Source organism: Aythya fuligula, chromosome 1 (genome assembly GCF_009819795.1).
Source record: "Aythya fuligula isolate bAytFul2 chromosome 1, bAytFul2.pri, whole genome shotgun sequence".
NCBI classification, from domain to species: domain Eukaryota; kingdom Metazoa; phylum Chordata; class Aves; order Anseriformes; family Anatidae; genus Aythya; species Aythya fuligula.
Genome location: NC_045559.1, coordinates 117820314 through 117892003, shown reverse-complemented (window position 1 = coordinate 117892003; position 71690 = coordinate 117820314). Strand labels below are relative to the sequence as shown.

The 71690-nt window shown below is 41.3% G+C and overlaps 2 protein-coding genes across 2 annotated transcripts; one reads left to right on the top strand and one right to left on the bottom strand.

Annotated features, from left to right (window-relative positions):
- Positions 1-1852: 1852 nt before the first annotated feature.
- On the top strand, positions 1853-12036 carry ATP6AP2 (ATPase H+ transporting accessory protein 2). The gene is made up of 9 exons (XM_032201576.1): positions 1853-1916; positions 3988-4118; positions 6139-6267; positions 7396-7491; positions 7687-7824; positions 8125-8178; positions 9106-9255; positions 10057-10173; positions 11018-12036. Exons 1-9 carry the CDS (start codon positions 1859-1861, stop codon positions 11210-11212), a joined length of 1068 nt encoding a protein of 355 aa, XP_032057467.1. The 5' UTR covers positions 1853-1858; the 3' UTR covers positions 11213-12036.
- Positions 12037-23392: 11356 nt separating this feature from the next.
- Positions 23393-60698, bottom strand: MED14 (mediator complex subunit 14). Its single transcript, XM_032192865.1, has 31 exons — positions 60430-60698; positions 58731-58757; positions 52147-52252; positions 51284-51457; positions 50393-50522; positions 48188-48316; positions 47706-47813; positions 47036-47168; positions 46398-46548; positions 44110-44221; positions 43001-43126; positions 42290-42368; positions 40537-40696; positions 39962-40156; positions 39250-39384; positions 38734-38810; positions 37142-37302; positions 36720-36866; positions 36539-36630; positions 35329-35481; positions 34824-35093; positions 33840-33995; positions 33181-33292; positions 32391-32522; positions 31023-31205; positions 30106-30341; positions 29253-29432; positions 28959-29066; positions 28368-28493; positions 27605-27794; positions 23393-23969 (listed from the first exon to the last, which is right to left on the bottom strand). Exons 1-31 carry the CDS (start codon positions 60609-60611, stop codon positions 23896-23898), a joined length of 4344 nt encoding a protein of 1447 aa, XP_032048756.1. The 5' UTR covers positions 60612-60698; the 3' UTR covers positions 23393-23895.
- Between the last annotated feature and the right edge of the window lie 10992 nt (positions 60699-71690).

The window sequence follows — 71690 nt, the reverse complement described above, 5'->3', positions numbered from 1 at the left end:
TCGAAGCACAGCTGGGATCTAAATTAAGCCTAGAGAAAATAGCTAGAACTCTGCCAGCCTCTAAAGTGATTGTATTATTCTCTTATACCAGGGCTTCACTGCAATGCAGATACCCAGTGGGCACTGAAAAGCAGCGCACAGAGTTAGTGAGAGCTGACTGTTTCATAATGAAATGTATTGCTTCTATTTGTTATTTTTTTGCAAAGAAGAAACCAAGATGAGAACAAGAACGTGTAAGATAGAAGAGAGATTTTTTTTCACAAACCATCTTTCTATTGCGACTTCAAGAAGAAAAGTAATTCAAAGCAGAAAAGGAATGGAAGAATATCCAAATGCCATACTCTGATTTCTGTTCTATTTCTATTTCTATTAAGACTTAAAAAAATAAATATTTCTGTAAATATGAAGAAGTAAGCTGAAACTTTTCGTAGCATGGCTTCCATAATTAATGCTTTATGGAAAACAATCTCAAGATAATCCTAACAAAATCTGAAATGACTGCTAACATGCCTAGATTTGAAATGCAGAGATAGTAGCGGATATGAGAAATAACTTCATTAAAGCAGTCTTGTTTACCCTGTCCCCTTCTTTAACACTTCACATTTTAAAGAAATCCTTGATTTAGACAAAGGAAGAAACTTCTTCCCTTACATTCTCCTTTCTGCTCTGCACTTTCCACTACATCTCCATCTAAGGATGTCATCACATACCCCTAACGCCCTCCAGCAGTTTCACAACCTTGCTGCTTTGAGGCACTGTCCTGCCCTTATTTCTATCAATATTTTGGGCGCACATCCAGTCCGATCAGGGGCTGGACTAAGGGTGACTGTGCAGCTCACAGGAGCTCGCAAATACTACAAATGAGGTAGCACACATAACCTTCAACTGCAACCCGTGGACATACACGTTGTGCGAGCATCGTTAGCTTACAGGATAGTTTTTAACATGTATTTCTGTTTTTCTAAGTGAAGAGAATGGGCCAGGGTCACTGAAAAAGCAGTTATTCAATTTCCTTGTTTAATGATTGTCATCGTTATGTTTTCTTAACCCTGCTGAGAAGGCAGGAGAGACCACAAGCAGTTTGGTCACACTTTTACTGTGGTATCCACAAACTCTTTGCATTTGCTCTACAGAAGCTGCTGTGTGGTGCTGTTTTCGTGATGCGCCAAGCAGAGCACTAATTACGTGGGTGTTAATTGGAAGTGCCCGTGACTCGCACAGCGTGGTTTATGAAGGTTATGGCGATTTAAGGGGAGGCTGGCCGTGGTGCTGAGGGACACGGTTGAGTGGTGGCAGTGGTGTCAGGGGGTGGTTGGACATGGACCCCTGGAGCCCCCCTCCAGCCCTAATGGCTGTGTGACCCCCCCATCATCAACGGCTCCCTGCGCACACCCACTCCCCCTCACAGCGCCTCATGGAGCCTGTGATTGGTTGGTTTGCCTGTCAATCAGAGCTTTTCCCTCCCCCTCCGCACGGCCGTGCTGAGGGGGCGGTGGGAGGGGCGAGGCCTTGACCTTTCGCGCTTCGATTGGACCAAGCGGTTGTCAATCGGTCCCACTAGGCTCCGCCTCCTTGTCAATTTACCGGTAGGGGGAAATGCCGCAGAGCTCCCCCCGCGATCTGATTGGCCCAGCCGAAACGTCACTCAAATCACGGCCCCGCCCCCCAGCGCGGCAGCGCCTCACCTGACGGGCCGGGCCGGTGAGTGGGCGGGGCTGTCCCCTCGGTCCCGCCCCGCCGCCGGGAACGCCGCTCTCTCATTGGCCGCGGCGGCTGCTCGTCAGCGCTCGGCAGCGGGGGGCCGGGCGTCTTCCCGGCTGGGCCTGGCAGTGCGGCGGCGGGCGGCGGCGGGGGTGCCATGGGGCGGCGGGGCGCTGTGCCTGCGGCGGTGCTGCTGGCCGCGGCCTGCTTGGCCGGTGAGAGGGCAGGGACAGGGAGGGAGTGAGGTGGGCGGCCGTTAGTGGCTGTTAACGGCCGTAACGGTCGTTAACGGCCGGTCGCGCGCCTCAACGGCCAGGCCGCAGCGGTTGGGAAGGGGCGCGTGGGGGTGGGGGAGGGCTGGGATTGGGGGGCGAGCGGTGGGCTGTGGGGGCGTCGTGTGGGGTCGGGGGCTGGCCGGGGAAGGAGGGGACCCCAAAGACCACCCGGTTCCACCCCCCTGCCATGGGCAGGGACACCTCCCACCAGCCCAGGCTGCCCAAAGCCCTATCCAGCCTGGCCTTGAGCACCTTCAGGGATGGGGCACCCACAGCTTCTCTGGGCAGCCTGTGCCAGCGCCTTACCACCCTCCAATTACAGAATTTCTTCCAAATATCTATCCTAAATCCATCTTCTTTTAGTTTAAACCATTCCCCCTTGTCCTGTCACTATCTGATTGAGCGAAACTGTAATTGTCAATTCCTTCTTAAGCAAACTGTCATGGAAACCTGCATGTTTTTCAAGATACGGTTTGCTATGCCATCACGCGTGATAGCAGGCCACCCAGAGAACCTATATCAATTTAAAACAAAAGCGTTTTTGAACCGGCTCCGTATGCATCTGTTGATTTGGCCTCCTGTCTGCCTTTTGCCACCCTTCCCTGACCTGCTTCATAGCACTTTGTTCCTTTAGCATGTTTATTGTAACATAGCTCAGGTTTACTGTCAACATTGGTATGCATGATTATGACCCAGGTTTAAAGTGACATCTTCAAGGTCGAATTGGTTAAACTAATGTCAAGAAAAATTATAATTGCACTTCACATCAGTTACTACTGATGCTTGCTTTTTTTATGTGTGTATGTGTAGGGCCTTTAGGTTTACAGATCCCCTGGAGAAGTACTTTCTATAGCTGCTCAGGCTGGTAACTAATTTCCAGTGGTCATGAGAGTAGCTGCTTATATTTTCTTTAAAAGTTTACCACAAATGTGTAAGTTTGAAGCACGTAATCAGACTGATGGTGTAATTGGAACTGAAGCTTAGGTGGCCTGCAAATATTTGTTGCTTTCTTCCTTGTTTTTTTTAAGCATTGTATCAGATGATTTTTATGGTAGAAGCATATTTCTGAAACTCTGCGTTGTGTGTGTGACTGCTTACATACAGATTTGCACCAAATATGTTTTAGAATTGATTTAGATAAGCTGTTAGGTGTTTGTGTACACACAGTCTTGCTGTTCTGCCTAAGTGACGTTAAATAGGCAGCTAGACTGAAATAACTCTCTCTCTTATTTCTATGTAGTCCTCTCTGACTTTATTACAGCATAAATGTCATCGTACTACACCCTACAAGTATATGTAGTCAGCTTTGTTGTTGAATGTAACAGGGAAGAGAGGAAAGAGGGATCCCAGGTAAGTGAAAAGCCAGCACGAGGAGTACAGCGAGTGGTGGCTTTGCACAGTCAGCCGAGGCCCAGTGCTGCATCAAGCGAGAAGTCTTGTGACCTCCCGTGCTGGAGGAGGCAGGGCAGAGACACCGGAGCTGTTCTGCAGGAGCCAGACTGTTCCTGGCAGCGCTCTGTTTAAACCAGCGCTGATGAGCTCAACCGATCCTGGCTGCTCTGGGCTCAGTGTTCAGGCTGTTTACCACACAAATAGAGGGGTTATGCTGTGCAGACCTGGAAGGAAACAGAGCCGTGTTGGTGCATGGCTGCTGCTGAGCTGGGCGTTTGGATTCTGCCTGGCTCTGCTGGGGGTTGGCTTTGCCAGGCCTCCGTTGTCACACAGCTTGTGGCTTGCTAGTGAGTAGGTAGAAGCCTGCTGTGCTGTTGGCTTTAGTCATCATCCAGTTTTTGTCACTGTGGATTTGTCCATTCTTAGTCTTTGCTGTATAGATACCTTGCCTCCTGTTATAGAGCACTAAAGCCAACGTTACTCGTTACATATTCTGCATAAAGTGGTAGGTATGAGCAAGACAAGAATGAATGAAAGCTCTGGTATGCTTTGCTTCTGTGAGGAGAGAGAGAGAGAGACTGTAAGAAATGTGACAGCTTGCTTGTTTGTCTGTTTTCAGGTGTACGCAGTGATGAATTTAGTATCTTACGGACACCTCAGTCAGTTGTTTTTCGAGATGGAAGTTGGCCAATTCCTGGCGATCGGATCCCAGATGTGGCTGCGTTATCCATGGGCTTTTCTGTTGAAGAGGTATGTTTGGTATCTTGATTTTTGAAACAACTCGAAAACTACAGACTTGCTGGGTTAACATGCAAATATTCCTATCATGTGCTGGAATATATAAAATATCATCCTGTCTTGAGGCATGGATGACTTGTCAGAGCGTGGTGTCCAAGCCCGGAGCTGTACCAGTCATATGAGCAGAAGGAGGCTGTGCTAGCTGGCTAGTTTGAATCATCAGCTATAGAAGGAAGCAAGCCTGCAGAGCCTGTAGCAGTCATGGTCATCAGTTGTTCAGAGGCCCAGCTACGTGCTGTTTCCCACCCCCTGTAGTCTTGTAGCGAGAACTTGTGCAGTCCTCTCCAAATTCTTGTGAGCTATCCAGAGGGATCTTTTCTTGGGTATTCTGAAAATGATGAGAAATGTCTTGGCTAAGCAGGCATTTTGTCAGGTCAGCAAGTTTGTCTGCTAAGCATAGTTAATTAGAACAAGTGAAAAGGTTGCTTAGGAAGTAATCGAAGCACTTGAAAACCTAATTTGTTTCCCAGATTAGTTTTTTGGACAAACATAGCTTTAGTGATACTTGAAGTGAGGCAGACAAGTAAAAGTTCATGGACAGATTCCACGTTGCTTACTGATTTTTTTTTTTTTTTTTTTTTTTTTTTTTTTTTTTTTTTTTGCTGGGCTGCAGAAAGGACAAGTGACTACTGAAGTAGCCTATGAAAGTTTTTAATGGCAAGGTGTCTTAGCAGTGTCTGTGTGCAGCCAGATGCTGAAAACTGCAAGCTGGGATATCCTCAGAGTGCTGGTGGGGGAGTTCAGTTCCCATTTCTTCCATACAGCAACTGGGCAAGAGGTCTGATAACGCTGGTTTGAATGCAGATCTGTTTAGCCTGTATTTTGGGACTTGTTTAACATAGCACAGTGTCAATTAATTATGCTTGTAATCGTGAAACTAGTAAAATAAATTTCTATGCCTAGTGTTCACAATAACTATATTTGTATTATTAAGAAAAAAAAAAACACAAAACAGTGATCACAAGGTAGGCACCTTCCGACACTGCTGTTGAGAATACTGTGGGTCCAAAACACTCGTTTTGCAGTTTGCATCAGGCTGTAGTCTAGGAAACTAATCTGACAGCACAGTAGGTTACACTGTAAAGATTTTTAAATATGTACTGCATTAGATTGGCAAAAATAGTCATTAGGTAGGCTTCCCCTGTTGATGTTATAAAAAGTTTTTTCTTTTGTTTAAAGTGACATAGTTCATAATGTCAGTGACATTTTACATCCAAAATCCAAATGATTTGGTTTCATAAAACTTAAACAAAGAAAAAAAAGGCAGTTACATCTTTTAAACAAATGGAGAAATGTGATTTAATTCATGACAAACAGTTGAGTTTGTATTTGTGTGCCTGAGTAAACTAGCCATGTACCATTAACTGTGCTCTTGCCAATATGTAACTGTAGTTAGTTACTAAGGAATCCTTTTATGTCTCTATGGAAGTTTGTGGGTTTTTAGGTTGGTGATGGTCTGTCAGTACTGCTAACACCCCTCCTCCCATTTCTTTGTGGTACTGACTAACCAAGATGCTAGTGTTTTGATGTTTCTAAATATGTTTCTGTGCTGTTTTGTGGAAGTTTTTTTTGTTTTGTTTTATTTTTTTTTTGTTTTTTTTTTTTTTGTTTTTGTTTTTTTTTAAAAAAAGCTTTACTTAACGAATACAGACTGTACTTTTACTTTTCTATGGGAAATAACTCTTGAAGTATCCAATATGTATAATGTTCTCTCAATGCAGACTTTGTTGTGAAATTGCTGGTAGCTTGTAGAGTAGCAGTTTCCTCATGGTTAACTTCAGACAGCGTTACTCAAGATGGATGCATTCTAGTCATACTTATTTCCCCATGAAATTTCCAATAGGGTGTCCTGTACAGAGTTATTGACAAAATAAGTTATTTTGCTGTAACGGTCAGGGAGGGTTCCCCTCTCTCTGTCCTCCTGTGTAATACAAGTGGTTGTTTTGTTTTGTCTTCTACTATTTTGTAACAGGACCTTCCCTGGCCTGGGCTTGCAGTGGGTGATCTGTTCCACAGACCACGAGCTACTGTGTTAGTAACGGTGAAGGGAGTAGACAAGCTGACCTTGCCTGTGAAGGGAATTTCTTACCCTATTGAGAACGTGAGTATCCGCATCTGGAGCAGTCTTTCCACTTCTGTGACTCTTTTGATCTAATTAGAAGTGCCAGGCTTTCTACTGTAGTCCTTGAAGTTCTCATAATTCTTAACTTTGCTTGAAGTTCATGTATCCCCCTAGAATGATGGATCAGGCTGTATCGATAAATAATCCAGTCTGACTGCTGTACAAGGTCAGAGGCCTTTGAAGTTGATGTAGGCTCTCCTGCGCTGAGTTTGTTTGACAAAAGAACGACAGAACCCTTACATATAGGGTAGGAGTCTTCAGTCATATTCACGCTTGTAACTTGTAAAAGTTCAGAGGTGTACTTAATGCCTATTTATTTCCCATTAAAATAAATTAAGATTCCTAGTCTTCAGCTTTTTCGCTGCTGTGGCTTCAAATGAGCTGCTTCAAATGTATACTGGTTCTCCAGTATTCAAGAATAATTTCAAATGATTATTGCCAAGTTCATGTTCGGGGCCACTGGGTACTAATTATCCTAACCTACAGACTTAGCAATATCTATTAGAAAAAAGATGTTTGTGCTCTTTAACTAATGAATGGAAATGTCATTCTGCTTCTTTCTGGATAAAACCTAGAAATAAGTGTTTAGAAAAACTTAAGAGTTTTATTCGCATACCTGTAACGGCTCTAATGCCATGCTAGGACTTCTTTTGCTCTCAGTAATTTGCATGTGGTTCATTTCTTTGGTATTTCAGCAATTGGTCTTTCTACCGATATATTTTCATTCCACAGCTTTCTGTGGTTCAAAACTTTCAATTTATGGTAACGTGGGTTCAGCCTTTTGTATTGCTTTTATATTTGTTGGTCTGGCTTCCTTGGGAAATGAGGCTATACTTTCAGCTTAAGTTAGCCTCATAATGACACAATCGTGGCCTCTTGGAGTTCTTAAAAATGTGTGGTGTTCACCATATTTGCAAGTAGTCTGTTAACAGTTGTGCAATTGTTATTTTGTACCTTGGCTCTGATTGGTATCTCTTTGAGCAGAGTATGAATAATTCCAAAAAGAGTGTCTCCTATTTTTCCAGACTTCCGTAGTTAAGTAATTTTCTCCTTTTATGTCATTACATCTGGCTTTACCCCAAAATCTAACTAGACTTTGTGTTTCAGGCTGTTCCTTTCAGCCTGGACAGCGTTGCGAATGCTATTCATAATTTGTTCTCTGAGGAGACTCCTGTGGTCTTGCAGCTGGCCCCCAGCGAGGAAGTGAGTATTGCTTCAGTTCTGGTTGCAAATGTTCTAAATCGGAAGAACACTTTCCACTTGTATGGTTGGAGCAGAAGCAGCTACATGAAAGTATTTTACATTGGAGTATGATTTGCAAGTATGGTTGATTATTAATGTGTGATTGAAGCAACTAAAAAATGAATGTCTCTTATTAAACAATGGCTATTCCTGCAGAGAGTGTACATGGTGGGCAAGGCAAACTCTGTATTTGAAGATCTTTCTGTCACGCTGCGCCAACTGCGAAACCGCTTATTCCAGGACAACTCCATTCTCAGCTCCCTTCCTCTCAACTCCCTCAGCAGAAACAACGAGGTAAAGAAAAAAAACCAAAAACCTAACCAATGAGTACTTGTAGGTTTATTTTTTAATATGCTTTTCCACTTTCTTCTTCCTTTGCCTAGAAGAGCACCCTTTTTCTAATTGAATTCTAAAAACTATGGTTTAAGTTCTTCTGTAAGTAACTTTATTAAAAGTAATTGCCTTCTAGTATGTTTTGATGCTGGAGCAGACATAACCTGTTAGAAAATATGGAGGCTTGCAATAAAATAAGGCTTCTCTGACTCTCCTTTCATCATAAGAAACACATCTTTTTCTTTTTGTCTCCTTCCCCAGGTTGACTTGCTTTTTCTGTCAGAACTACAAGTCCTACATGATATTGCAAGCCTGGTAAGATTTTTTTTTTTTTTTTTTTTTTTTTTTTGTGAAACACTTCCTACACCTGAGGTCTCAAACTTCAAAGATACTGTTTAAAGGTAGAGAAGCCATAGCCAGGGTACTTGGCAAACAGTGATATGCGCTCAAGTGTATCATTGTTTGGTTGCATCAGTTTAAATGTGTTCTTGAGGTATTTGAATCAGCCTAATTCTTATGGAAGGAAATGAGAACTGGTTCTCTGTAGCTTCTTTTTTTGTTGTGTTTTGAGGTACTATTTCTCCATACACACAGGAAGTACTCAATGAGGAATTTGCAGGTCTTTCATAGTTTTTTTTACCTGAGAAGTGTAATGGTAGTTAAGAACATGTTCTACCTGTCTACCTGACCCTGTCTACCATTTCACTTCAAAATGTCATTGTTCCATTTACTTGAAAAAGAGTGACTTCTGTAGCATGAATTGTGATGAATAGATAATACTCCTTAAGTAAAATACTTTTGTATGTGGGCAACAGTAAGGTGGAAGTTGCAATATACTCACTTCTGCAGGGCCAAGCTTCAGTGGAGGGAGTAGTAGTATCCAGGTATTGTAGTTAAGTTTTTTTTTCCAACTTTTATTTTTAAGGCAAGTATAGAGAGAGGATTCTGACAAGAATAAAAGTGTGTTTCTTTTACTAGAGCTCTAGATTACATGTATGCAATCTCATGTTATAAATAGATGCTACATGATGATCGTCTGCTTTCTTCTGTAGCTTAAGGAAAAATAAAAACAACACACTTGTGGACACCTTTGTAGTTAAGTTGGCCAAAAATCTCTGGTCAGTGTGGAATATGACTGGAAAGTGAAGCTGGATTAGTCCCAGCATACTGAATTTGTGAAAATGTTTTTCAAGTAACCTGTTTATGAATTAAATTCTTCCTGTCCTCAATTGTGTCCCAAAGCTGTCTCGACACAAGCACTTGGCCAAAGATCACTCTCCAGACCTGTATTCTCTGGAGCTGTCTGGTTTGGAAGAAGTTGGAAAACGGTATGGGGAAGATTCTCAGCAATTCAAGGATGCTTCTCAAATTCTTGTAGACTCCTTGCAAAAGGTATACTTTCTAGCTAAGGAACAAAACGCATAGCAATACTAAGGAAAGACTTTTTTTTTTGTGTTAACAACATAGGATTTAGCTTTTTGATCATGTTCTGCTGTGAACTGCCACTTAATTAGTGATGGCCTTACTGATGTTTGTTTGTTTGTTGTAATTGATTTCTACAACACATTTGTTCAGTTATAAAATTGAATATTAGAACTTGTTGCTGTATAGAATCATGCCAACATCATGTCACAGTATCTTAAATGCTTTGGATGAAGGAGTAGGAATGTGTTAAAACCTTATGTAAGATATGAGCTGATACATCTGTCTTTCCTAAACAAACATCTTGCATTTAAAAACCACCAGCATGTCTCACCAATACTGGCCAGTGAAATGTGGAAATCTTTTTTTATCCTGGGGTACAGTGATTAGTCTCCCCTTGCCATGACGTTGTGTAAACCTTAATTTCCAACCATTCAAGAAAGTATTGCTTTAGCTGGTCTTACATAATTGTTAGCTGATATTTATTAAGACCTGACACCAGTAAGTTTCAAGTTTCAAAAGCGTGATGGAAAAGTGTAAATTATGAATTTACTAAGGCAAGTAACTGTTTACTCTGAGATGTTGTAAACCAGCTGGAAGTTGGCCCTTTTTTGCTGGAACTCAAAAATAGTAGCTTTTATTTTACAACTTTCTACAATCTTCTTAATCCTGAAACTGACATGTTACGGTTTAGTACATCTTGCTTACAAAGCCCTCCTTAATTCCTGGCTACAGTTTAGGCTTTCAGTTAAGTCACTTTTGCTCTTCCAGTTTGCAGATGAGATGTATAATCTGTATAGTGGGAATGCAGTAGTAGAAGTGGTGGCTGTGAAGACGTTTAATTCTCCCCTCACAAGGAAGACTCGCTCCATTCTCCAGTCTTCACAGGTAGTATACGTACATTTTTCTGTATCTCACCTGTTGACAGCACAAATACATCCAAACTGCATCACTTCTTTACCCAAGCATAACTTTTTAAGGACTAAGGTACCGACTTTGATGTAGGCATGGGTGTGAAGAGGTCAGCTTACCTTTAATGATTTTGAATAAATCATACAGTAATTTAGTTTAAAGACAGCTTCAAGATGTGGTCTAATCTGTTCAAAGCAAGATTAATTTAGGAGTTTGATCAGGCTCTGTAGGTCCTTGTCCAGCCAAGTTCTTGAAATGTCTAGAGAGGCTGCAGAACTTGTAGCCTTGGACAACCTGTTCCAAAATCTTACCACTTTGACTGTGAAGATTTCCCTTGTTTCTTGTTAGAATTTGTACTCCTGCACTGTTTTCCCCAGTATAGTAGTGCACGCAAGCCCTGCTTCATGGGGGTTGAGTAGAGAGAAACCTTCTTTGACCTGCTGCAGCTGAGGATGCAGTTTACCTTCCTTGTGGCAGGGGCGGACTGCTGGCTCTGTTCACCCTGTCCAACGGGCCCCCTCTTCGGAGCGGTTCCCCAGCTGGTCAGTGCCCAGCCTGTGTTGTCAGGTGGGGTTATTCTGCCAGGTGCAGGGCTTTGCATTTGTCCTCATTGGATTTCATGAGGCTCTTGTCAGCCCCTTCCTTTGGATTCCATTAATGTCAGTCACGTAATCACTTTTGCATTTTGTGCCCTAGCATCAGAGTTGTCTGGACAAAAATGCATCTCTGATTTAGATGGCTTGGATTTTTGATGTAGTCAGAATGCGTTTTGTATGCAAAATAACTTGTTAAAGTAATGCACTTATTTTCTTCGTTACAGAGTGAATCAGATAATCCGTATAACCTTGCCTATCCGTACAACTACAACTACTCTGTAATCTTCAACATCATTCTGTGGATGATGATAGGTCTTGCTTTAGCTGTGATAGTCATCTCCTACAACCTCTGGAACATGGATCCTGGGTATGACAGCATTATTTACAGGATGACGAATCAGAAGATAAGAATGGATTGAACTAAAGTGTTCCAGCACAGGGAAATGATGAAGAGTAAGGTCTCCTTTACTTTGTGTGGAAACAAATACTCTTACATGGTTAACTGTGGAATTTTTAAAGGTGTATTTATTTCCAAGCATCTTTTTTTTTTTTCCCTCCTCCTCTTAATCCTATTTTAAAAGTTAGTTGTAGCACTAGATTGGGTTTAGAAATTCAAATCTGCTTGTTTAACAATGAAAACACTTCCCCCAAACTGATTGTTATGAAAGTAACATCATTCCATTTTTTTTTTTTTAATCATGTAACATGAGTTTCAGAAATGCCCTGTACTGCCTGTGACCATGTGCAAAACAGACTGAAATTATGACACAGGAAGATTATAAATTGTAGTTAAATTGTTGTGTTGTATATTATGAACCAGTTGTAAATGTTTGATGTAAATATTTATAATGGCTATATGTAACTTTGGAGAGGATAGTCGTTACTCTTTAGTAAAATATTAAATGCTACAAGATCAGGATTCTAGTGGCAGAAATGGCATTTTGATCTCATGATGATGGCTCAGATAGCCAGAAGGGTGCTTTACCAAGAACCGTAACGATTTGGAGATAAATAACACTAGTGTGGCTGGTCTATACAGTGGAGAGCCTGGAAATATGGAAGTAGCACCAGTCTGAGCATCCTGTAGTTAAAGGTTCCTATTATGATGCTTCATGTTCCTTCCATTTGTGTTGATGTTATTAAAAAAATGAACAAACTTCTTTTTGATGATAAGAGTGGACCAACACTTGATTACAGTCCTGCTTCGATCGTTCAATAAAACAAAGAACAGTTCCTGAATGCATGCATTGTTTGTAGCTTCGTGGGTGGGGACACTTCTATTTTGCCTTCCTAGCTCAGCTGAACGGAGCAGCTGCGAGCAGCCTCCCATATCTGAGAGTGGGCCCAAGTCTCTTAACAGCTTAGATTTAACTGTCTTTCAAAAGTAAATGTTGGAGGATCATCTTGTATGCGTTCATTTTCTTAAGCCAGAGAGCGGGTGTAGCTAACGCAAACTGTTAATCTGTGGCTTGAGTCTTTTTTAGAACTCCCCACTTTTCAGAAATTTTCAGTTGCTCTTGTGGTAGATGAAATTCCTCTAGAATACAGTAACGTGAGCTAAATCTACTGCTGCACAGTGAATTAATCTGTCTTGCTTCCTGACATGTCTGATTTGGAGGGGTTGAAGTTGTGCATGTGTTCCTGTCTTGGAGACACTTCACAATGCTTTGTGTTGATGTGCGTAACTCAGTGCAGCTTTGCCAAAGTCTAGAAAATCCTGCCTAGTTTAGTGTTTTTTCTTTTACAATTCAAAATTACCTTCAACAGGGTTTAAGATTAATGTGGATTAAAAATCCTATTAAAAATAGGATAAATAGATGGAAGAGCGCACTGCTGGTTTCTCTGGACAATTTCAACCTGACAAGAGCATTCTGTAATGTATTTGCAGTGTTTTAATGAGCATCAAATACATCTGGTGAAGTTGTACAACTTTATTATGAAAACAGTGCTCTGTCATCCAGTTTCGATAGTCGTGAACCCTAACGTTTAAAGTGAACTATAATGTGATAGTCTGTATGTTACTTTAAACTTTGACTGCTTTGAGATCACTTAATGTGGAAGACACTATCACAGAACTTCAGTAGAAGCATGATCCAGAGTAAGAAAAGGGGGAGTACACCAATAGTAGAATCTTTCCAAATCAAGGATAATTTAATGAAAATGACTTATGAGGCAGGAGGAGGAGTAACTACTGTCAGGTTACTGTCAGATTATGGGAAACATTTTGCACTGAGAAGTTCACACACAAAGGTAAGACAGATGTAAATGCTGTGGGAATATTCAGGAGCTTGTGTTGTTTTCAACTGTCTCGGACATAAAGCAGCTGAAGTAGAGTAAGCTTCTTCATGAGATTCTGCTTGTCCTAAACAACACTAAGGGGTTTGAAATGTTAAAATACTCTAAGAAACAATGACATACTAATTCCATGATATTTCATGTCACTCTTTGAAATTTCTTGTCCCTGAATTATGATTTTTGTGTCTTTTTATATTAATTTCCATCTTCCTTAAGGAGATGCTCAAGTTCCATTTCTGAGATTTTTGCTTGAACTTCCTGGTCAATTGCAACATCTTTGCCACAACCTACAGTGATTACAGAATGTGCTGAGATAACCTTATGTACTAAAATCTTGAAATGATGAACTCAGCTGTACCACAGGGCTGCTGTAATTCGTTTAAAGTAAATGGGAAGCATTATTGTAACAGGCTGTGAGGATCTCTCAGAGGTTCTTCACATGGAAGAGGAGTACCCTGGGGGTAAAAGCATATTGCATTGTGGTTCTGATAGGCTAAGTACTGTTGTATCAGAAGTGTTGATCCTTCACCTGCTTTTATTGCTGGTAGGTGGCTCCAATTGCAACTTCCCAGGAGTGTTTCAGGTAGGCTTTTTTTTTTTTTTTAAAAAAAAAAGATACTGTATATCTGTCTGGTACTAGGACTTCTAATACTTCTGCAAGATTAGGCTAGTAGCCCTGCGTGTTCCTTATTCTGAGCAAGGAGGAATGTTGATTGTCTGAAAATTAGTCACGCTAAAGCCTTTTTAGTGAGGATTTACTTCAGTTTGCACTTGATACTGGTTTACATCCATTTAATGCAATCCTAGTTCACTTAATTCAGAAATTCAGAGGTCCTTATCAGATTAATAGTCCACTTCAGGTACTGGTGAAGAGTTTCCCAGGAGCCAGTCGTTTAAAGTGACTGTGTAATTAATTGTGTTTCACATCTGCACGCCAGCTAGCTCGGTAGCTATACTGTATTCAGCATGAAGTTTGCAATATAGCTCCTTGAAATGAAGGATTTGCTATTGAGATGGCCATCCTGCTGTCTCTTCCACTTCACTGCTGCTGCAGGCTCAAACTTTACTTTTTAAAGCAAGTCTTAAGACTACTGCCACTTCCCACCCTCTGTTTGAAGGACACGTTCAAATTCCCACCTCCCGTGTTAGTAGCACACTTGTTCACTTTCATGGCTGTGGGCCCCTAGTGGGTGCTGGAGATGCTTTTGAGCACTCTCGTGTGCCATTTCTTAAATGTAACAGCTGCTTTTAAAGCCACTGTAAGGCCACTGTGCTTTTAGATCGAGCTTTTATATTATACAGCAGTGCTGATCCTGAGCTACTAATCAAATAAGCAATTAGAATACTGATTCCTGAGCCAGGAATAGCCTTTTTACATTTAGAGTTCAATTAATTAATTAGAATGAAAGTGCTGTCAACGCCATTAGATGTGCTATTGATCATTACCTTTAGATTTAATCTCCCCAAGAATACAACCTGTTAAAAGGCTTGTGATGTGGCAGAAATTGTAGGCTTTGCATACCATGCTACCAGGAGAGCAACGAAACTGGCACGAGAAGTTCTGTGAAGAAAGACAACAGTGAAGCCTGTAATTTTGTTTTTGAAAGGGAAATTATCACTGTTTCACTGTTTGCTCAAGGCATTCTGATGAGGCCAGGGGAGAGTGAGGGATGTGGGGGAAAATATGAACACCCTATCAGGATCCTGCCTGAAGTGGCAAGGGCAGGAGAGTGGTCACACAGCATCCACTGTCGAGCAACTCAAGTGTTGCTTTTGATATTTGGATTGAAAAGAGAAAGTAAAACATACAATAAAGGGCTCTTTTAAGAGTCAGTGTGATGCTTTTTCTAGATAATCCCTCAAAGCCCAAACTTGGCAGCTCAGAGTTATAATTTAGGGTTTGGGTATGCTTCAGCTCTCCAGACTGCTCCATGGTAGACATGGCAACTTTCAAAGTCCTTTCAGCCCCTACCCTGCTGCTGCAGCACACAGGCAAGTAAAGCCCAAACCAGGTCTAAAATACACAAATGCTGTGTTTCCAATTTAATAAAAACAAAAGGAACTGGAAGAGAAGAAAACACTGAAATGCATGTGTTCAACAAGCTTTCATCTGACTGCTGGGATTTACAGGTCAGCTACAACGGAGGTGATACATGCAGTGCCACTGGGCTGAGTGCAGAGATTTCAGCAGCTCCCTTCCCTGCAAAGCTAGCACGGATGCTGGCACCGCTGCTGCCAAAAGCCCAGGTGGCCACAGTCCTGTCAGACAGGATTGATTTTCAGAAGTTCAGGTACAAGAGCACACTGGAGCAGGCCAAAACAGGAACAGACATGCAGCGCTCCGACAGTGCTGTGATCCTGAGGGGTTATTTAACAAAATTATTAGGAATGCTGCTCTCAGATAGATGCTGCTTTGTGCTCCTTATTGACCTATGCTTGGAGTGCCTGAGGACAGCTTTTCGCATATAAATCCTATCCTTTAATAGGGACTATGATGTACTTTCAGAGTTAAAAAGGTTCTTCTGTTGTAGAAGAACAGTTTCACAGTAGAGAAATCAAATTTCGTAATGCCACCAATGTCATCCAACATCATCAAAAAGACACAGCTAAGTTCTTGGCATGAATGCACATCATAAAACACCTTAGAATGCTTCGTAAGGGAGACAAAATTAATGGTTGCACCAAATGTTTTTAGAAAGACTGTCAAATTCCACTTTAATTATGCTCCAGTGCATGAATTTACGATGACAAATTTATATGCCCTTAATTTAGCAAGCATATGCTTTATATTAGGCAATGGGGACAGAGTCGGTATGCTAAGATAAATTCACAGTGAGTTAACTGGGATCCTACAGCCGGCACTGTAGGGTCATGGGCTTCTGGAGGACCTAAGTGCTGCCTATCTGCCGCCCTGCCTTGTTTTACTTCCTTGAAATGGTGTGGTCAAAGTGCCCAGGGAATTGACAAAAAGAAAAAAAAAAAAGTCTGTTCCAATACCCGTATAATCAATTACAGCATTTGGAACACAGCAGAGCTAAAAGGGAGTGCTAACTACATCCTACAGCAGGTCATCAATCAAAATCCTGACTAATGTATGAGAGCAGTATGGAAATAAAAAACCCTTTAAGTGATCAGACAGCTCTCAGCTCCTCAGAATCTATTCCTGTCACTCCGCATCCCTGCTGCAAGGGGTGGGGGGGGAGAAAGGAGGGAAGATATACAAGAACAGCTGTAGCAATTATCTTCAATACCTCAAATATTTCAGCGAGTTGACAGAGCTGGGGAGGCAGCTGGACTCCTGCCACTGCTCGCCACAGCCAAGCTGCCACAGCTGCCTGGCTCTGAAGGGAGCACTTCTCTAAGCTGTGTTTGGGAATGTGCAGCTCTGCCTGACAGAAAGCTTCAGGGAAGTGAGAGCTGGGTTGTAGGAGCGATCCTGGAGAGCAGAGAGGCTCTGCCTGGCATCTCTGAATGCTCTGCGCTTTCCAAGGAAAGCCTGGGGGCACCCACGTGGTCACAGTAGCTTGGGGTAACCCGAAAGGAAAATGCACCAGAAGGAGTGCAGTCACCTGCACGTCATGAAGAAGTGGAGTGAGGAGGTGGAACAGGCCTCTGTATAAATTGGTCTTAATCTCTGTGCATACTTGCATGTACACACACAGGCACACACTGTTACATCAACCTTTACACTGGGAGAAGAGGTTTCATCCCTCTATTGAAAACATTTTTTTTTTTTTAAGTGGAAATACATTCTTTCCATCTTTTAAAGATTTCAAAAACCATATGCACAATATTTTCTAAAAATGAGGCTTTATAAACTCAGAAGGCTAATAGGAATGCATGCACCTAAAAGGGCATCCTGTAAAAGCATTTGCAGGAAAATTGTTCCCATACCACTGACGTTCACAAAGGTGACTCCATCTACTGGAAAATAGCTTATTTTTGGTACTTTGGGAGAAAAGAAAGATCTTCGTACCAGAAAGTAAACAAACAGCAACCTCCTCTCTAGACCATCCAGGCTTATTTCAGTTGTAGTCGTCTGAAACATCAGTTAGAAAATATTTCTTTGAAAGCACCTTACTTCAAGCAACGGTGCTGCTTCAAGGGTCTTCTTCCTTGACAAAACTGTGCTATTCTGCAGTGTCTATCAGAATCACTAAATATATGCTTGTGGATTCTTTTTTTTTTTTTTTTTTTTTTTTTTGTAGAGGTTAGTGTGCCTGGGGAGGGAGGTGGGGAAGAGATTCCGGCCTTTTGCAATCGAAGTCATTGTCACGGGACTGGCTTCCTCATCTTGAACGAGCAGCCTAGCTGTAAACATCACAAAACATTTTAGTTCCTCCTCCACTTCCCTTTTTCCCCCCCCTCCTTTTGTCCCAGAGGTTCCTGGGGGTTCATCCACCAGGCAGTCACCTTTATGGTGTTCCTCCTTCCCAGCCCGTGCGTGGCCCCTTACATGGCCCAGACCTGGTTCTGAGCAAATCCCAGCACTGCCAAGATGCTGAGTGCTGGCAAGGGTCTCCAAGCCCCAGTCACCATTATTTCCAACACTGTGTAGGAGGCACTAGTTACTATAACCTAAATTAGCCCTTTGGTGGAGGGGAAAAAATATCTAAAAAGCTCAAGTCTTTTAACCATACCTCCTTCACGAGGCTCCCTGTAACATACAACACAGCTTTTAGCTAGAAAATAAATAAATTTACATTCTTACCTTCATTTTCTTTCCTGCTCAAGTTCTTCTTCTTCAGTCTCTATTAAAATTCTTTTTTAGTTGTGTTTCTAATTTTCAAAGCCTTGTAACCTCTGTCTTTCTTTCCTTCAAGAAGTTCTTTATAATCAGCATCTCTCATAAGTGCCAGAGCAGCAGAAATAAACAGACAAAAATACTCTGACAGAACGAAGTATTCCCACAAGAAGCGCCTCATTTTCTTGGTATCAGCTGTCTCATCTGAAACTGCGTTCTCTAGCCAGAAATAAACCCTCCTGAACTCATTCATGGGCTCTTCTCCCAAACTGCCAAAAAATTATGGAGGTTGAAATGATTTTAGAAGCACAGGCTGTGACCCAGAGGAAGGATCTAGAAAAGACCAAGATATAGGGAATGCCTGAAACAGGTTCCCGTGATATTTAACCCAAAAGCTGCCCAGGCTGTGGCCAGATGGATTTGGGGAGCTCTGCATTTTACCAGACGCTGCCACAGAAGCTGAGCCGGGGGGCGGCCATTTTGTGGCTTGCTGAAGCCACCACAGCCATGGAGCGGGCTGGGCTGCCGCGCTCACCCAGCCTCCATGTCATGGGCGTTTCATGGCCTCGTGCCCTGAACTGTGCTTGTGTGGCTGAAGGTGGAGCTGCCCAAACGGGCCAGCCCGGCTGCTCCAGCCCTGTGTTGTGCATCAGGCTCCTGTCAGCACCATGTCCCCAACCTGCACCCCCATGGCTGCTTCTGCCCAGCACAGAAGCCACAGAGGTGGCCTCCGCTTGTCGTCTCCAATGTATTGGTTGAAGCTGAAAATCAACGCTTAATAAGCCACCATCCTATTTACACAGTCAAGAGAGAAAGATTTCCTGATACTGCTGTATCTTCTATACCACAGCATTGAAAAAGCACTGTACCACACTGCCCTGCTCCATTAGGTTGAAGGGAGGCGCTCACATTTCTGCTGCCTCCAACACAGAGCCCACAGGAGGACTGTGGTGCTAAGTACAGAGAAAGTAACTCAGCTTCCACATCAGAAACATTTATGAAGATAATCAGTGGGGCCAAATCCCTCAGATTAAAGGCTACAGAAGGCCAGATGATGGCAACGGAGCACCGACGGCCAGGACTGAGATGGAGGAAGACCGTGCAAAGGGCAGGCGACCTTCCCCAGCGTGGACAAGGAGGAAAGACCCTCCAACACTAAGCCTTGGTTTGGAAATACCATGCTGTTTTCATGTTCCATCCAGAGGGATAAGCATGTGTCCCCACTGAGCGAACAGCAGAGCCAAGTAACCAGTAGCTGCAATATATTACATAGATAGAGGGGGAAAATAAATGTTTATTTTTATTTTCCTACTGATCCTCACATCCTAAGTACCCATGAGGTCAGAAGCATTCATATAAATAGAAAGCCTACTGCAAAATTTAGGAAAATATGTGGACAGCAGAGAAAGCCAGGCTGAGGGATATTTTCCTCCACCAAAATCAACACTTCGTGCAAAAGAATATTTTCACTATCATTATAAGAATTGCTGTTAAAAAAACAACAAAACAACAACAACAAAAAAAAACAACACACCAACAAACAACAACAAAGCTTGTTGAAGGTAAAATTAGATTTGTTCTATAAAATCATCTGTGACAACAGCAGAGCAGAGGAGGAGGAAATGCCACATTTGCTAAAAGCTTTATTTTAACTCCCGAGCTATGGAGGAGAACAACAAAGAGCTGTGCGTGGAGGAGGGCTGGAGGAAGCTGTTATCTAGACAATAGCAGAGACTGTCAAAAACAGGCTTTTTTGGAGAGCAGGAAAATGGGATTCTGACAGCTCGGGTTTTGTAAGTGCTTGTCCAAAATTAGAGGTCAGAAAGCACAGAAGTGAGCGCTGGTTCGCAACTGAACCATAGCCAATATTTACCTTTTGTTCCTAGGGTTCCTGCATCAGATTCTGCCCAAAGACCCCGAGGTGCAAGAACGCAATAGAGGCATTACAGGGTGTTAAAATCATGACCCAATTTCTCTGTGCAAAATATTACGGAAGCAGCCAAACTTGGGACAACACTGCAGGGTCCCAAGAGCCAGCAGGTGGGCTCAACCTGTAATAAATTCCAGGATAAAATACTGTGAATGTTTTAAGCATCCTCCCACAGATGAAACTTAAAGAGTGAAAGAAAACATGTTTTCCTTTCAACATGGGTTCAGAATGACATTAGTATTAAAAAGGGAAAAAAAGAAGCGTTGGGCACAGTGGAAGGGTTCCTAGAGTTCCTCTCACGCACAAGGGCAATGCGAGTCAATCCTCCATGGCTGGCCTCCTTGCAACAGCTCGCCTCACAGCATGCTATCATGAGCTTCATTTAGCCTGCCAGCCCCTGAACCAAGTGAGTCCTGCACGGTTCCACACGTGGGGGAACAGGGAAAAGATTTGGGATGGGACCAGGGGCTGTGTGTGCTTACCTTTATTTATTTGTCTATGTGACTCAAAGGGGGAGGAAAAACTGGAAAAGCAATGCAATACATACATACATATATATATATATTTCTTTTTATATCTGAATAAATGCAATGAATCTGAGTTTAAAGACAGGAGGCCACCGACAGGCCAGTATTACCCACTAAACTCAAAGCATAACCCCCCCATTTCACCTTTTTTTTATAGCTGTACGAGCAGTCAACCCCTAGGCACCTTCTTTGACCCCTTCTTCTTTGACCTTCCTCTTCCCCGCCCCCCTTCCTGGGCTCAGCTTCTCAGCAGCAGGACAGGTGCCAGCACAATGAGGGCGGCTGCCCGTTCCTAGCGAGCTGCCAAGGCGTTACCAATGCTCACGGACATCTTGGGCAACGTAGGGCTGTACAGCACTGTGTCATGAAAGAAAAGAGGTCTTGAAATATTCCGGTGAGCCTCACTTCTGTGACTTTCTGAAGTTAAGAGGCCCGAGGGGTGCTGCTCTAACATCACTGCCTGGCCACAGATACTACTGATGCTTCAAGGCCACGTCATCTTAAGTAAAGGAAACAAACCAAATAATCCTCTTTTAGGATGCCCAGGAGCCCACGTGCTGTGTTTGCTCACCAACAGCGTGTTTGAATAACAGGTTGTTTCCTTCAGACTGAAATCTTTCCTTATTTGACCAGCTGCAAGTGGCCTGTGCCATCCTCTACCCAACCTGCAGACAGCAAGAGGTGTATGTGTCTGGGGGGGGGGGGGGGGGGGGGGGGGGGGGCAAAACTTTTGTTTTTTAAGCACCCATCTGCAGCAGGAGATGAATACAGTAGTGGAGAGCATCTCTACATACCTGATTTTAGGCCCAAGGAGCGTGCTTTCAAGTCTCAGACGAACAGAAGATGAATTGACATCTGCAGAAATCAAAGGGAATTGCCACCCCCAGAAGCCCCTTTGCAAATCCCGTCCCTGTGCACAGGGACAAGTGTCTTGAGCTAAGGCAGCTGTCTACAGCTGTGCTGCTCCGCACAGCCCCCAGCACAATCCTTCCTCGCTCAGCATCTCTTATCTCTCCCAGCAGCAGCCGGACATTTCCTTTAAAACCTATTACACGGGGTCATTTCCCAAAGACGCTGATTACTGCTCTGGAAGAACGTGCGGGGCTGGGAGTACACAGGCAGGCAGCGCAGCACCGCTTCCTCATCAGGTCGTGACATTCGTGGAGACAAGCTGGAGATCTTAAAAACACTTCCTCAAATACGAGCACACTGCTTATGATCTATCCAGCCTATGAACCACCAGCTGCTCTCGGGATGTCTTAGGAAAAGGCCCACATATTTTAAGTCAATGAGATTTAACCTAAGTACACATCTCTCACATTATGACAGGGTTATACAAGTCACAGCTTTGAAACTACAACCTAGATATTATGTGCTTAACACATTTCAATTCCACATTAATTTCTTGAAATGCATTCCTATCTTAAAAACATTTGAAATTCTGTGAGTACCAGGAAAATTTGGGCAACGAGAACAATAACCACTTGAGCTAAAATAATAGCTGGCATACCACAACTTCTGAAATGACACTGTTGACAGTTTAATCGTATATCTAACCCAAATGGTCCAAATTATTCTCCCAGTAGTCTATTGTACTAGTGATTTTTCCACGTAGATTTTGCTTTAAAATGCCCGCTACCTGGAGTAACTTTCGACTAATAGATGAAACACATGCTTAGAGACAAACTAAAGCTCTTGACAGAAAAACAGCTTCTGGTTTTATGAAGCTTTGTTTTGGCTCAAATACTCGTTATCAGAACTTGTTTCCGGCAGTCTTTGGAAACTCAGTTAAAACATTTGCAATTTCAGAGGCAAACTGCAGGACGCTCAAACACACAAGGACAACAAGTGATTTAAAACTTAATTCAAACAAATCTCACCTTGATTCAGCTCCTTATCTGAGTGTTTGGTTGGCTACCAGAAAACTGAACACATGGAAAATGAAAATTAAAACTACACTTGTAAACAGCCAAGGTTACTTCTCAGAAAGGAACAGAGTTGTTGCTGGCCTGTGGGAAATGCTTCCTTTTTCTAGTAGTCTTTTTCTTTCAGAAATTGTTTAGGATAAAGGCTTCAGATGTGGTGCATGGTAACAGAAGTGGTGTATATACAGATATATACACACATGAAAATTCAATAATCTCCCCACAGTCTCAGGTTGGGAATGTCACCTCATACCTACCTGTCACTAGTTTACGTGTATTGCTTTCTCTCCACCCTGTGGGGACTCCCCCACATTCATTTTCAAGTGCTGAAGTTCAGTGGGGCCTTCATCCTCCAGTACACTCAGCTGCCCACGAGCACGAACAACATCAGATATTTCTCTGCATAGCAGAAAGCTTCCTTTTGGCCTGGGAATGCTCAGACCTCAAACCCAGCCCAAATCTCCAGCAAAATATCCAGTCTTTTTCAGACATTGTTCTATCACCTCTCAGTCTGATGTCATTGGTTTAGCTGAGAAAGACGGAACTACAAAATCTTTCCCTATTGATTAGCAGAAGCAACATTTAAAGATTGCCAGGGTTTTCACCCCAGTGGATAAGCTTCGTGTTTCAGAAACAAACTGTAATCACCTGTTAGACACAACCAAGCTAGAATAGTACTTACTGATAGAGTACCAACGCTCAAAACCACAGGTTCAAGGCTGCAGTCTAAATCAGAAACCAATGAAATGATTGTAAATAATGTAAGGGCCTTGACAGACTCATTCAAGAATAAAGAAAGAAGCCTTGTGACGGTTGTCAGGGCAATAGGAGCCTCGAATCCAGCAAGGTAGGCTAGAATACATTCACAAAAGGATTATTAAAATTAGTTTGAAACATCCTTCTGCTTAGTATTTGAGAATACTAATCCATGAAGACAAATGATCAGATGACAGACTAATTCTGAAGGACAGAAATTTTCTCTGATTACAACAGCAGCCTTCTGTCACCACTCACAAAGTTACCCACAAACAATTCAAAGGGTAAACGTGAGATTGTTTCTAAGGTTCACATATAGAGATAGCCATGTAGGTGAGTACAAGAGACCTGGCCAGTAGCTTCAGCAGAAAAGGAATAACATTTAAGATTATACAACATCCAGTTTAAGAATATTTTTTTAATCCAGTTTATTAAATATTGCTTTTTGGGGACATGTTTACAACAAGCCCAAATAAATTGTTTAAGGATTCAAAGCAGTCATATTAAAATACAGCTTCAATATAAAGTTTGTCACAGTTTTACAGTATTCAAAAATGACAGACCTGCCTTAAAAAAAGACCATTACACCAAAACATAAGAAAAACAAAAAAACAAACAAGTTTGGCATTTTCATACTCTGTATAGTATAAAACAGAATATTAAATCTATTACCAGCAAGCTGATACTTCAATCTATTACCTAGTCTGAAGTGTCTCCCATTAAAACACACTATACAACAGCACTATACAAAAGTCGTGGTGATACTTATTTGATGAAAGTGCATCCCTGAAAGTTTGCCAGTTTATTAGTTAGCTCTTAAAAAAAAGTAAAATTAGAACGTCCTCTTTTAATTGAAGGCTTAATTTCAGAGAGATTATTTTTTTTTTGCTGTTTTGTCTCATTTTCAGCCTTCTTTTAAAAGTGTCTATGGACGCCCACCAGGGGGCAGCGTAAGATTAACCATCAAATCCCGAACGGCTGCAAATATTGTGCATTCACCTGGAACAGGGAAAAAAGACATGTTAGCATCACACGCAACAGCAGAGCAACAGGCAGGGCTTAATTCTAACAAGCAGGCGAGGCAGCGCGCTACTCGCGCCCCCTCCACGCTGGGACGTGCCCTCTGCCTGCTGGCACACTTCGCAGTGTGGCACTACTGCTGTCGTAGCCCCATACAGGGAGGAGGTCCCAATCATTTACAAGTTTAGCTAACACAGTGACGATACAAGAGGTTCACAGTAACTGGTGGTTGCAACTTGCAGATTTCAGTGACCTCCAGGGAAGGCTGGATTTGAAACGAGTCCAGCTGAAGAAAGTTCAGCTTCCTCCTGTTGGTCACGAAACTGCAAGAAGCCACTGACAGCAGCTCTGAGCTTTTAATAGCTTTGAGTGTCACGAGTCTATGACAGAATTTATCACATATATGGCCCTGCAAACTGTATTTGTATGTATGTTATAAATCAAGAGTGCTACATTTTATCAAGAAAAAAACAAACCAACCAACCCTTTTTCAAATTCCATTTGCATTGATTAAGAACAGAAACTAAACATTTCAGAAGACCCAAGTATGACACAGCTGGAAAATGTTCTTTTGCCCTAAGCTTACTTTTGGAAACACTTTTAATTCCAAGACTGGGCAAAAATCACTTTTTTTTAAATTAATTGTCTTATTTTATTTTCCCACCCAACTGAATTGCTCTGGTTCTAGCTTTGGCTTCGAAACCGCAAAACAAGACGCAGAGCAAGTAAACTTTGCTTGAAACTGTTGAAAACAGAAAAAAAAAAAAAACAGCCATAGCTGTCACGAGTTTCAAATACTGGCATTTTTTTTAAAAAGACACACACATTCTGAAATAGCTTTAAAAATGGAAACCAACAGAATCAAGAGGGTTTACATAGACCAGCAAGAGGTCAAGCATTATTAGACAGAAGTAACTTTCATCTACTATTCCCAATAACAGCATACAATGAATAGCCCCTATTGTACCCTGCCACCACGGGCTGAATTGTTCCTGCATATTTTAAGAAGCATCAAGCAGAAGAGACTGCATTTTGTTGCTGAAGAAGCAGCTGTGTGAGCAAAGAGATGAGAGCAGAGCACGCGGGGTTGTATTAATCCTAACTGCCAAACTAGTGACTCCCAGGACTATTTGGGGCAAGTCATTATCATATCAAAGCTACAAATCAGGGCTAGTATCACTGAAAACCAGACATTAGGCAATGCTTAGTGATGAAGCGTTTTAAGAAATATCACACAAGTCCCTTGAGCTCCTCTCTACAGGTCACCTCCTGCGTCAGTAGGGACTTTCCTTACCAGACATCAGTCCACTACATAACGCAGGTTGTAGGCTTAGAGCTCAGGGTTAACCCTGTTATTCCAGGGCATCGATTCCATCTCAGTTCACATAAAACTATTTCCCCAAAATCAAACGTTTTTCTCCCCCATGGAGTCATTGGTAAAGTGATCTCGGAAAGGCAGCGTACTCGCACCGAGCCAGCGCTTTACTGTTAAACACAGCATCACGTGCTTGTCCACAGATCTGAAAATAAAACTCTGCCAAAAGAACTCACTTTTCAGTTACTACCATTTTATTAAGAGGAAAATTAAGCTGAATACAAAATACTTCCTCACAAAGAGAGAAAGGTAAAAAAGATACAGCCAAAATGAGGCAACACTGATTACGGGTTACAATGAAAGTGCCAATAATACCATACGTGCATGGTGGGAAGCCCTGCTCCTTTCTGACTGAAAGAGTTAAAAATTCACTTAACCATGCAGATTGCAATTAATGCAGCAGAAGAGCTAACACAGGCAGGAAAATCCTGAGCACAGCACAAAAGCATCATAAGAGAGAGGATATGTGTTTTGGGTCTCCCATGTACTGCTGTTGTTAAAGAAGCCTCCCAGCTATCTGCTATAATCTGCTGGCTCTCCCATCACCGTCAATGCCAGAGAAAAGAAGGCATCTTTTCTCTTTTGTCAGATAAAATAATGCAAATTTTGGCAATAAGAACACAGGGAATTGCACGTTCAGTGTCCTCAGGAAAGATCCTACTTTGGGTGGGAGAAATCAACAGACTCATCTTTTCTTTCAGAAATTAGAGGAAAGCCTACTCGAAACATCCTCTGCTCAGCTGGGATTCTTCTTTGCCCAGGAGTAAGGCCCTTCTTGAGGCCAGAAATATAAAAGCTCTTTTCATATGCATTTTTTTCCCCCTGTCTGTTCTCTGCTCCCTGTACTGCAGTCCTGCGTTACTTCCAGACTCGTGTGACAAACAAAGGTTGTCTATCCTAATCTACCTAATGATCACCAGAAGACATCTCACCTAGGATACTCAAGAGCAGCTTTGCCAATTGCTCCCTATGCTGTAGCATTTTGTGGAGGGTTTACCTTAAAACACAATTTAGTGCAATAATACACAGCACAACAAGCAGCTACCCTTCTCCATTAGGGGGACTCAATGGGGAAGCACCTTCCGAAAGAAACACTCAAAGTTTAGTCAAAGTGTTTTGAAATAAAAGTGCTATTCAACCAACAGTTCGATCCTACACAGAACTCTTACAGGGAACTCAAAGCTATTCTCTTATTTACCTACACTATTACTACATGTTAAACAGAAAACCTTAATTTAAATCTCATCACAGTTCTCCAAAAACGTATACATATCCATACCAATGTAAGATAAACATTACCCATGTTCTAGCAATCAAAATAAACCGTCAGGCATTGTTAAAATTACCACATAACGAGAAGAATAATTATACAGAAGGAGAATTCAACCTCTGGATTCACAATTTCAAGCTATTCACTGGGTTACTGGCAAAAAACTTCCATCTTCAGTGTGCAACTACAGCAGAACTGAAAGATTTTGGCCTTTTGAACCACGTGGGTATTAGGTCCCCAAACCACTGCTTACAGACAACATACTGCCCAAAGAACCTGCTACTGCCGTTCAGCTTTGTCAGATATTGAAAAAAAAACTGAAAAGCGTGACAAACGAGAGGGAAAGCAAAGTACGATGCTGCTCACAGCGCACTACCTACAGGCCAATGAACATTCAGAACAATCTATTTAGCTCAAACACTTCACAGCACGTTTGGTGGAGGGGACTGTATGCTCCTCTGCTAGCGTACACACTGACAAAAGGAGCACACAATCACACCAGTTACTTTTAAATCATTCACAGCACATGGACAAGTTTTGATAACTATTTTAACATCCCTTTATATTCTACCGTTAAGCTTAATAACTTTATAGTTAACCATGAAAACTGACACTTGACCATAGCATATTTATCGTGATTCATTCTGGGCCCATTTGTAAAAACCTTAGCTCCTACTGTGCAGCAAGAGTCGGGCCAACAGGAGGTGCATCCTATTACTTGGGAGTAAAACTCTGACAGTGCTATTCAGCCTGAATCACCAGTGTAACCTTCTGGCATAAAACTCTGCTGCACTGCCAGTACTTGCTATTAAGTTACGTATTGCCTGTCATATCAGGAGTTTGTGATCGCTAAAGAAGCATAATAGGAACCCAAGAAGAATTCAGACTTAAGAGAGATTTAGTTTTACACTGGAGATTTGTCACAGATGTCTGGGTGGAGAGAATATATCTACTGGACATGTACAGTACCTGGTCGTGGTGAATTCAGTTCAGCAAACCTCTTTAGAATATTGCTAACCATCATTGGAGCAGCAACAGAAGAGTTCTGTTGCCTGGGAATGTCAGCCTGTTGAGTTGTACCCGAAGCCATATCATAAATAATTGGGACAATAATACTAACAGCTTCCTGGGGGACTGTCGTTTTCTGTGTTAGCTGGAGCTGTGGGGGAAAAAAACAAACAAAAAAAACAAACAAGAATTGTGTTAAATTGAACAATGCACTTCAACACAACTTCCCATATGCTTAAACACTCTAGACCTACAGATTAAGTTCAGTTCCACCCCTTCAGTTTTCACACATCAATCCTGTAACAGAGAAATTGTCGCTGAGGAGTAAACTATTTCATTCTCAAGACCACCCTACACTGAGTGCTGCCTTGGAGCTGACACCTACACGTTTGCTCTAACCATCTCCTTCATGCTGTCCTTTCTCAGCACAGCTCATGTACATCACTCCACCAAGGCAGTAAGCGCCTCAAAGAACAAAACAACCAAAAGCTGAGCATACAAAGATACCTGCAACTCAGGGGGAACTGAGCTTTAGGATATATTGTCAGCATCTCTTTGAAAGCACAAAACGTGAAGAGATGCACGCAGATCTAGGCTTCCAGACATTAGAGCAGTCTTAGCTACTACGATTGCCAGAGACAGCACGTGTATGTTTTGCCCCTCACCAGCGGTGACTTCAAAGACATGCAGCCCACAAAATTTTAAAACAGGTAGCTCTACTTACAAAAAACAACATTTTGGATTTCAGCACAACTGCAGGTGTTCCTGGAGGCGCAATTGGCGGTGCACTAGGAGGAATTGTTAAACAGAACTGCACGTTCCATTTCAGCTGACTTGCCTGATCAGGGAACTGTTCAGAGAGAGCATCACAGAGAAAGAACAGCAAAAGTCTCACGTCAGTGTCATTCATCAAAAGTCTCACGTCAGTGTCAGTCAGTGTCAGGGAAGAGTTAGAAAGTAAAACCTTCCTCTACAGATGTTGCCAGGTTTAGCACAAGTCAGAGCAACTCAAAGAACTGAGCATATGGCAAACAAGAATACAGTGAGAAAGACTCCAGCCAGGCTACACATGTGCCTATAGCTCAGTCACATGCCTGAAGTTTTTCAAAATCATCAGTTTAAAGGGAGAATTTGGGGAATTTCCAGGAGAGCTAATAGTAAAATGAGAACTTCTTCATTAACACTTAGTGACATATATAGAAAGTAATTTATGTGTTTGGAGATAAAGATGTGGCACCTTTTTTTCCTTTCCTTTTTTTTTTTTTTTTTAAATACAGTAACTGAAGTTGAGTGAACTACGTAGAAGTTAACTTACCAGCTCAAGTTTCATGATGTGAACGCAGTCCCTGAGGATATGCGTTGGAGCCCCTAGTAATTTTGTGAAGGCTATTAGGGTGTTTGCTTTAAAAGGTGGTCCTGCAACCTAAAGAAAGACACCAATTAGTACTGCCTATTTAGATAACAGCTGCACCATTTAATATGGTAAACAGTATGAACAACTGTTAAATTTTTTTTTCCAGCCCTTACGGACGTATCCCAGTGAAACTCAGCAGAACTACTCAAAACACCAACACACAGAAATATAAATGTTATTGATTGGAGTACTTACTCTTGTTTCAAAGAACTTTTCCAAAACTTGTAACTCCTCCGACTTCCACTGTCCTGTATTTTCAGGTGTTACCTTTAGTTGCAAGGTCTGGTTGGTTTTGGGATTGAGAGCAACCCTGCACTTCAGTGCCTCTGTCTTAAACATAATTACACCTGGTTCGTTGGAGTTTAGTAACTGTAGCTGTACAAAAAGAAAAATTACGTTCAGTGAGTCGTTCATGAAATTGCCTGAGAACACACACATTCACTCTGAAGATTCTAGTGGTCAATCTGTGGTGCTTCCAAAAAGAAATGTGACATTTCTGTGACCTGTACAAAAATGACAGGTAAACATGCCTTGAGAATGAACCTTAGATTTGGCTTCTTTCCCTACTACCAAATGAACGCCAATGAAGCAAAGAAGCACGCATTGTCTGTCTCACTCTAAAGCATCATTCATGACTAGATCAGTTATTGTCAATTGATAACTAATTTCTCAGGCATTCTTGCCAGGCAGAGGCATCCACAGTAACCCTGTGGCTGTTCTGGTTCACTCACAATTGATGTGCTGAACTCACAGAAGCCAGGGCATCAGAAAATTTGGTCATAGTCCTGTTATTGTATCAGTTACTTCACCTGACCAAATAGGTTTTCCACTTCTTGCGTGGAAAAGAAGAAGAACTAAATGTTTTCTCTATATTTAGATGCTTGAGATGGCAAGTTTCAGAAGTATAGCATAATAAGTTCAATAGCAAATCCTTGTTATATTTGAAGCAGTTTGTGTCTGATTTGAAAGACACAGAGTACAGAAGTACTAAAAAGAACAGTTACGAAGTCAGACTTGCAAATCAATATTAGAACAACCTAAACCATACCGTTTCCTGTTGTATGATCCTCTGAAGATGTCTCCTCATAATAACCGATCCAAGGAATCGCTCAAGAGGGGAACAAAGATAGCTGCCAGCTAGTCCTGGCACGAGCCCAGGAGTAGGAGAGGGCAGGAGCAGAATATTCAAGGCACTGTGGGTGAGGATTGTAGGTATGGATGCAGCCCAAGAGCGCTGAGGTAGTTTACGAGGTGGAGGCATGCTCGTTGGCATTGCTTGGGAACCTATTGGTAAGGAGGAAGTACTTGTAGTAAGGAGGGATTTAAGGTGAAACCTAAGACATGTATTCACTGTTAGCTTTAACTATACAAGCAGCAGGCACCCTGGCCAAAACTTAATCTTTCTTATTTAAGAAGTTGGCTGACTAATGATAGGCAGAGCAAAGCCAAAGAATTGGAGCTTTGACCCTCCACCAATGCAGTCTCAGTTAAATTTAATCCTACTCCCTTCTCCCCTTTTTTTCTCAACATACCACCAGATACCAGCTTTGTGCAACAAACTGAATGAAACCTAAAGATGGCTAGATAAGTCTTGCAAGAGCAGCATTACAGCTCTATAATGTGAAACGTTACTATCTGCATAGGTAAATACGGTTATCATAGTTTTCATTCCAAAGATTTTTCTCTCAGTAATGGAGCTTTCACAGTTTAAGACTAATCTTCGCAGTTCAAGAAGAAGCATCAGTCCTGTTGAAGTTTATGCTGTATGATTCAACTCATCTTCCAATTTGTTATAAAAGACTTGGAAAAAAGTCTAGGCTGGAAAAAAGGCTTCAACTCCTTAGGTATTTTACTACACAAAGACAGTAAGAACTGTTAGGCTGAGACAAACCTATCAAAAACGATCAAATTAGAAATATTAAACATGAGTGTTTTGCAGTTTTTAACAGCAGTAACGTAACCTACTTGTTCCAGCTCGTGGGGAATGAGAGGCATCTGGGACAGGTGAATGAAGGGAAGGGTTGGCTGGTGACATTCCAGGCATCCGTGCTGCTGGTGATGGACCAGAGACCTGGGGAGATCCTGGCCAGTTCCCTGCACGCTGACTGGGTGACATCATGGTGTATGGTGAGCTTGGGTCTATGGTACCTACAGATGTTACAAGACCATCATCTTTAAAAAAGATTCAAGGTTTTCTAACCTAGAAGTCTAAAAAAATCACAGAAACATAGAAGGGTTTCGGTTGGAAGGGACCTTAAAGATCATCTAATTCCAACCCCCCTGCCATGGCCAGGGAACACCTCCTGCTACACCAGGTTGCTCAAAGCCCCCTCCAACCTGGCCTTGAACCCTTCTAAAATGCTGATCAAAATCTACTGAGTGTGAAAATGTCTTAGATTCTTTTACATATTACAACCGTATGGATAAAATGTAATGGGGAGAAAAATAAATAAATCAAGATACAAATTCAAAAAGGGTTTCTGGTTTTATTTTTCAAAAGGTAAAATAAAACTGAACATTAAGGCAAATCAGCATGTTTAACATAACTGAAACAGAACTAAAAAACTCTTGCATCTAGACTTAGGCTTCTACTGTTCCTTAGTAGTTAAAAGCCTCAGAGACTGTTCTTAATCTATGGTGTGTCTTGTAGTAATCTTTGCAACACTACTTTTGGTTTGGTACTCCATTATAACAACTGATTAGATCAAGCTTCTTAAACAATCTACTATATAGCTCTCTCAGGTTCTCTCAGTAATTATAATGGTGTGCTAAAATTACTACCTGAACTTTCATTGATTGTGATCCGTGGAATGGTTTCCAATGCACTGTGATTACAACAAATATTTGTTTTGGCAGCTTTCAAAATACTTAATACATGAAAAGACAGAGATGTTGCTTCCACGTATGTATGTCAAATCAGCAAGACTTTGATAATGTTTTCAAGTTGCAAGGATTTGAATTTCTAATCTGTTCCAGTTTTATTTTGAATAATCTTAGTGAAAATAAAGCAACTATTCTAACAAGAGAGCGCTCATTAGAAGCTGCAGCCATGGTTCAGCTACAAGTCCACATGGAATTTCCCCACATTAGTAACCAGGAAACAGCGACTGATAGACAATTTTTAAAATGTTAGTGAAGACGTCAACATGCCACGCAGTTACTTTTGACTACCATTGACAGTTACACCCACATGTATAAAAGCAGCTGCTTAAGACAAATACAAAACTCTATTTTTTTCCCCAAATTAATTTAAGTATGCCCAGGAACACTTAATTTCAAGCAGCAAACATGCTCCCCCGTCTCTATATCCAGACATGCCAGTAAGGAACTCACCGTGGGGGCTGGCAAAGTTAGCTGTTTGTCCCATTGTGATTCCAAGGGAGGAAGGGGAAGGTGTTGGACCAAAGGATGCTGGTGATGGTGCTCTCAAAGCTCCACTAGGTGAGCTCGCAGCATGCAAGTTTCCTAATCAAAGATACAACATCACAACACACACATTTCCCATTTTTCTGGTATATTTTTTTCTATCAACTGCTACAGCTCTCTGCTTTTTAGGGAGACAGCAAACGAGATTCACTAGGATTTGTGCTTGCACTCGAAGGCTGTATTTTGCACATGCATGAGGATTGTATTTTCCAAACTGATTCACCACACAAAAGAAGCTTTTCAAGATATTTGGCTTGAAGAATGGCATTTCCCCTTTGCCCAGCCCTTCCCCAAGCTTAAACACTTTCAGCTGTTGTACTGTAACAGCTGGGAACAGAAAGCTAAGCTTCGGTGGTAAAAACTTTTTATGAAGAAACAGGTATTTAAAACGAACAGGTTTTGACTGAGCAAGCTGTAAGGCTTAAGAATTAAATGGTCCCAAAAGATTTACGCAGCTGAAGATGACACCTTTGCCAAGGGCCCTTTTTTTTTTTTTTTTTTATAAAAAAAAAAAAGCTCCAAAATGTACTTTCAAAGCTTGCCTGGCAGGACTTCACTGTTTTTCCACATCACAAGGTGCATTACCTTGGCTAACCTGGAGCTGAAACACAGCTCAAGTGACAGAAAGCCACGCACACACAAAAAGCAGCATGTGTGTTGCCAGTACACGATGAGCACACACTCTCAGCCGTCTTACCTGGTGACTGTGTGTGCATCATAGATGGAGAAGGTGTCACTGTGTTGTGATAGGAGGTGGGTGGAGAAGTAAGAGGATACGCTCCTGATGCTCCTGCCTGTTTTGCAAATGGCTGAAAGTGTCAACAAGACAACAAAAGCCTTTGATCATTTTGAACTCAAAAAGTAAGTATCTGCAAGAGAATACTAAATGAGAGTTTGGTCCCCACCTATGATTTATTCGCCTCACTACGCCACCTTGCTCATAGTTCACTATTTTTTCCAGGGTCTTTCTGTAGTTCTTCCGAGACATAACACACCTGTACCTCATTCTTTTTTATCTGCCACATTATAGAGAGATGCCTCCTGACTCTCCGCTCTGTCCCCTCCCCATATCTTTTATCTTAAACAGTTGATTTCCCTCCCTCTGTCCTTTGCTTCTAAAGTAACAAGTCTCACGTGGCCCTCCACAGCTGCTGTTCACCTGCCGTGGGCTTTTTACACTGGAACAAGAAATGACAAAATAATGTTTTGCCCTAGGGGCAATTCCACCGCACAACACTTTTGTAGTGTCCCTTTCCATTTTTTTTTTTTTTTTTTTTTTTTTATAAACTTTTGGAAGTTAAATTCTTAAAAACCCACAGTTGTGGAAGACAAACACTTATTTTGTCTGCAGGCTACCTGTTGTTGTGGTTGCTGTGGTGGTTGCTGGGGTTGAAGCTGTGATATCAAAGAATCCATCATGTCACCCCCGATAGGAGAAGGTGGGTTATCGTCTTCATTTACAGATCGTCTTCGTGCATCCTGATTGCTGTCAACAAACATGTTGAGGAACGTCTGTGGATAAAACAGTCTTGTTATCAAACAGTTTCTCCATTTACATTTTATGATATAAAATGACCACAGTATTTCCTAAGGTTGTTAGCAGTAGTAGAACTACTAGTGGGCATTTAATACACACAGTATGAATAGTTCACAAAATATAGCAATTTCATAGAGTTTCTCAGAGTATATTTAAACTTAGTTCCCTCCCCCTCTTTTTTTTCTGTTCGAAAATAAAGGGGCCTTTCATCACCACCAAACAAGAAACCTTGCTCATGAATATGAAACATCTCTAGTTACCTGAGATACCAACATTCTTCTTTTTTTGTTACAAACAAGGAAAAGTCTACAACTAGAAGTGTCTCTTCCCATTCCTGTACTTGGGCAGTTCTATAGCGGTTCCAGAACAAGTCACCAGTAGCCAAAACCTACTGGGCTCTTGTACCACACCTACAATTGCTCTGTTTGGTTACAAATGCCCAGATCACCTCCTCCATAGCATTCTCTTGTACCCAAAGCAATTTAGTGTTCATTTGTGATTGAAGAAAAATCAGCAAACTAATCAGAAAGCTTCACCTAGTTTTAATAAAAAATCCTCCCTAAAAAAAGCCTCAGCATTATTTTTATCACCTGGTTAAGAAAAAAAAATCTGATATTTGAAGTTAGCTTTCTTAAAGGAAATGTTTTAATTCAAGCTAATTAACAAATTTACATACAAATCAGAAAATTCCTCCTGCGTTCAAAATTTTGGAAGGACTACAGCTCTCTACAAAAGCTCTTCACATCAGCTCCATGCTTCAAGCTCACTTTTACACACATGCCAGAAAACACAGAAATAGTCACCTTTAATCCAGGTGCAGGGTAAAACCCTTCAACTATTTTGCTGTTGTCAAAAAGACTGTATGCTCCGTCACGTATCGCTACCACGCCACGACTCCGGCAGTAGATGTCAATGCAGTACATATTCCTAAAAGCCAGCCTGATATGCGTGGGTGACTGTGGCAAAATTGAGAAACACTGATAGGCAGTGTTGGTGCGTTGAGTCAGACCCAGCATGGGCACAGTTGGAAGTTTGTTGATGGCATTTAACGGAGCCTGAGTGTCAAACAGAACCTGAAAGAGAACAGATATTGAGATGAGGTAGCTTACCTTTAAGTACAAGTCTGCAAAAATCTGGGTGGGGGAGAATGATAAGGGCAAGAAAGATAGAATGCTCCCCAAGCCACCTTCTGCCAATGAAATTCATAAGCAATCATAATACACACCTAATTTTGAAGACAAGAGTTTCATCAGAACCCAGCTCTTATTTACCCTGCACTTTCCTTGAGAGAAATGTTTAAAACATTACCTGTAACAACAGCACCACATTCGGTGTTTTATTGAACATCTCCTGGAGCTGGTGCAGAATTGTGTTGTGACAGTTGCTGCAACCTGAGTTTGGGCCAACAGTTCCCAGTGAAATGTGGAACTTCTGGAGTATGGAGTTCCACTGAATGCTGATCTACAACATCAAGAACATGACATGATCTTGGAAACTAGAATTAAGAGTTTAGAAACAAGAAAGCTGATTTGCTGTCATTTTCCCCATTTTTCATGAAACCTCAACAGATTCCTAGCTCAACTTCCTCAAGTTGTTGAGGTTCTGAAAAGAATGCTGTTAGCTTTGACACAGCTAATGCATTTAGTTAGCTGGATTGTTGTCAACCATAAAACTGGACAATTACTCTGCCAAGTCAAACAAAATGAACCATCTCAACAAAGGTGAGATTAAGGAAAATAAACTCGAGAGATTCACACCACAGATACTGATTAAGAGTTGCTGGAGGTAGGCTGATTTTCTCAGCCATGTCACACACACATGCTGATACGTAAGGAAGCGACATGCAACATCCAGACTGCTACTCAGTGAGATTAACTGTCACAATCAAATGGATATAGAAGAACTCTTAAAAATTCAGCTTAAAACACGAACAAAAAACCCTTTTAGGATGCAAATTTCAAGTGCATCAACTACTTTGCATCAGTTGCACACAAAAATACATTCTTTGTCTGTAATAAACATTACAGACACCAGTTACACCTCTACCCTGCATTTAATGCAAGGGTATGAGCAAGTACATAGTTGTCAAAGTAATTAATATGCTGTAAATTCGAATACTACAGAATAAGCTAGACTTCTGAACAAGAGAACAGTACTGCTACAAAATACTTAAGGACTGCATAATTTGAAAGCACATTACTACATTTAAAACTAAGTCCTTTCTAATAAGGCAGCATTAAGCATATAACCTATGTTCAGATCAAAAGATTGACATATCCCAGTATAACAGGGAGCAGTGGCAATGCATTTGTTAGAAAAAAAAGTTATTAAGCCATCTTTCACCAGCCAGGAGCACATTAACTGTCCTTCACACTACGTGAAGTACATTATACAAGTTCTCAAAAATCTCCACAATAATGTAACGCAAGGAAATATTTTGTAGCACAATTCTGAGAACTCTACACCTACCCATTCTGTTTTCAAATATACATTTTCAGTGCACTTAGGAAATACTTACTGAGCTCCCCTTGGTAGTTCCATAACAAAGGATAAGTTTTCGGTAATTGTAGATACGAACTTCTGAGAAAACGTTTAAGTGGTTAGGTATGTCTTTGAAGAGAGGAGGGAAAAAGAGAGTGAGAAAAATTGTAGTAATCTGGCAAACACAATTTTCAGATCAAAGGAGATTGTTTCTGTACCTGGTAAGGATCGTGCAAACTCCAGGACACATTCATAGAGCCGAGCGATACTGTTCCAGTCATTGAGGAACATCTCAACAACTTTGCGACCTCCAACTGGTTCAGATAACTGGTTTTCATACGTCAGGTAAACATGACGGGTTGGTCCTGCAATGTTAGGAGAACAGCAAATACTGATTGAACCAGTAGTTCCTAACCAATAGTTTACAGACTATAACCAAACCGTGATAAGCAACCAGGAAGCATACTTAAATAATAAAAAGTTCATCAACTCAACAGCCAAAAAAAGTCTGATTCAGGTGCACTGTGGCTCATGAGAATTCTTAAGAGCAGACGGTTATCCGTATCGCCACAACAGCAGAACTATACTGGAGCAGACAAAGTAAAACACAAAGGAACAAAATTTACCTGACCTCTCTTACCTTGCTCCCTGGATGAAGTGCTATTAAGCGGACAATTTGCAAACACCAGCTCAGCCACCCACGTGCGATTATTTCTACCTTGTAACCGGAAAGTGCAATCAAGAAGAGATCGGTCCAGAGCCTTCTGCGTTTCCTCATTCACACCTTTACAGGGAGGAATTCTATTCGTGAAGAAAAGAGGTCCTCAGTTGTACACAGTATAGCCCCCAAACTGCAAAATACTACTTTTTTTACAATTTCTGGAAGACTTTCAAGTCTGGACGTGAAAGAAAGAACAAACCAATGGCAAGACAGACAGCTGGACTGCACAGATGGATATCTTATTCCTCTTCAAGGACTCTAATAACTGTGTTATAAAAGCAATCTGAGTTGAATAAGTATAAAAACTGCTCTTAACACTTGTGAATTACAGACTACTAAGGGATCTGATGAATTGTCCTGATCTCCAGATGGAACTATAAAGCTTTTATCCAGAGGCACCAGGCCCTACCTTTTTAAGACTGATGCCTTTATACCACCACATATTGCAGCAGCATAAAAGAAGATTATGCTTTAGGAGGTCTATTTTTTTCTTCTTCATTCTTTGGGATTAACACAGAGACCAATAGCATTAAACAAATTCAACAGCCTACATGATGCAAAGGAATATAAAGTTTGCAGGTGATGCAGTTTGCCAAACCGAAGGAAGCACTCCGTATGCTGGTGGACAGGGCTGCCATTCAGAGGGACCTCGGCTGGCTCAAGGATGAGGTAACAGAAACCTCATGAAGTTCAAAAAAACCACAAATTCAGTCCTACACTTGGGAGCAGATAACTTCATGCAACAGCTCAGGGTGGGGACTGACTGGCTGGGTAGCAGTTCTGCAGAAATAGAGCGTGGGGGCCCAAGAGAGGGCCAAGAGGGGGCCCAAGAGAGGCCCACTGCATCCTTGGCTGTATTAGCATCAGCTTAGCCAGACAAATCAAGTGACCGCTCCCCTCTGGTCAGCATTTGAGATGTGTCCCACAAATCCCTTGGAGAATGGAAAATTTGGCTGATCAGCCCTGCTTTGAACAGAATGTTGGACCAGATGACCTGCACAGGTCCCTTTCCATGCTAAATTACTGTAGGATTCTCAGATGTTTCCTCCACAACTTCTTAACCTTGAGTTTGTCTTCTTTAGGATTCCTTGCATTTTCCTCTGCAGTATTAGATACTGATCATTGTTAAATAACACACGGAGTAAGTAGGCCTCTGACCTACCTAAAATTACAATTACATGTTCCTCAGTCACCACCATACTGCATCTTCCTTAGCGCTGCCTGAATGTAAGGACTGAGCACCATCAGAGGCTGTTTTCAGAGCTCCTCAGTTTAGGCTAATGACAGAAACAAATCATAGTTGGCTCTGAATCTACTCTTGCCTTCCTCTTTCTACTACACTGCTTCACACAGGAGTGCAAGGCACACAATAATTGTGTGAAATGAAATGGAACAAACTCTCCCTCCACCCCACCCCCCAACATTTTTAGTGTTACTCTCCAAACAATCCTTTTTATTTCCTCAAGCATATGTAATGTAATGAAAACAGACACATGAGCATATCCTCTTACTTTAATAAACGTATGGCATGGCTGAAGCCATCTCCTTCTACTTGTACTCCTTGGTGAGGAATGTCCATATTAGATAACTACAAATGAAAAAGAAAAACGTTATCCCATACAAAAACAAGTGAAGCTTTTTCAAGCTTCTTTTTCTGTCTTTTTTTTTCTCCTTTCTCTAGGGGGTGACAGATGTTTCACACCCTCAAGCACTGGAAGGCCAAAAAACGGGCTGTGCAAATCTGGTATAAAGTAGTCTCTCACACCCTCCCCACAAGGATCTCTTTCATCCTCTCATTTTCCCTTTTCCCTAAACTTCTCAAGTCTTTTGTAGTTAGTGCTTGGTATTACAGAACCAGCTACAGCAGGAATAGAGCAACCCTGTGTAGAACATCAGCCACCCAGGCTTAGCTAGCAAGAGAACTAGGAAGTGAACATGTCCACAAGTTCTCCAGACAGTCACATCTAGACAAGAGAATCAGGAGCAGTGGAGGGAAAGAAGCAAACAAAGTGTTTCTGAATACGTACCTCCATACGAAGCCCTATAAACGGCATATTTGTATCACACATGGCTACTATATGAGCTAGGACTTTATTGAAGGCACACATTTCTCCCGACCGTTTTGGTTTCTTAGGTTCTATGGAACATGTATCACCAGATAACTGGAATTAAAATAAAGACAAATGTACTCGCACGTTTGGAGTAAACATTTTTAAAAGATGTCAGAGCACCATCTCACTCATTCATGTTCTAAATGAACCATGCCCTGAGCACAAACTCCTAAAATGATTCGTTCCACTTCAAAGCTACAGAAATTGAAGTAATTTAATAATCACCTCCTTCCTCAAAATGGTATTTACCCATCACCAAGTCAGGTCAACTTGACCCGAAGTAGCTCTTATCAGCTCCCACAAGTCTTTCAGAGACTACGTGGTCTATATGGCACTAAGCATATCATACAGATACCAGCACTTTGCTTATACTCTAGCTACCTCTGCCCAGCATTCTGCCTTGGCGCTTCAGGCCAGCTGAGAAGGCCTGGCACCAATTAAAAGACAATAATCGTTGCAAAATAGTTTCCCAACACCTCCCCAGGGAAGCTAGCCCAGAGAACCAAGCCTCAATGTAAGTTGTCAGCCACACAAACTTCGAAACAATACTAAAACTGGTACTAATGCTCAGAACATGTCTTTGGTTTCCACACTCTAGTACTAGCCCGAAGGCTTCTGAAGCACATACCTTGCGCTTGACACCACTTTTCATTTGTTTCCCACTTTTTGTGTCTAGTACCAACTCTTCAATGTTTGGTTTGAACTGTTGTAATAAAAGTGCAGTAGCAGGGCTGTCATCTCCTTCAGCATAGCTCACAGAGAGAAAATGGTACTTGTACTCTAGTTCTGTGGGGTTGCCAGAAACGTCAAACATCTCTACAACCTATATTTAAACAAAACAACAAATCAACAAGACCCTCAATTAAGAATATGTCTACATCAGTTCCTATCCTTCCCCCTTTCAAAGAAAACATACTCTTTTTTTTTTTAAGATATTTATACTCGTGGCTCAGAAAGGGATCCAAGAAGAGAAGGCAGACTAAACTTTCAGGAAGTAAGAAAACAATGCTACAGCCACAGAGTGATAAATATTTATGTCCCTCCTCTCTATGAACCTAACTGCTTAACAAACCCACTGACAGAGTAGGTAGAAAAATGTTAGAGGCAAAAGGATTACAACTATGACTTTGTTCCTAATGTTAGAGTTACCAGTACAAACTGCCTGAGAAAAAAAGATAAAGAGGCATTTTTTCAGTTACTTACAATGTAGTACTGTGGAAGGCGAGTGAGTTTGATAAACAATTTGTGTTTGGAAAGGTTTCCCACTGGATGGCTAGCGTAATTAGCTAGCTGAAGAGTTTCACTGCTTACTGTAGGCAGATGCTTTATAGACTGTTTGCAGCGCTGCTGTCCAAGCCAGAACCTTACAATGAAATAAAGGTATTAGTACCCCAAGACTGTTTTAAATTATTCTAGTACATTGCTGCTCAAAGCATTAGTGTTGAATTAAGACCCAATCAGATTCCAAGACAACACCTAACTTTGCCACACAAAAGCTAAACACAGAAAATCACACAGAAAATTTCTTGAGTTTATATTTTCTTATTACTATCTTTATATATTGTCTTCAGCCTGGGTAACAGACAGCTGCTAATTTATGAAGAAAAGCCCTGACATTATTTGCTCAAGGAATATATAATAATTTTTTACAGAACACGACATAAAATTACAATCTAAAAAAGAAGGGATAAGTTGTAAACCATGCAGATTACAGTCATTTTATGATTTAGCATTTTCAATTATTTTTGGTATAGAAAAGTAGGTCTTTGCTCCTGTACGATGGTACACAATACGCTAAGAGAGTCACCTAGGATGGATTAATGTCACTCTAGATTATATTATAAACAAACTCATTCACCTGAGTAAGTTTGAAAGTGAAGAGTCACAGCAAGACATCAAATTTATTCTGATGTTTGGATTTAAACTTTATTCTGCTCCGATGGATTTTGACCATAGTGGCAAGACTAGAAAGCCCAGCTAGGCTCTAAGGGCCTCAGAAATGCGTGGCTTAATTTCTCAGTGAAAATTCCACTGAGCACAGCAGTAAAAGGTGTGGGTGTTCAACGTCCCTCCATCAGGAGAAGCCATGTTTATTCTCATAGATACATATGAGGTATCTGTCCTAAAAGACATTTCACAGGACTGCCTAGCTTCCTCAAAAACAGCAGCACTACCCAAGCCATTATCCGGAGTACATTATCTATAACAAAGGGAGGTTGATTAGTTTCTCCAGGGTGCCAGTGCTTCATGCGTCATCATGCTTCTTTTAGAAGCAAAATTCCTCAAACAGAGGTTTCACTCTGCAATTAGCTCAGAGTCCTGGGAATTTCCAAAAAGACTAAGCAGGTGGAACTCAATTTTCATGCAGATGCAAACCGTATTTGTATTAGTTGCTACAGCCTCTTACAGGGGAGCCAAATGTACCTTGTGCCTAAATCTCAGGGCTTTATAAAGGGCAGAGGTTTAAACCAGCAAGGGCTGAGGTGTTAGAAGATAGACAAGATACTCTTTAAATCATTCCAGGCCAATTCCTGGTTTTCCCTCTGTATTGTGAAAAAGGAGATTGTTCTCGCTGAGAAACAAGCAGAATTCAGCTGTAGAAACAGAGTGGAGTAGAGGAGATGGAAAATGAGCATTGTAACAAAATGAGAACCCCAGGAAGCAAGAGATTTGCTACTGAAAAAGTGAGAAGACCTCACACAACGTGTGCACACAGCAACACCTGAGGCTACAAGCAACACCACAAACTAAAGGAGGACTACGGAATAATCTTCCAGCAAAACCAGAACTTCCTCCATCCATTTAGAGGAGACAGCAAATACTCAAATTTGCATAGAACAGAGGAAGGATATTCCCTACTGTGGCAAAAGCACAAAGCCAAGCAAGTATGCTCATCCAAAATACAAACACAGTGATTCATTCTGCGCAAACTAAATTAATTATACAAGTCACTTACTTGAGCTGCTGGAGCCAAGGAATGATACGTTTCATATCATCATTAACAGACTTCTCTATATCATCCAGCGTCAGCTGATCTGTAAGAATATTAGGTGAGTAAATGATCTTAACAGCTGTTCTTAAAACAGCAAACTTTTGACCTGTTAATGAAAATGTCTCATCTAATTTAACAACCACAATTAAGACACAGAACAAACGACCCATAATGCCTGTAGAACCAAAGTAGTACATTTTTATGCAATTAAGTTAAAAGAATTAACTTTTCTCTCTCTCTCTCTTTTTTTAAGGTAATCTGAAACCTCAGATTACCTTAAAAGTTCGACTTGAACCAACATCTCAAAAAATTTGAAGTCACATAAATGCAATTCTCAGTTAGGCCCATATGAAATGACTGCATCAATTACCAGTACTGCCCAGGGATCACGAGCCATAAAGAACAAGAATTGCAAATGATGCCTAACAATGCTTAAGTCTGTCTTGCTCTTAAAAGATGCTTAACTGAACCATAGATCTTGAACACAAAGATCCACTTTTCCATTCCCCATAAACTCAAAGACCTATCTGATTAGTCAACATGCAGTGTTTATTTGCTTAACTCTTATTTACTTACAGAGCTTCACAGATTTGACAGAACTGTTCACACAAAATAACCTCATAATACAGGGTTGTTACAAGATATCAAATACAGCCTGTTTTTTCACCTACTTACCAGCACCATAGAGCATCAGTTGAAACATTCCAGAATGAAGATCGACAAAAACATGCAGACACTCTGATCGACCACATGGTTCCAAAATTGGAATTACAAGAGTTGGAAGAGCTGTCTCAATGAATGCTAAAAAAAAAAAAAAAAAAAGGATGTTAATAATTTGACACAAAAATCAAGCCCATCATATTAAAACTCAGCCCATTATAACACTCATACATGTTTGTTTTTAATAGGAACAATCTACTTCCAGCAGTCCTGAATTCAGTACGAGTATTTGCACATTATTACACTCAATATAAAGAGGGAATTGAATACAAGAATTTCTCTATGAAAACAGTGCTAATAATAAACCAGCCAGAAGAAACAGACTAAATTTGACAAAGATTATAAATCCTTGAATAACTTCTAACTCACTGCTTCAAGATTATAGGTTCAATTTGAATCACAAATGTTTTGAAAGCAATTAAAGCAAGGTCTTCACCCAAAACCAATTCAAGAAAGTGGAAGATTTGCTTTCGATTCCAAACAAGTTTCACAATAGACAATGTTTAATCATTCTAGCCAAAATCATAGAATCATAGAATATCCCGAGTTGGAAGGGACCCATAAGGATCATCAAGTCCAACTCCTGGCAGCGCACAGGTCTATCCAAAAGTTTAGACCATGTGACTAAGTGCACAGTCCAATCACTCCTTAAATTCAGACAGGCTCGGTGCAGTGACTACATCCCTGGGGAGCCTGTTCCAGTGTGCAACCACCCTCTCGGTGAAGAACCTCTTCCTGATGTCGAGCCTAAACTTCCCCTGCCTCAGCTTAACACCATTCCTGTGGGTCCTATCACTGGTGTTTACAGAGAATAGGTCACCAAATATAATACTCTATCAACTTTACCTATTATACTACATTAAAGGTAGATATTGTTGCGTATTTCAGTTATCAATGCATAATCATTTAATGCTAGGTCTTATTTTTGAACACACTGTCTTTTATTTTTGTTCATGTATTTTGTTCAAATTAATGAAAACAACAAACAACAAAAAAAAAAGGGAAAACATTCCCAGGCATAAAGGGAAATAAACTTGAAATAATGTTCAGGAGAAAACACATACAGTTGTCATTAACATTGTAGCTCTTAAGAATGGCTTTCAGCTCCTGGAGTTTCTGATGAGATCTTGCATGGACACTGTCTATCAGGAGTTTTTCTATTGATAGATGGTCAATCTGTAAACAAACAAACAAACAAAAAAAAACACGTGAGCAAGTTCAAGTTTGATGCATAAGCTTTATGAACTAGCACACAAGAACAATGCTTAATAAGATAATCATTCTGGAATTAATTTGCTGAGAACTGCGGTGAATCAAATAGTATTCGGGTCACTACAAAACACGACAAACATATGATGTTGCCTGTGAAGCATGCAGCGGGAGGGCTTTTGAGAGTAGAAGAAAATGTAAAAGAGAAGTTTTACAAACTATGCTGTTATCACTTGCTGTGCACACCTACTTGTTCTGGATAAAGGCTGGAGTATTCTCCACCTTGGCATTTTTAACTAGCCTAAGCTAAGGAAAAATAAACAAAACTCTATTAGAATGTGATTGCCTCTACAAAATCACAGAATCATAGAATGGTTTGGTTGAAAGGACCTTAAAGATCATCTACATGTAGTTCCAACCTCCATCCCCCAGCCATGATCAGGGACGCCACCCACTAAACCAGGTTGCCCAAGGCCCCATCCAACCTGGCCTTGAACACCTCCAGGGCTGGGGCAGCCACAGCTTCTCTGGGCAACCTCTCCCAGTACCTCACCACCCTCTGAGTGAAGAATCTTTCTCATGTCTAACCTAAAACTCCCCTCTTTTAGTTTAGAGCTGTTACTTACTGCTTGTCCTATCCCTACACTCCCTGACAGAGTCCCTCCCCAGCTTTCCCGTAGGCCCCCTTTAGGTACTGGAAGGCCACTATAAGGTCTCCCCGGAGCCTTCTCTTCTCCAGGCCAAACAACCTCAGCTCTCTCAGCCTCATTTCATAGGAGATGTGTTCCAGCTCTGGTCCTCTGATCATTTTTATGGCCGTCCTTCGTGGTCCAAATACATACATAACTATAGCATGAAATATAACATACTAGTTTTAGTTTTGCTAATAGGGTAACAATAGGGTTAAGATGCAGTGACAGAGTGTGAAAATGAGCTACCCTACTGAATCTAGGAATTCTCTACAGGCTTGTTGCACTTCCAGCACTGAAGCTCATGTCACCAGCTTATATTCAATGTAAGTGACTTGTGCAACACAAATTGAAGCATTCGCATTCATATCCATTCACATTAGTTACATTCTTTACATATTTTGCATAAGCAAAGCCACGGCTTACTACAGACCCTTTCTCTAGTTAACATCATGCTGTTTTGAAAACTGTTCAAGGTGAATTAAACCCAAATTTTATTCTAGCACAGGAGATAAATGAAGAAGAGTTTTATACCAGCGCAGAATTACAAAGAATTTTAGTACCTGCCTTCAGGTATACCAGAACAACCTTCGCCTAAAAGACAGCTTTCCAAGGCAAGGTCTTAAAATCAAATGTTTATCCATTCACAAGAATATTTCAACTCAGCAGCCAGTCAAGTCCCTGTCTTCACAAACAATTGACTACAGCTTCTACTGCTACAAGAAATTTTCAGTACACTGATGTATAATAACCCACTTAGCCATATGTTTGAGCCAGCTTTGTGTATTATCTTAAACAAACAAATGCAACATGCTATCTACATCATTAAAGCTAAGATCATTATTCAAACAGTAGAGCAGCAGCATTTTTACCATAGCCAATAAAATTTCTAAGCTCTGAGCAAGTAGTTAAAGGGAACCAGCATTAATATTGCTAAATCTCAAATTTACAGCAACTTCATTAGTGATAACTTAAAACCAAGCCTTGAATAACCCTCATAACAAGAAACCCACATTAACTCTTTTGTACGTTTCCAAACCATAACGTAAGATTTTCTAAACTCAATAGCACTGCTGGGAAGCCAGCTCAAGCTACATGGGGAAGCTGAGTTTCAGCGGAAGGCTATGCAGCATCTCCAAGACAGGAAAGGGAAGAACTGGCTCCTTACGAAGTATTTCACACCAAGCACTAACCGTAACTGAAACTTTGCTGCTGTTCCCTCCCAGCCCCAGAATTTTGTCATCAAAGGTGGTATAAAAGGCACTGAAAAATAGGTGTAACGTTAAAGAAAGTGAAGACCACTAGTTTGTAACAACAATTTAGTCACAACATAACACACTGTGACCTAGAGTAACACGAGTGTAAATCTTAGTACTGCTAGGAATCAAAGCAGAACAAATGTTTTTAAGTTGCTCATTTATAAAACAGATGCCTATGGCAAAGCAAACTTTTACCTTCATGGCTCTTTCCATCAGCTTGGAATCACACGCTGGCAGTGGAGGTTCATGAGATATTTGTAAGGGTTTTGAAACATCAGTCTCATCAATCTTAATAGTGACCTTGTGAACAGAAGCAGTCCCCGTTTTCCTGCCAAGCACCTGTTGGCTTAAAATAAAAAGAAAAATTAAAACATGTAATTGGAGTAGCACGAAGTATGCTTTCCGATAGCTAACCCTTGATTCTGAGAGTTCTGCACAAAAATAGTATTACCTAAGCTGAACTGAAAAAACATTTTTGTTTAACCTTTTAATGCAGAGAGATTAGTAAACTATACCCCCATAAGTCTTATATATTATATATTTTATTTTGTCATGTAAGTCAAGCAATAGCTACAGTGAAACTCTAACAAAGAATTGTCCATTTATTTATATATTCACATAAATACAAGCTGATTTTATGACTGCATCTACTGTTCTCATGCACACCCCTCACTTCTTTGCAAGTACAGCAACATGTAGGTACTTAATAACACGAATCTCAGAGTCCCACATCAAGAAGAAAATACAGTTCTGAAAATTCTGGCTCAGGCTTGTAAATGAAAATGTTCCTATTGTTTCATTTATTGTTAACAGCCCTTTTTAAATCAACTTACTTCCAAACAGAGAGTGAGAGGCACTTTCCTGCATGGTATCGCTCCACTTGCACTAGGTCACCCCAGCGCTCTCGAATCAGCATTAGTGTTTGTGAATGCAAGACTTCCAGCTGAAGCGCTAAGCAGAAGGAGTCTGAGGAACGGAGTTAAGAAAACAGAACACATCCAAAGAGTCTGTAAACTACACAAATCCATTTCTGTATGTGACCTAAACCCATTCGTCACAAAAGTCAGACGAGATGCTACCTGAAAACACACTAATGAACTAATCCAGAGATAAACACACACAAACAGAATCCAAGGGTTGTTTTGTTTGTTTTTTACACTACAGAACTACAGTTCTACAGGAAGAATTGTCAGCTCACATGCCTTTAATGCAGCACTGTATTCCATCTCCAGAATCAGCACATGCAAACAGCTGCTGCTTCACTGACTTACTGCACTGCCTGATGTTTCAAGCACCTAACCTTTGTTAAGTGTGTAAAATATTTTTTTTTTTTTTAATACACGGGCAAGTGAGAATAACCATCTCCAAGGCCATCACTTTTTACTCTACTTCCAGACATTTCTCCTTAGCTTAATAGGGCATCCATCTTCCTTGACTTCCAGCTACTAGAAACGGTAAGACTACATCACACAACTTATTCAGAATCAACTTTCAGAAGGATACGCAGACAGCTGTACATGTCCTGAAGTGGCTTTTCATCAGCGAACAGTCGGGACTGGACCAACTGATGGATGAAGTTGATCTGCATGCTGTGAACCAAGGCTCGACCATCTTTCAGGAATTAAAAATAATTCACGAGACATCAGGAAAGCAGGTATTTAAAATAATTAGATTATAAAAAAATAAATTAATAAATCATAAAAAGAGAGACAACTGTACAAAGCAATTGCCACACTGGACTTTCTAAGAAAGTAACATAATCCTTGGTTTACTCTGTAAATTTTACTCAGTCTACTGTAATGTCATAGACTACTACTGGTAAGGTATCAAAAGCATACAGAGTATGGTGAAAACCAGACATCTATATGCTGCTTCATTATCTCAAGTTGTGATATGCAACACAGTGTATAAACAAGATTTGCTGTACCAGAGATAAACATCACATTAAAATTGAAGTGTAAATATGTTATTATTATTATTATTACCGCCAGTTTCCTTGTCTTCAACCAAAATTTCCAGCTTGAGAAGGCGCCAGGGGATGTCAGGGTCATCACCCATCACAGTCAAGGTGGCCTCAAACTCCCCCTCAACTCGGAATTTCACACGGCCATTAGCTAAGGAAGAAAAAAATGTTTTATTTTCCTCAGTCTTACAAGATGCCTTATACAGTGGGCAGACAGTGATAAGACAAGGGGTAATGGTTTTAAACTAGAAGAGGGGAAATTTAGATTAGATGTTAAGGAGGGAATTCTTTACTCAGAGGCTGGTACTGACACAGGCTGCCCAGAGAAGCAGTGGGTGCCCCATCCCTGGAGGTGCTCAAGGCCAGGCTGGATGGGCCTTTGGGCAACCTGGGCTGGTGGGAGGTGTCCCTGCCCATGGCAGGGGGGATGGAACTGGATGTTCTTTCAGATCCCTTCCAACCCAAGCTATTCTGTGATAATATCAGTGTAGTAGCTCCTGGCACTCACATGGATTACTTCCCTGTAATCTTTGCTCTGCTGCGTATGTTTCTGTTCCACTCTGAAGACGTGACAGCTACTTATGTAACAGGACCAGCACCAATAAGCAGCGTGGACAGAAGTCCCCAACTGTCTTGCACAGCAGTACTTCAGTCAGGATAATTTAGCCTTTGTGCTACTTTAACACAGAGTAACATTGAGTTGACTGCTAGCATGTCAAGTTACATAAACAAAATGTCTACGTTAATTTTCCAATTCTTTGCATTCTCAATAACTAATACTTGAAGCAATATCCAAAAGAGGTTCATGAACAAAAAGTCCAGGCTAGCATGGGAAACATATAATGTTAATTAAATGATTTGCAATGACATAAAAATATTTTAACTTCATTTTTATGTAGTTTTTAAGATACACTTTTGCACAATTTAAATATATGCACACAAGCAAAGATTAGGTACGCTATTTATGCAATTGACACATATGTCCTTACACTTTTGTAAACACTGCTATCAGTTTCAAGAGCTGGGAACAAAGATGGCCAAAATTATGTAAGTAAGGTCATAAAGGGAATGAGTAGCACAGCAGACAATTTGGTGCAAATCATTAATATAAACTGTGGGTCGATCTTTTCAATCACCTAGCAAAATATGTCATACATACACCTTTACAATTATTGAAATTTAGAAAAATTCCTACTGCAATTTTAACCATTGAAACTCAAAGTTGCATATTCTGAAGCATACCAGACATGCTCTTAAAACAAAGTAAGTCCAAACCAGAAACTACTAATCATTGAAATGTTAACTAAACAATCTGAAGACTCAGATGTGTATTTACAATACATTTACACTACAGACAAAAAAAAAGGCTCTATTACTATGATTTTTCAGAAACAGCTTCAGTCTAGATCTGTGGGGTATGAGTTATATGTGCCTAATATTGTGTTAGTGAAAAGTATGGCCTAAGTCCATCCCAGACCTATTTTCTGTCTGCGATTCTGCAATAATCTAGTTTATAGCCACCCTGCCTGTTAAAAAAAAAAAAGACAAAACGTCATCGTAATGTCTACCACTACTTAGGCTAAGTGAAAACAGATCTCAAAACAGATCTCTGTTAATAAAGAGATCTGGAGCTGCAATGAGCCACAGAACAAAATGTGTGCAGAAATACGAACAGATTTCATGCGTGAAGATGAATATCAAAACAGACTAAAAAAAGCAACATTTGAGTAACTTGCTTAAGCTAAAATTCCAAGTTTCTACAAGAAACACCAACCAGTATAATTATATCACATTTTTAAAGTAACTTAAGGCAAAGCAGTCACACTGTTAGGTTTAACATGGACCAGGAAATGAGCATCTCTATTTGTTACAGTATTGTCTTAGAAAAGGGGAGAACCTTTCATAATACACTTGTTGAAAGAGCAAGGCAGTGTCTACAACCTTTTGCTACCACCTGCAAAACATTTCTGTTTGAAAGTAAATATTTCAGCAAGATTCTGAGTGTCCTCATTTTTCAATATGGGAAAAGACATAATTTGACATGCCGAGACAGAATCCCAGTTTTATAGATCAAAGATGCCTGATGACTACCTAACAATCTCACTTCAGTTTTTAGCTCTTTTTTTTTTTAAAAAAAAAAACAAACAAACAAAAAAAAAACACTAAAGCAACAATTTTAAGTCAGTTGGAAACAAACTGTTCTTCAAGAAGTAATTCCAGTTCTTACCAACTGTAAGATTTGCCAACTGGGGAGGGAGATCTGTAGTCACTAGTCGATGTCGAAGAATCTGGTTTAGCTGATGAAGGGTGGTTTGCTTTTCACTCTTTGTAATTGGGTCAGGAGGAATAATTTTATCCTGTTAAAATAAACACAAAATAATCTATACATCTCAAACACATTTAATACATTACCAGAAGCAATGACAGAAACTTATCAGAAGTCTGAAAATATGAATACTACAGGCTAATACAGCTGAGGAAAGCTGTTTCCAAACCTCCCCCTCCCCCCCAGTTATTTACATTTTACCTGAGGCTGATATCACAGAATAAAACTGCTCAACTTGGATCAGTCAAAACAACTCTTGGCCTTACAACAGGCTAAACTCCTTGTTAAATACTAACATTTGAAAGCCATTCCTTATCTATAGCTATAGGTCTAAGTCACAGATACTGCTGTTTATATTTCTTCACAAGTCTTCTTATTTTGCATTTCATCAGTAAGGAAAGGCAGCAGCATTAAAGAGATCAGTGATTAGTTCAGTACGTTTCCAAATATAATATGCTATAGCCAAAACAGAGAACATCAGATGCCACTAATTTTTACACCACATTTTTCTGGGATGGTGTCTTAGCATGTACAAATTGATGAAGAATGCAAAGAAAAGTTGTTATTATACTCACCCTAGAGCAGAACCAGTTTAAACTGAAAGAATGTTTTACTGGGAAAGGAAGCCTTTTTCAAATAGGAAGTGTTCTGTCAGAAACTGACGCTACAGAGACTTGGCGTTACGCCTGTATTAAACTACACTTCCATTTGCACATATCAGAAAATTAGGTTCATTAGCATGCATTTGATTGGGATCCCTCTCACCCCAAAACATACTGTAGTGTTATTTACCCTAATGCAGGTAGGCAGACGTGGGTATGATCCAGTTGTCAGAACATCAATTGCATATGGGATAGCAAAACTAGGTAGCCGAGCATGAACCAACGCATCTCTAGCTAGAGATGCCAGACGATCAGCAGTGTCCACAAACAGAATGGCTTGCTGATCTAAAAAACTTGATATCATCTGTAGAAGACAAGGGGAAGGAAAAAGATTGTCAAAAAAAAAAAAAAAATCACAAGTCAATGGCTGTTTACATTCAGCTCATCTAGAGCACATAGGACTGAGATGATTCTATCCCTATCTGTTACTTCCTTTCCGTTCAAGTAATCACATCTGTAAAACAAAGAATGAATGTTCCGGCCGTTTCTTACATTCAGATGCTGAGGACACTTTAAATCTGCATGCCATTTCTGATGCTGCGGAGGATCTGTGAAGCCTCACAGCTCTTTATCTGATTATTCCTACCGGAATGCTACCAAACTTGTTTGTCATCACTCCAGGCTTGGTGTTTCGTTTGCAACATTCTGGGCTGTACTCATATTTAGCCAAGAACAGGATGAAAATGATAAGAACTAACACACTGAGATTGCCACCTTCCCCAGCCTATCGCCTAACCCCCGAGCACTCCTAGAAACTCCGTGCAGACATGTCTTTTTCATTTGCTGCCACTGAGTTTTTGGGAACATGACCTGTTACGAGACAGTATTATACATTTTTTTAATAGGAGGAAACTGGTTGTCACTTAGTATACCTTTGCCTGTGAAATACAAGTTTGGGTTTGTTTTAAACTTCCATAGCAAGGAAAAGGCAGGGTGTACCAAAATCCCATAGCACTAAAAATTATTCCATACCAACCTCTGTTACCAACTTACCGCACACTTTTCCACCTTTCCAGCATTATTAGCCCATTTGACTAAGGCTAACAGACGAACAAACAGTTGACGAGTGCGGCTTGCAAACTGTACTATCTCTATTTTTCTGCAAAAACAAGAAACAAACAGACATTAACCAGCATTCAGATAAATAGTAAAGCTGCAATTCAACTCTTTACCAGTTAAAAAAAAAAAAAAAAAAAGCTGCAATGATAACTTCTATTGGTGTTAATGTAGGCGTCACTAATAGACTGCATGTTTGAACAGAGTATGTGCTTAAAACAGTGAGCTGAATTTTTTTTCCATAAATGCTAACAACGTGCAGAGATTCTAACCAACCAAGACTGGCTGGGGAAACAAAAAAGCATACTCATGTGAATTAATTACTAATTTGAAGAGAAACAATTCCCTAGTGAACTCAACTACATTATCTGTTATACCTTTTATGATTAAGTTTAAAGTAACAAGAGAAAGCAGACAAGAACATTCCTCACCACAACAAGTATTAGCCTCTACCAAACAGAACTTGTATCTCTCCTTCTGATCCTAACCTGTAAAATACATGCTCATAACACAGATAGAGTCTGCTCCTGCCAAGTGTTGGTGTAACGAGGTAAACCCTTTTGTGTCCTACATAAAGCACAATCTGATTGTAGCAGGTGACTGTTTAGGCCAGAAGTACCACTAATACCATCTATTAGTGGTTCAGCCTCCTGCATTACGTATTATAAGCCTCATCCAAAAACGTGGGCATCAAGTCAGTAACTTCTCTTCATTGCAGAGCATGTGTTTCAGAATGCCATCCAGCCCGATATTAAATTTTCATATGATAGAGAAGCTGCTATGTAAGTATCACTCTAATACTACAGTAACTACAGGAATCAAAGCAAGATGTTACAAATTTTAAAAGGTTAACAAAAACATAATGGTATTTGGAAGATGCCTACAGTGAGATTTGAGAATGTCAGAAATCTCCCCAAAAGATCCACCGCAGAGGATGCTAAAATCTAGAAGTAGTTACGTCAACCAAACATTTGTGCTGAAAAAGACACGGTAGCAAGAAAAATTCAAACTGATGTTCTGTGGTTGGAAATCAAAGGGTATCAAAAAAAATAAAGAACAGAAAAAAGTGCAGCAATTTAGTAACATTTTTTTTTAAGTACAGTATTCCAGTAACTGTTTCATTAATACCACTATACAAAACTATAGAAGGCTTGTTATTTCAATATGAGACAATCCTATTCCCATAATCATGGCTATCACCCCTAAATCACAACTGCACTTAGAAATCAACATCCATCTACACCTCTACCAAGAACCCAAAGAGTTTTTCCAATATTGCCGTGTTCTTTCATTCTTCATTACAGATACAGAACCTCATGTTGGGCTGCACGAAAAAGAAATTGTTCAAGGAAGATGAAACTTCAGGAAAGAATACATTTACAAGTCCTATAAATGCAAAGCAGAGCACATTAAAAAGCTTTTTAGTGACCATATTTAAGAAACCCTTAAAAATAATTCATCTTTAATATAACCAAAAATCACAAATGCTTTGTTTCTAACAAAGCCTGTTGCAAGGAGCAGAGCCAAGCAGTTTTGGCAGAGGCCAGCTTGACTGAACAGGGAACCCCTGACCAAACTTAATGCAAATGGGAAGCACAAAGAAGGTGGGAGAGGGCAATACACAAGAACTGTTCAAGCATGCAAGTGTAGGAAAATCAGAACTCAGAAGCAAAACTAACTGCAGATGAAAGTCAAGAAGGACTTCTATAGGTACTTCAGCAGCAAAAGACTAAGGAAACAAAAATCCAGTGCTCAGCAGAGCAAGATGCAATTGCATTGGAAAAAAAAAACATCGTACTGAGTACATTCTTTGCCTTGGTCTTTACTGTTGAGTTCTGATCTCACATATTTCACATTCTTCATCCTAGTGGCATAATATGGGGTGTCCTGGTTTCAGTTAGGACAGAGTTAATTTCCCTCCTAGGAGCTGGTAGGGTGCTATGTCTTGGATTAGGACGAGAAGAGTGCTGGTAACACGCTGATGTTTTAATTGTTGCAGAGCAGTGCTTACACCAAGCCAAGGACTTTTCAGCTCCTTGCTCTGTCCTGCCAGCGGGCAGGCTGGGGGTGCAGCAGGAGCTGGGAGGGGACAGCATTAGCTACAGTAGGAGAATACCAAGTTAAGGACCACTTAAGAAAGCCTGAAATACTAAAGTCCATCGGAGCAGGTCTTCATGACTGGAAAAAGACAAACAACATGCCAACCTTCAAGAAGAAGGATTCAGGAACCCATGTGCCAGTCAGCCTAAGCTCAGTTAACAAGAAATATTATGTAGAAAATCTTTCCAGAAGCTACATCCAGGTAAGCAACAATCACGAAAGCGGTTTGGAAACTGTCAGCGCAGATCTGCCAAGGACAAGCCATCCCTGGACAACACAACTGCCTTCCACAGGACAGCCAGCTCCACGATCAGGGGGAGAACAGAAGATGTATTTACACTGACTTTTCCACAGCTTTTGACAAAACTGCCCATTAGTATCCTTACAGCCAAGTTGGTAACATACGGATATGTAAGTGCCAGACATAAAAGGCTGACTAGCTGCCAGTTGGATTTCCTCAACGGTGGTTACTACTCATGTTTCTTAAGGGTCAACACTAGGGCCAATACAATTTAACGCTGCCATCAACAACCTGTATGATGTGAAGGAATGCACCCTTTGAAAACTTGTGGGTCATGTCAAACTGGACAGAGCAAACAAAGGGACATCAGCTGGACAGAGGAATTAGTTGACATGAATCTGAACTGGGTTCACTTGGCAATGGTTTGGTAGCAAGGGGGTTGCAGGGGCAGCTTCTGTAAGCATAGCCTCACACCAGATCATAGCCAGCTCCAGCTGGCTCCAAAAGGGACCTGCTGCTGGCCAGAACTGAGCCAGGGAGCAACGCTGGGTGGGCCTCTGGGAGAGCAGAGTTAAGGAAAGGAAAAAAACACCATGCAACAGCAGCTGGGAGAAAGGAGTGAGAACATGTGAGGGAACCAGCCCTGCAGCCCCCCAGGTGAGTGCAGCAGGAGGTGCTCCAGGCAGGCAGCAGCAGTTCCCCTGCGGGCTGTGGAGAGGCCCCTGGTGGAGCAGGCTGTCCCCCTGCAGCCCATGGGTCCCACATGGAGCAGATCTCCACGCTGCAGCCCCCCCATGGGTGGAGGAGCCCCCGTGGAGCAGGTGGATGTGGCCTGCAGGAGGCTGCGGCCCATGGAGAGCCCCCGCAGGAGCAGGCCCCGGGCCAGAGCTGCAGCCCGTGGGCAGTTTGCTCCTGGGGGATGAAGCTTGAGGAGCTGCTGCCTGTGGGCAGCCCATGTGGGATCAGCTGGGGAAGGACGGCATCCCGTGGGAGGGACCCCACGGGGAGCAGGGGCAGGGAGGGAGTGGCAGAAATCAAGCCTCAGGGACTGACTGCAGCCCTAAGGAGGGCACAGGTGGGGTTGATGGGGGGAAGGTGTCTTTATTTTACTTTTCTTACCACTCTAGTCTGGTAGTGGTAGGCAATAAATTACATTAATCTCCCTGTGTTGAGTCTGTTTTGCCTGTGACAGTAATTGGTGAGTGATCTCCCCGTCCTTATCTCAACCCTTGAGCCCTTTCCATTGTATTTTCTCCCCTTTTTCATTTAAAGAGGGGGAGTGAGAGCACTACTGTGGAAGTCAGCTGCCCAGCAGGGTAAAACCACCACAGAACCTCATGAAGCAAAGACATGCAAAGTCCTGAATGTGTAACCAAATAAAATCATGTAACAGCAGAGGCTGGAGACAATGCAGCAGCTGGGCAGATATGCAGAAATGGACCTGAAGGTCCCGGTGGACAGGCATCAGCAACGTGCCCTTGCAACAACAGCAGGCTGTATTACCACAAACCCAGCCTAGCTCAGGGAAAGTGATTATTTGCCTTGAGTCAGCAATTGTCACACTGCACCTGAAGCATTACACCCAGTTTTAACTCCCTAGCCTAGAATGATTATCACCATACAGAAGTTAGGGGCCAGCACACAGGAGATACAAAGAGCAGCTGAGGAAATTTTCTTTGCTTTTGCTTAAGAGATTATGGTTAGATACTCCTGCTGTCTTCAAATATCTAAAGGGGTGTTATGGCAAAGATGGACACAGATTCTTCTCAGAAGTGCAAAAGGATAAGGAAAGGCAGCCACAAACTACAACATGGAAGCACTAGTTAGATACTAGGAAAGCAAAAACAAACAAGCAAAACAAAACAAAAACAACACACACACAATGAGTTAGTCAAAGACTGAAGCAGGTTGCCCAGAAAGACTGCAGGAATTCTATCCTTGAAGATACTTAGAACTCAACTGGACACGACCGTGAGCAAATTGAACCAGCTTTGAAACTGTCTTTTACTTCAGGCAGAGATTTGGGCCAGGTATCTCCGAAGCACGTTGCAAACCAAAATTATGTATGCCTATGAAATGAGTGAAAAAGCAGCTATTTTGTCATTATTAAGGAATGAAAAATGAACATTTTATAAAAGACAGGCAATTGTACTGCTGTTGAAGTTATGAATAACCCATTTTTACAACAGCTCTGAACTCTGTTCTCCTTAAAATCTTCTCATGTAGATGATAGCCTTTCTTGCAAATTTGAGAAAGTAACAGACTGGTTCACTAACTACTGCAAAAGAAGAGGGAAAATTCTTGGTTTTAGGAAGTGTTTATGTAGTTGTTGGAAGAATAATAACAGGAATTGTTTGTTGGGAAACACAGGTATAAGGTTCTACCTTCCATTTGCCAACAAAAGAAGACAGGGCCTTGCAAAGGCTTTGTAATCCGGGTTCCAGTTAAAAATCTTATACAGGCATTACTGTATTTAGAAAAAGAATTTCATGTACATTACACTGTTGGAGGATAAAGGAAAAGAAGATAAAGAATACTGAGCAAAACAATTCCCATTACCAAGAAGAAAGTCCCTGGATTTTCCCTAGAATTCAACACTATTTTACACCACGTTATGGTTTTTAATCCAATTACTTTCTTGACAGAAAAAGATTTCAAGGGTGATTTATTCCTATCAGTGATAATTATGCTAATAAACGATGTTTTGCAAAGAAAAGCCAATATTATATTAAGATTTATAACTTTCTATCAGTTTTTCTCTTCACAGCTTCTCTTAGCTTGGCACCATAGTAAAGAATTTAGATTTTATGTGAACTTTATTAGAGGATAACAGCATCACATCTTCATCAAAGTATGTATGCCATGTCACTAGGCTAGCTTCAAGAAGCAGTGCTTAAAGCACAGCTACTGCTGCCATTGCAGATCTCAAAGCTCAGAAAAAATTGAATAATTTGGGTAGTTAAACTACTCCCCTTAAGAGACATCCTACAGAGCTGGAAAGCCATTTCATCAAGAAGAGCTATATAAGTCAAAGTTAACATGGATATGAACATTTAGTTTCAAGATGCTTTCAATGCAGGACATCCTTTGTGACCATTCAAGACAGTCCTAAGAGAATACAAGTAAAAGAAAGTCAGCCCAACATGTTACTTCAACCCTGTGTGCCCCACACAGCAGGGAAGCCCCCAGATGAGTAAGAGGGAGCTCTGGACCCAAGCTGAATGTCATAGCTTCAATAAATATAGTGAAATTTTCAAATACAAGTAGATTTTTTTTCTTTATAAAATATTATGCATAAGAAAAAGGAGGTGCAAGTAATCATTCCAGGTTATGACTTTCTGAAAAATGGATCAATTTCACAACAGGTTATGAGAGTTTTGAGGTAATTGAATTAATGCTCATCCTGTTACAGAATTCTTTACTGGCATTCTTAGGAATATCGTCGCTGTTACGTGTCTCCGAAGAAAAATAGGTCAATAAGAGTGTTAATACAAATAATAAAGGAAATTAAGTTTATTTAAAAGAATAAATAATGAAATCTCATAAAATTTATTCAGAGAGACAAAAATCAAGCTCTTTAACCTTTGTGGAAGGGGATGGCGGACATTTAAAAAAGGAAAGCCTGTTCTGGTCTCTTACACTTGTACTCTAATAACCTTAATAATGCAAAACCACAAAGAACAGGTGAAGAACATGGCTCTCTTAAGTGATATCCTTATGATAAGGAAGACAGGTAACACAGAAAAAGGCAGAAAAGTTTTTACCTTGTTTCCATTGTTGAACTGCTACTTCTGATCAAAATGTTTCTTTATCACACTAACTAGAACCTATTTAAGTTCTGCAGCTCCCTTGCACATTAGATTTACTGTCACTTCACTGCCATTAAGAGAGAAATGCCCTTAACAGATTTCACCTGCTATAACAACAACAGTACGTTACTGAACTGTGCAAAAAAAAAAAAGAGCCCCAAAACCACCCTCCCCCACAGAAAAAAAGTTAGTATTGCCATTGATGCTGAGGAAAATCTTGAAGCTATGTGGTGACAGCAAGACAATGAAGGCTTATTTTCTTGTATAAAATATAAAATTAGGAGAAAAATAGTCTATTGAAACAATTCTTAACATTCTAAACAAAGCTGTGTATTTTAATAGGCATTACAGACTGTCTTATCATAACTCACCTTTCCATATCAGTCTTTCTTGGTAATCTGTATTTAAAAAAAAAAAAGGAAAAAAAAACATATTACATATTGTTCCATTCCATGTCATACCACTGTAAGAAATCACTAGTAACCTTCAACTAAGCGCATGAAGAACTTACACATACCTACAAAGAGCATAAGAGCATTTCAAAGTTTCTACAGTTGCAAATGTTTCCTAAATACAAGGAAATTGCATGTTTGACATCTCTAGAAAATGGTCTAGTTTAGGCAGTAGGGGGGTGGGGAGCAGGGAGAATCAGGTGTGTGCTGATACCTGCTGGGACCCTGTACCGGTTAAGCTGGAACTGACCAAATGAATTTAAAAGCTTGAAGAACATTAAAATCCAAAGGCTTCTGCTAAACCAGGAGAGCCACACGTACAGTACCACTACCTGCGCTTCGCAATTTAGGTTCTCAGTAAGCATCCGTGACAAGCATTAATTAATTCATAGTAGCAATCCTAAATCACGTACAGCAGGTGTTAAATTCGGCTGTTTACTGACTCGCCTGAAGTGAGTTTCTCTTTCAGCAGTCTAGACGGGAAGAAGTGCCCATACTGCGGAGCTTTCTCAGCTACCTGTACGACAGATTCTGCTGCAGAGAGAAGACTGTAGCCCTGTAAATCACAGTGTTCTAGAGGTGTTACAGGCACCTCGTTTCACGTAGTTTTCATTCCAGGACTAGGCTGATGCTGGTAAAGGGGCAAGAACTCATTTTGTTGGAAGGAAGAATACTTCCCAGACAAGCTTTTTATTAGCCAAATCCACACTTTACAGGGAAATACAGCAGAAAACTCTAGCTCATTCCACTTTTGGAGGAGACATCACATAGCTTATAAACTACCTGGCGAATCAAAGTGCTGAAAGCAGTCTCCACGTGTTTTTCAAGCTAATTTACTTTGTACCTTAATTACACTCAAGTCAAAAGAACCAGCTCCACACCATCAAACAAGCATAGAAGACATCAGAGGCACACGCTCCTACAAGAACGTGCACAGAACCAATTGCTGCCTGCAGATACCATAAGCATAAAGGAAAGATACTGAGTAAATTCTGGAAGCTTTCCGTAGCAAACTAAGAGTCCTTGTCCTTCCTAGAGTTTGAACAGTCTTAACCCCAAGTTTGCACGCTCGCCAGGTATTGTGTTGTATAAGAGCTATATGCGTTTTTGTCCCTATTTTGCTGTGTGTGTCGCATCTTAAAACATACACAAACCTCACAGGAATCTCTAAAGTTAAGCAGGCTAAAAGAGAAAGAGGTTCGCTCACTGTCTGAACGCTTTCAGGAAAGTTTCCCTTGGCCCAAAAACATTCCTTTGTTTTGCCACTTCAAACGCAACAGCATTAGCACGACAGACTGCGAAGCAAACATAAATATTTTCTTTTCCTCCCAAACACCCAAGCGGTGTTTTAAAGAGTGCTTGAGCAACTCCCAGAGCTGCAGCACCTGAAAATGGATTAATTAACGCCTTAGCTGCGTGCATTTCGTGCAGTTTGACATCAGCAGCAACACCATAGCTGGGTTCTTTGGCCGTCCTGGGGCTGTCCCGGTGCGAGGCAGCGCTCCGCGAACCGGGCACCGCCGGGGGTGGCCGAGGAGCCCCGGAGCCCCCCGGAGCCCCCCGGAGCCCCCCGGGGCCGGGCCACAACGCGTCGGGGAGGGAGAGGGGTGTCACTCACAGGTCTGCCAGCACGGTGAGCTCGGCGTAGGTGCGGTGCAGCAGGAAGTCGATGAGGGTGCTGAGCCGGTAGCCGGGGCTGGCGGCGGCTGTCACGGCGCCGGGGGCCGGCGGGGCCGGTGCTGAGGCGGGGCCCCCGCCGGCCGGCACCAGCTGGTTGCTCTCCAGCTGCACCGGCGCCATGGCGGCGGCGGCGGCAGCAGCAGCGCCTCAAGGCCGGGCAGGAGCGATCTCGGCAGCCCAGGGAGCGAAGAACCGGGAGGAACCGGGGGGCGGCGGAGCCCGGGGGGGGGGAGCGGAGCGGGGCGGGCGGCGCTCAGGGCCCGCCGGGCGCAGGGGCCGCCGCCATCTTGGCGGCACGGAACCGGAAGCGAAGGGCCGGGGCGGACCGGAAGGAGAACCGCGGCGGCACGGCCAGCGGCGGCGGGGGCTACTCCGCGAGGGGGCGTGGCTTTAATTGAAGGGGCGTGGCCTCGTGTAAGGGGCGTGGCCTCACGGAGGGGGGTTGATCTCGCACAAGGGGGCGGAGCCTCAGGGAGGGGGTGGGGCCTGCGGGGGGAGGGTGCTTGCGGCCGTTGGCGGTGGCCGTTGCGGGGAGCTCGCGCCGAGCCGTTGGGGCGGGGCCGCCTGAGGGGGAAATGGCGCCGCGCAGAGAGCCCGGGGGGAGGCTGTGTGGGGAGAGGGGCAGCCGGGCTGCTGCGGGTGTCCGTGCGCAGCGCGGGGAGCCTTTCTGAGGCGCCTCGGGGTGTTTTTGGCTTCCCCAGCAACTGTTTGTTTTTTTTTTTTGTATAAAGAAATATATAAAGAATATATAAAGTATAAAGAAATGACGTGGGGGTGAGGAGGGGAGCGGTGTAAATCCCGGGGGGGTTCGTTAACGGCTCGCTCGAGTGTTAAACCGTAAATTCTTGCCGGGTGACTACAAAGAGTTCCCCAAAGTAGACGTAATATAGGCAATAAATAACCCAAACCTGCAACAGGTAGCAAAATGCTACCACTTCTCAAAGTTTTTTAAAAGAAATTCTACTTGTTTTTTAAAATGCAGACTTTTAAAAAAATCTCTTCTTACCTATCTCTTCCAAGAGGACACTAAGCAATAAAAAGCAAAGTTGTTTGTTTGTTTTTTTGTTTTTGGTTTTTTTTTTTCCAAAGTGAGAAATGTGTAATCAACAGTTAAATAAACATGCATCTGTGCCAGGAGCGAGGAGAGTCAGTTGTGCTCCTGCAGGGAGTGCTCACTGCGCCAGGTTGCGAGCCTGTTGCCGGCTGACGAGGAGCAGCTTCGCCTCTCTGCTGTAACCACTGTGGAATCACAGAATCGTTAATGTTGAAAGAGACCTCCAGGATCACCTGGTCCAACCACCCCCTACCACCAGTATCACCCACTAAACCCTGTCCTCAAGCACCGTATCCAATCTCTCCTTGAACACCCCCAGGGACAGTGACTTCACCACCTCCTTGGGCAACCCGTCCCAGTGCCTGGCTGCTCTTTCTGAGCAGAAATGTCTCCTCATTTCCAACCTGAACCTCCCTGGCACAACTTGAGGCCATTCCCTCTAGTCCTATCACCAGCTACCTGTGAGAAGAGGCTGACCCCTAGCTCCCCACACCTTCCTTTCAGGTAGCTGTAGAGAGCAATGAGGTCTCCCCTGAGCCTCCTCCAGACTAATCAACCCCAGTTCCCTCAGCCACTCATCGAGGCAGTACGTTGAGCAAAGCAGTCTGGCTCTCCATCCTGTGCATCCACCTGGAGCAGAGTGTGGGTTAGAAAGGGGCTGGATTGCTACAGTGGTGAGCTGTGCCAGCCCCATTACTTGGTGCTGTGCTCTGCAAAAAATAATTCTGTAGACTGCTTTGGTGGAAGTGAGACAGATGTACAATCCTTAGACTGGCAGGTGGGCGCTGCTGGTTGTTTGGGAATTTTTTATTCCTAAAACCGTTAAAATATATTCAGAGCTATGTTTTACTCCTGCTTCACCCCCCAGTACAGGTAAAAGAAATGCCTGCTTTGTGCCGCTAAAATTACAAAGGATGGAATGATGAATACTATCGGGATTATACTGTGAACCAAACAAGTGTGTTTTGCTTGGTGTGTATTGAAAGTTCTTGCAAAGATGTGTTTTTCCAAGTGTATGAAAAGCATTTTTCCCCTCTCTGTGCATGAATAAATGCCATGTACCCATTTTATGGCCAACTAGTTGCATTACTGAAGAAAATGCCAACTTCAACATGCACTGGAATGTGATTAGACTGTATATTATAAGGCCTATAACTTAGAAATACAGGCTATTTTTTAATTGTTCTTTCTCCTTCTTCCCATCTCTTCTCTTACAATTTAGTCCAGAATAAAATTCCCATTGATTTTAGTGGTGCAGGCTGAGACTTTTTGATGAGGCAGGTGGAAACTCGTGATGGGGTCTGACTTTGCCCCTGTGAGAGCTGTTCCTATAGCCCTGGTGAATTCTCCAGCTTTGCTGGAGAGAGGCTGAAGGAGGCTGCCTTTTTCCATTTACCTTGGAGAGGAGAAGGTTCAGCAGAGCTGCTGCAGGGATCACGCTGAGCTCTCCTCTCACGTGGCTGCCGAGGAGAGAAGCCCTTGATACTGTTTTGAAGGAATTGAAGCTCAAGGCTTATGCTTGTGGGCAGACAACAATGGTGCTGTTGGGAGACTCTGCAAGATTTGTTGTTTTGACAGTAAGCTGGAGATGAATATTAGGAGCTCAAAAATCGAGTGACTGGCCTACATAGTACTCATGAGAAAAGAAACATACGTACATATATATGTGGTTTTGCTTTTTGTTGCCTCTCTGAGGTTGGCAGCGCTCACACCCTTTCTTAAACCACTTCTAAGAAGAATGAGCATTGTATCTAAACTTAAAAACCCTGCCTTAAAGAATGTGGAAATAGGTTTCACAACTCTTTTGGGGTGGCAAAGGCAAAACTATAGGAGGGAGAAAGCAGGGGCTGTTGGGGTTACTGTAAAGGTACCAGGATTTTTGGGGCAGAGGAAACTCCACACCATGTTGTGATAAAGACCTGATGAATTGCACAGCTGTTAGGGAGATCGTAGATAACCTCTGTATAATCTACCATTCTCACTAAGGTTGATGAATGGAGTTTGGATTTAATCGAGTTCTAAAAAAGGACAACAAAGCTCCTGCAATCTCACAGATACTCAATTTCTTAACATTTAATTGCACGAATGGAAAATGGTATATCTGGTTGTGGACTGCAGCTGTGGGCTGCAGATCAGGCCTGCAGTCATATCTGCATGTACGTAGAAAAGTGTCTTAATATTTCGAGACAAATAGCATTCTCTAGATGCAGTTCTCCAAATAAAAAAATGGACTCCCGATACAATATTTAAGCAGAATAGTCAAGCAGAAGCAATGAAAAGGGATGAAAATTAATCCAAATTGCATTCTTTGGTACAGTAATATGTATCTTGGGAGACTGATTGGGAATTAAAGAATTTTGCAGTTAGCAAGTGTAAGAGGATAACAAGGCATAAAATATAATCTGATTTCATTTGACAGGTGTAGTTTATTTTTCTGTTTATAGTTAATCAACTGCAGTTGGTCTGTTTCTGTAGTGCCTTGTTACTGTGATCATGAGAGCTTACTAAAACTTCTGAATCTGCCATTGAATAATTTAAAAGCAATGAAATTTTAACAGTCCAGTATTGCTGTTGTGCTCTCCTGTTGCTTTTTTTGCTAAGAGAGAGACAGTGCCAATTTGTGGGGAGGAGAAGGATGACTGTGTTCACGTGCTCATGTGCCTTTCTTTGTTAGGTGTGGTTTTCCTCCTGCTGTCACCAGCGTAGCTGGCTTGCCTACAGCCCTTGCCTAGATGCAGCGGAGCCCTGCTGGTTTACGGCCCGACTAAAACGTGCTCAGCCAGATGCCAGCCCGGCCAGCTGCTGCTGTGTACATCGTGTCCTCCGCTGTCTGGTAGATGTCTGTCGCTAGCAGCGTGGTAGTTTACCCTGTTATAATGACTGTACTGCAGTTGTAACTGCTTAGTCTGGCTTAAAGGAGGTTTGTGCTCAAAGGAGGATGGAGCATTCCTGCTGCCAGGAGTACACCAAGGAATCGGAACACCACGTTCTCCTGCCAACATTATTATTAATATTCCTTGTGCCTCCAGGCAAACCATTTCCTCTCTCTGTGCCTTGACTTCCCTTCCCTTTACTTCACTTGTGAAATAGCTACAGTAATAATTGCAATTAATATTTACTCAAGCGTGCAGGTAAATATTTTAAATTGGCTCCTCATTGTTACCATAATGGTAAGCCTGACCTCAGATATGGATTTGTTGGTCAACTAAAACCCGTTGCTATTCAGTCACTGTTAGCATCCACAGTCATGGAGCTAACTGTGACAGAGCCAAAAGGAAGGATGGCAGATAGCCTTTGGTTTCCAGAAGAGTTAGACATTTAGTATTCTTTGAAGCTGTGGGATAAATGTTCAGTGGGAGGTATGCAAACCATATTGCACTCAATGGTTGTGAGACAGCCTCCCAGCCATTCTGTGCTTCTATGCTTTGGAGTTTGGACGTTCTGTTTGTCTGTCAAACTTTTTTAATCAGAGAACTGTCTAATCACATGGATGATAATCACACAGTCCTCCTGGACTTGACATTTAAGCATTCTTTTAATAGTAAAAAAAAAAAAAAAAAAAAAAAAAAAAAAAAAGCACATGAATATTATATAGTGCAAAGATTTTTTGTTAATCACTCGCTTTATAAAATGTTGTGACATTTCACAATATTATAACCAAATGCCTATACGAATTATGAGTAATAAACGTTTTGTATCTTCCATCCTTTTCAGAAGACATCAGAGAATCGGATATATTGTGGGTGAGTTTACATCTGTAGTGCTGCGTATCATGAACTTAAAATGCTTCAGTCTTGCATTCAATAAAAGCTGAGGTACGTATTTAAATTCTAATGAGATAACGTGCATCATTATACATTAAACACATAACCACTACCCAAAAATATTTAGCCTTTTCCATTTTAGCCCTTGCATGAATGTAAGTTTTTTTTCTGTTTTGATGGAAGGCCAGTTGAAAAATATTGATAACCTTGTAATCACAAAATAAGGAAGAACAAACAAATGATTTTTATAGCTTATGTTTTTATCATCAGTGATTGCATTATTCTTTGACAGTTCAGTGCTTCATGACAAATCACTGGTTTGTGACTGTACGAGGCTATTGTACCTACAGTAGATCACACTTTGCAGAAGTGTATTTGTGTGTGTTACAGGAATGGGGTTCATAGCTGGTTACTGCACAAGTGCTCTGTTTTTTTCCTTTATTGAAAGGGTTACAGAGGGAAGCAAATTTTGAAAAAAAAAAAAGTTTTAAAATAATAAGTTATTTCTCTTTTTTTTTTTTTATCTGCTTTGTTCATATGATTAAGTTTGTCAACTATTTATGGAATGGAAGAAAATACATAGTAGCAGCTTGAAAGTTCTCTGGCAGTCATTCACGCTTTGTAAAACAGTGTGCCACTGTGAGATAGAGCATCTCTTGTACAGTGTGTAGTAAAGTACCCTACAGTTCTAATTATATGTTGTGAACAACTTAAGAAAAGAAACATTCTCCAAGTCATAAAATAGAATCTTTGATTTTATTTGAATTTACAAAAGTTCCCTTTCTTATAATAACACAAAAATTGATTATTTTTTAAATGCTGAACATAGCCTTATTGGTCTGAGCTGCTTTTTTGGCTTCTTTACTGACAACGTTGATGTACGCTGTAAATCTTACATTGGTTTGGCTCTGTCAGACTGTAACTAACTCTAGCTAAAGGTCTTGTTATCCTCAAAAGAGTGTATTTTCATTATTATTATAATTCAGTTAATTACAACTCAATTTACTATTTCAACCGTACAAGCTGCATTTTTCTGTGGGTAAAAATGCTTTGTCCACAAGTAATTCTGAAATGGGAGCAAAACAGTAACATCCTTTCTGGACCCCTCATCTTTGAAAAGCTAACAAAGGAGAAAGGACCCCTGATCTAACTCGTGGCAGTGAAACGATGAATTGCACTGTTCAGTCATTGCCTCGAAAAAGTTGACAATATCATCCATAATCTGTGATTCTTCCTTGTCTAACACTTCCTGAGTGTTACTCACAGAGCTTGAAAAAATAAACATACGAAGTAAAAATGCAAAGTGAACACTGACTGCAACATGAAAGTACTTTTGGCAGAAAGAATTTATGTGCAGAAACACCTAAAGAGATGGAAAGACTATTGGGAAGTAGATCTGATTAGTCATACCCAGTGGGAGAAGGACTGCAGCTGTGAGGTATTCTGTCCTAAACTTAGAAATAGACAGCTCGATTGTATTTAACTGCTGCTGGCTAACACATTCAGACAGTGCAAACTCTTGCACTCTTCTAAGACAAGGGTGGGTATCAGAACGTACTTAATTGCAAGTGCTTTGTAGATCTGCAGCTGTGGTCAGATAGCGTTTAAATGCTGATCCTCACACTCACTCAAAAGTAAGGACATACTTAGAGAATTATTCCTGAGTTGCCATCCTCCACACTGACTTTGGAGGTGAAAGGAATTGTCTGAATTTTTAGGCTAAGATGCTATCCAAAAAGTTCTTGCACAGCTTCTAGAATGGACTTTTTTTTTTTCCGCTGGAAGGATAAATTAGCACTTTTATAGAAGTTAGGAGAAACTTACCTGAACTCTACCTCTGTCAAAAAAACTCCAAGATGTCAGCTTTGACAAAAGGGCTGCGAGAATGGGTTTGACTCCAGAGACTGAAGAGCTGATTACATGTTTAGCTGTGAGACTGCAGACCTGGGGGACTGTGAGTGAATTCCAGGTGCTCTTCAATGTGGGGACTGTTAAAATTGAACGAAAAGCACAGTGAAAAGGGAGAATGTTACATCTGTAGCAGTGCAGGTATACTGGTCCTCTAGAGGACTGCAGTATATTTTGCTTATGGACAAGAGGAGCAGGTTGCTCTTGGTAGTCGTTGGAGCACGTAGGAGTCAGTGCCAGTTTTGGAGGCTAATGGAGGTTGAGGGTGGAATCACCTCTGTGAATGGATCCCAGTTCTCCAGGAAGCACAAACTTCTTATACCAAACTAGTTATTGCCTACTATGCCAGAGGGATGTGTGGCATGTTATGTGGGATCAGGCAGCACATAGCCTAGCAGTTGTTTATGTGGGGCACAGACCACGTGTTGAGGTTTGTATATATCCCACCACACATGCACCTTACAATTTACCTAAGAAGACAAAAGTTCCTGGCCCTGCTGATTGAAAAGATAACCGACAGCCAGTGGCATGTTGTAGTGCTGTCCAAGCTTACAAAATGTTAAAAATTGTTACCTTTTTGCATAGCTGAAGAATGCAGAAGATATGGTACAATCTCGCTATATCCCAGCATTTCATTTTAAGCTGAGGTTTAGCCAGGAAGGCTGTAGCCCTTTCTGTCCTTTGTTTGTGTTTTAGAAAATGATCTGAACCTGAAAATGGGTACTTCTTGTGAAAATGCTTTCTCAACAGAAAATACAGCACTGTACAATGGCGCTGTACCACACAAGGAATAGGTCATGGGGGGGAATGACTGAGCTGCACCTCCGTACGTCACGCATTAAAATTGTTTCCTTCGGGCTTGAGAGCATGACTGGAAAGAAGAGCAATAGCAAAGCTATCTCTCTCCCTCTAGTGCCTACAAAGCCAGACTTTTCAGTGTGACAGCTCAAAGTAAGACTGAAAGAGATGGAAAAAAATGGTGTTTTTCTGCAGTGTATTTAGGACAAGCAAAAGAACATTCACAGCTAATTTTAAGCAGCCTTCAGAATGCAGTGTAACACCTTATTAACTCACTTGTACTTAATCCATTGCATTCTGGTATTTTTAGAAGCCATCATGCAATTCAGCAGTACTTTCAGACCATATCTTCTTTGTAGTGGTTGACACCGCTCTGTTTCTCATTTTAATATAGAATTAGCTTTGACAATAAGCGTAGCTCACACACAAAGTTATACTGATTTCACTAAATTAATTTAGAAACGACATTGAAAATGCCCACTTTTCCTTCCCTTCCCTTCCCCCTACCATGGCATTTTTAAGTTGGCTGAATGCCTTTTGTTGCAAAGTAGGATGAACTGGTAAAGGCCTACCTTCCACACTTGCCCGTGTCTAATCCTTTGCAAAGCAAGGAGAGTTTTGTCTACTTGAACCTCTTGCAATCTGAAAGTGTAGGAGGGTGAAGTCACCTTCACAGATTTAGGGCTCTTTGCCAGAGGGTTAGCTCCCTTGACCGGATTTGTAGCGCAAGTACCCCTGCAAGTACCTGATCACAGCAATTTGAATGGATGCCCTTTGAGTCTTTTGAAGGTAGTGCTTCTTCATTTACTACCATCTATCTTATTTTTTTTTTGATCATATGGAAATTTGGTACATGGTTGTATCAAGTGTAAACAGTCCTATTTTGTCTGTGCATAGTTTTATCTTGATCCACTATCTCCCAGCCAGGAGACGTACGTTAGCTTTGGGCTGCCTCTAATGGGCTGAAAAGGAAAACAAAGTCCTCTAAGCTATGGTTTCTCATTGTTACGTATTATCTAATCGTAGTTCTCTGAAACAGGCCTTTGGAAACATGTTCTCTGCACCAGTACATGAACTGCACTTATCGGACAGTTTATGTTAAGTCCTCTCAGGAGCAGAGAGAAACCTGCAGGAGTCTTTTTGATGACTTTTTTTTTTTTTTCCTTCTGAATCTATAATGCATTTGCTTATAGACGTACGAAAAAAAAATCCTCTCTCTAATGTCTCCTAGAGCAATAGTCAGAGGTACAGTATGTAAAATACCACTATATCAAGATGTAAGAATTTAGAAAAAGGTACAGTAATGCCCCACTGATTTTTTATTTTTTTTTCTGTAGGAAAACAAGAAATGCAAAACAAAAAACAATTCCTCTTCCTTTGGCTTGGTAGAATGTAGATAAAGAGAGAACTAACATTTCTAGGGATGGTTTTGTGCACATAGGAAAGCTGATGGGAAATCAGTGAACATAGGTACTTAAAACATGGTTATTCCACACTTTTCCTTGCATGGATCCCTTCATTCCACAGGAAGAGTGTCCTCTTCCAGGTCAGCTTATCTGTTTCCAAAGGGTGAAAGAAAAGAGACCACATGATGATCTAATGCAGAGTATCTGCTGCAGAATAGCTGATCAGACCCATTTCTCTATGCAAAGAAGTTCTAGTTTAACTGCAGTTAGTGCAATCAGAAAGGAGCGACAGATCTCTGTGCATGAGGCATGTATCAGTCTAAAATGTGACAAGAGCACAAAACTTCCCCCGGAAGTGTTATCTCAGCCCTTGCCTGGAGTTGTCCCTTCATTTTACCCTAAAGTTTGTCTGTTAAAGAGGTTCACAATTTATAGTTGTATTACATTGCTAATTTCTTCATAATATTTCATTATATGAGGAATTCATACCTATGCCATGAGTGTGCTGGTAATTGCATACTCAGCTCTTGGAAAGAGGGGCAAAAGGACAAATGAATGAGTATGCAAATGCTTATCAATTGTAAGTATTTTACATGGCTACTCGAGTATGGGAGAACTTAGATTCTTCACATGCTCTGGACTGTATCTAATTTTGATGGCCAAATGAGCTGATGTGAATACTGCTACTGTACAGCCACACAGATACAGGTAGTGGAAGCGTGTGTGTACACAGTATGTAGCAGCAGGAAGTGCTGAGCTTGACTGGGGCCATTATTGTCTCCTATAATAACAGCCATAAATCACAATTTCAGAAAGTGCAGGGAAAGTAGCAAAGAGCAATGTAGATGGGGGCTGTCGTGTCCCCTCTCCCTCCGTGAGGAAGGAAAGCCTGTCTTCTATCCCAGAACAATTTAATTCAATAGTCTGTTTGGTTCCTCCCTTCAGGGCACCATTTCATTTTCAAACACAGAGACGACAAACTATCTGGAAGCAACTGACTTCCCAACGCAGAGCATCCTCCACTTGGTCTTTCTTCCGTCTGACTCCAGTCTCATTGTGTCAGAGGCTTTTAAAATGTGGCTGAAGACATGTGATTCACAATTTGTCAAGGCTGATGGGAATGAGAGCTAACTAGGGTACTAATTAGGCCACTGAAGAACTCTGGTCCAAGGAGTCTTACAGAAAGGTGCTTTGTATTGAACCTATTGTTAGGGCAAGCTCTTACCTCTTCAATATCTGCAGTTCAGACTGTCTGCATGCGTTCTGAGTGTAAAACGTTACCATGAAAATAGGAAATAAATTGTATAAAATATTATAAATAATAAATAAATATTCAGAAATAAAAAAATATTTCTGCTTAACCCATGAAGACAGGCATACATCCTCTGGATGTGTGCATTCCATGTGTGCTCCCATCAGAGCTTGAGCATGAGGGGCTGTGGCAGAGCACATAATTTCTCTCTGTCATATGAGAAGCAGAAATGACAAAAGCATTTCCAGTACGTTGCTAGGAGAATGCTGTGAGATGACACATGTACATTCAGAAATTACTCTTCTGAACAGAGGGAGTTTAGTTTCTGGGATTGCTGGTTCTGTGTTTGTGTCCATTGATAAAGGAAGGAAGATGTTCTCGTGTTAGGGGAAGGAGGAGGATGGATTCAGCAGGTGAAGGGAGTAGGGAGAAGTCCTCTTTGTTTTGAAAGAATAATGGTCAGTGTGCTCAATACCCAAGAGGTCTTGCTTTTTATTTCTTTGTGTAATCTGTATTTCACAGAATTACAGAGTATACGATTATCTCTTTTGAACTTCTATACTAACCCTATTACTGAGCCTCACACGTTCAAATACCTTGTCTTTGACATGATGTGTCTCGAAGAAAGTGTCCTGTCTTGGTCCGAAGATACCAAAAGATTCAACAGCCAAGATTTTACCTACAGTTTTATTTCAGAGAGGAATCGCTTTCACATTTTGAGTACCGTGCTGCTGTTAGCTCCACTTTTGCAGTCCTCCAAAACAGGGTGGGTCATAGTTGATAATGCTTTTCAGTGCTTCACATATTTGGCCTAACATCCCTACAGGCAGATTATCCTAGAGGTCTAGAGGTGCTGTGCTTGAAGGGGGATTCTGTAACACTCTCATGCTCCAACATCTAGGAGAACATGACAGAAGTATAGAAGGGAAAGAAAGGGAAAAAAAATCATTACTGCATATCCAGAACAGTGAGAAACAGTTCCTCTGTTTCTAGGCATCTAGATTATACTCCCATTAG

Excerpts from the sequence above, each read along its gene's own strand:
- ATP6AP2 (XM_032201576.1), top strand. The coding sequence starts at position 1,859 with ATGGGGCGGCGGGGCGCTGTGCCTGCGGCGGTGCTGCTGGCCGCGGCC. Across the intron at positions 6,268-7,395 it reads TTTCTTACCCTATTGAGAAC|GCTGTTCCTTTCAGCCTGGA; the intron begins GTGAGTATCCGC and ends TTTGTGTTTCAG. Across the intron at positions 7,825-8,124 it reads CCCTCAGCAGAAACAACGAG|GTTGACTTGCTTTTTCTGTC; the intron begins GTAAAGAAAAAA and ends CTCCTTCCCCAG.
- MED14 (XM_032192865.1), bottom strand. The coding sequence starts at position 60,611 with ATGGCGCCGGTGCAGCTGGAGAGCAACCAGCTGGTGCCGGCCGGCGGG. Across the intron at positions 38,811-39,249 it reads TTATAGGGCTTCGTATGGAG|TTATCTAATATGGACATTCC; the intron begins GTACGTATTCAG and ends TTTCATTTGTAG. Across the intron at positions 35,094-35,328 it reads ATGTGGTGCTGTTGTTACAG|GTTCTGTTTGACACTCAGGC; the intron begins GTAATGTTTTAA and ends GTTCTCTTTCAG.